This window comes from Acartia tonsa, chromosome 5, assembly GCF_053477335.1.
Source record: "Acartia tonsa isolate MP-2025a chromosome 5, ASM5347733v1, whole genome shotgun sequence".
NCBI lineage: Eukaryota > Metazoa > Arthropoda > Copepoda > Calanoida > Acartiidae > Acartia > Acartia tonsa.
In genome coordinates this window covers 1,622,547-1,694,635 of record NC_137264.1, presented here as the reverse complement: position 1 = coordinate 1,694,635, position 72,089 = coordinate 1,622,547, and the positions used below count along the sequence as shown (strand labels likewise).

The following is a 72,089-nucleotide window of genomic DNA, read 5'->3' as shown; positions in this document are numbered from 1 at the left end:
CACCTTATGGAGCGATCCTTGCATTTTTCACAGTAGCTTTTCTCCTATTTCTAGCCCCTGCGGGGGGCTCTGACCCTGTGGGGCCAATTACCTAACCCTTTGGGGCAATCACTTAACCCAATATAACCTAACCTAACCTAAAATAACCTATAAAAAGCAATTTTAAAAATACGACGAATCTCCCCTTGTGGGGCGATATTACGAAAGGGACTATTCCCGATCCTTTTTGTGGAATGTAATAAATATAGATTAGTATTGATAATAAAAAGAAGAGTAGTTATTTACAACATCGTTTAATAGACAGTTTTCCGAGGATGTTAAAATGAATATCAATTAAAAAGATTAAAACCAGTTTTTTATGCCCCAAGGAGCCAAATGCCCGGTTTAACAAAACTAGTATTAATTTCATGATTTTTACTTTAGTTTTAATGATGCTCTGCATGATTTTTCAGCATAGCTTAGAACCGGTACTAATCCAACGGTTACTAATCGGTTTAGAAGCAATAAATCCTTATACTAAAGTAACCGGATGTTTGTCTGTTTGTCTGTGTGTATGTGTGTCTGTACCGAAGGGTCTCGTTAACCGCTGAACCGATCGGGTTCTCCTTAACAGGGTAGATTCTCATAGGTCCTGGGAAGGTTTATAACTATTTTGTGGGATGGTACCACCACCCTCCCAAGAGAAATCACAATAAAATCGAGAAAAAAAATGAAATATTCCCGCCGCATAGTGTCGCTAGCGTAGTGGCGCTGGGTAGAGACATGAATTTAACAGCTGATTGACCATAGACAAATTATTTCTCAAATTAGATATTTAAAATAAAAATAAAAATTTAAATGCCACTAGAGGCCTCTAGGGGCGTAGCCGCTAGTACTGGTATAAAGCAATTATCAATCAATTTGAATATTACATTAACCATGTGCGCAACACAGCTTTACTTAATTTGCCAACCCTTATTCATAGCTATTTGTCCATTTGAATATTACTGATAAAAATCTTCCAAGCCAAAATTTATATCTGTACGTCTGGAGTTTATACAATGATATTGGATTTAGTAAAATCTATCTTTAAAAACGAAGCCTTTCTATATTTTTGGTGGTTTTTAGATATGATTTTTTGACAACAACTTTTTGTATGATATAATTATCCTATTCATCTGTTGTTTTGAATAATGATTCTTAGGACAACATGGTCCAATATTACAAGCGAAGCATCTTTATCATTTAATCCTCAAAAAGAAAGTTATTTTTTTATACAGTATCCTGTATTTCCACAATTTTACAACAAATTTTTGTATAATTTGTTTAGACTTACAAATTAATTATTAAATTCCGACACTCTACAAGTGTTATTGTTTGTTTGTACTTCCTTCTGATTTTAGAGCTTAGCTTTTATGGATGTTTGTTTAAATATAATATCTTGAAATTCACAATCCTTACTTTTATAAATTTGGTTACTGTTCTTGTAATTTTAATAACAACATAATGATTATATATATCATTTCTTAGAGCCAAACAGACACTGATCATAGCACAACCCTCTCCTAAAAGTAGGCATTTGATAATATTCAACTGTTCATTGACCAAGGCATTCTCCTTACTCACGCGACATACAAAGCAAAAACCTTGACATTTTGCGCTAAAGTTGCAAAATTATAATAATGTTTGCTGAATTGTAGTACAACTAATTTTGAAAACTGTGAAAGGATTTTTCCAACGGTCAGTGACAAAAAATTATTAACAAGTATGAGAACTAACATGTATATAAGTAGCGCAGCCAATTTAGTTTAAAAAGATAAATATAAAATAAAAGTAGATATTTTTAAACGACACACAGAAAACTGTCCCGAATTTGTATTAATTTTGAGGAACAAGACTCCAGTGACGTCATATTTTTCTTTCCCGAAAAAGGGAAGGGGGGAAGAAAATCTCTTCAAAAGAGATGGGGAAAACCCTCTTTTCTCCCATCTCTTTTTTCTTCCCCCCTTCCCTTTTTTTCTTTCCCCCTTCCCTTTTTCGGGAAAGAAAAATATGACGTAACTGGAGTCTTGTTCCTCAAAATTAATACAAATTCGGGACAGTTTTCTGTGTGTCATCTGTGTTAATTTTTTTTAATCCGTCAATTCACAAGACATGTATAAATTTTCGTAAAACGACTAATTTTATAAAATTTGCAAAGTTTAGGTGGTAAGGCATATCTTCTATTGAGCAAAGTCCCTAGATACTAGGGGCTTATCCACCAGTAATAATATATATACATACAGCAGTGTATTTTAGATGAAAGATAACCAAATATAGTAACGAGTTAAGTAAAGTCATCAAAACCAAAGATATTGCAAATAAAGTTATAGTTTTATTCATAAAAATGTTTTTTTTTTGTAGCGTAGCTACTTTATATCATACTAATAGCTTTGCCCCAAGAGGTGATAAAAAAAAATTTGGGCGAAATACGTAAAAGGACCAAGGAAATCCCCTACAAAAAAAAATGGGGGGGATTTTTTGTTTTTGGGGGGGTTGTGGGTGTCCCACCCCCCAGGAAAATAGCCTAAAACCACCACAGGACCAGTAGGTATATTCCCTGAAGAGTAGAATCCGATCGGTTCAGTGGTTACCGAGATCTTAAGGGACGGACGGACGGACAGACAGACAGACAGACAGACGGACAGACATCGTTCTACTTTGTATTATAGATTGGTCTTGTCTTGTCTGTCTGAATGTAAGTTGTTTTCTTTTTAGTTCTCGCTCGTATAAATAAACTGTAATCTCACTTAATTAAATCTGTGCTTTCACAAAAAAAGCCTGTTGAACACTTTAAATCCCCCTCCCCCTATTTGTTTCAAAGAAATTGAAAATTATAGGGGGGGGGTAGTTTTATTCTAAGCCCAACCCATTGGGAAGGCCCAATCATGCACTGCTTACCTATTACCCAAACCTGACCTAATGTTAATGTCGTGTGGGTGAGTTGCACCTGGACTGAACAGTCAACTTGTCAACTCAAGGCCAGACTCTTGGTCCTTCACCTCATACCCGTGGTACAGTACATTACAGACAACCAACCCCTTGATTGCACGATCTTTGCTAGTCCACAAGGACTTTTCAATCAACTTATGACCTTACAGCGTTTTTCGATCACTAGTGCACCATGGCAAGGACTACCCATGCATACCTGATTTAGGGCTAAGGCTTCCCCCCAACTCTTACTCCAAATCTCTAACGCCTGAAAGAGTAGCAGTAGGTACTAGTTTTACATCTTTAGTATTGATGCGGTCTGGGGACAAGAACCCGAACCCGACACCTCCCCAACAGATAAGCGGACGTTAAACCACTAGGCCAAACCTGACCTAAACAGACAATCTAAAATCTCCCCCCCCCCTCCCAATAAAATTTATTAAAAGTTATTTCAAAAATGGACATTGAGGGGTGGGGGTGAGAGTTTAAAAAAGCTGTTAAATCATTTTTTTATTTACTTTGTTTGAAAAGACTTTGTTCCAAATAATTATGCAATAAAAACTAATCAAAATATATAGATTAGGTTTTTACTATTGTTAATAAAATAAATTATTCTCCATGATAATAATTTATCATTTTCTGTTGGAATTGAAATGAATTGATACCAGTGGCTGCTCCTCCAGCTTGTGGGAATGGATATAGAATATAGGTGGATATCATGACAGGGAAAAAATTGTCATCAATTTAGTTTGCTAAATTAGACTTCATCTATTGGTCAATTCGTTCCTCCAGTAGGAGGGGAGAGTGTCGAGTAAAGGGGGTGGATGGAGTAAATCGTTATTTTAGCCATATTCAAGTTTCACTTTATTAGAGGACATGATAATCCGGTGTAAGATCTAGGTAATAATATATCCATTCTTATGGGAATTATAATAAGGATAACTAAATAATGTTTCTCGTATTCATTCGAATCCGGTGGATAGGAACCGGTTCTCATCCATACGAAAAAACTATGTCTAGCATCGTATTATATCCAGCTTTCTACGAATATAAAAATGTACAATCATAAGATTAAAACCAGTTTTATTTAGCCCGTGCCTTCGGCACCTCAGGGCTCTATATCCGCGGAAAGCAGTTTATAATACTATGAAAGAAATAACTATTCAGATATCTTAGTGGAAAACAGACACAAGCATAAAACATCAACATTGTTTGTTTTAATCAGGGCTCGGCAGCGGCGTATAAGGCCTCAGTGAAATCGTCACATAATAACTTTAAAATTCAGCTAGATGTCTAAACATGTTCCAAATAAGAAAATTTATCTTTAAATTTTTTTTGCACAAAAACGGGTTTAAAATTAGATATTTATTCTCTTATATGTTAGTAAGACTTCTAAACAAAATCCGTGCAATCAAAGGGTTTACTTTTTAGAAGGTGGCCATTATACATTATAAAATATTAATTCGATGCTAAGTCATATAATTTTAACTTCTTTAACCGTGGACTACTATGGATAAAACATCCTAGAAATACCATTGAAAGAAAGTTTTAAAGCTTTTATAAAACGTGCATATTTATAACTTTTTTCTCATAAATTACTGTTGATATTGCTTAATTTAGACCATATTTTAAGCTTTCCCCTTTAATAAGCCTTTTCTTTATAATTAGAAGGTCCAGTTTTAAAGGTACACTCTAGCAGCTTTTTAAAAGCGAAGCTTTTCTATAATTAGGGTCGGTCCGTCCGTCCGTAACGGATAGCTTTTTTCGTTAATTTAGGCATGTTAGGATTGTCCTATCGATTTCAAATTTTGCATGGTGATTCCTTTAATAGTTAGTTACGATTTAGAAAGCGTAGCAACTCTATAATCATTACCAAAATGTCCGTACGTCCGTTTTAAACATGTTGATTTTTTTACTTTTTTAACAAATCATCCGATTGATCTGATTTTTGGTATATTGATTCCTGGGAGAACAAAGTATAATGTTATAAGCGAAGCAACTCTATAATCAAGTCCTTAAAATGTAGGTATGTCCATAAACATTATCCTGTATAAAGCATTTTTTAAAACAAATTTACTTAGAATTTTGCTTCAACTCTTATATATTTATATTCTGATTATTTAGTTCTGACAATATATAAGTGTTAATGTCCGTTTGTCCTACCGTTTCAGTGCTTCGCTTTTATGGATGTTGTCATCCTTGTTACTCTATAAATAGGGTGTTTTTGTCAATTGGGTAATCAGTTTTCAAATTATCCTAAAGGAAATTAGTACATCATCTTTGTTTATGAGCTGATTTTGAAATGCATTTATATGAATAAAATTTCATATTCAATGATATTTGTAAAGCACAAAACCAGTCTAGAAACTTCAAGGAACAACAATCATACATAAGTTCTTTTTAAACAATAGACTGATCATGTTTTGCTTTTCTGGAAAGTTTCTTCCTGGTACTAATAATGGAGCAATTTACTGGACATTGTAGTAGTGGAAATAGTTTTGCATATTAAGGCATTTCACACATATTTCAAAAATACTTCAAAAACACTTTAAATTGACGTTTCCAGAAGCAATGGGCGAGGTCGTTTATTCCTATATACAGCAATGTTAAAGACTGCACCTTTAAAGCCATTTATATTTTTCTTTCAATAGGGGAGATGTTATCGTTATTAAGTTTCTTTTGAAAAGGGTTGTTAAGATAGTTTTACTAGATAAATATATCATTATGGGTATGTACGTTATTTTTAGCGAGTCTTCTCTATATTCAAATTTGTTCACCTGGATCGCTCCTTTAGATAGTTTAAAGTATATATTATTCATACATTGAAGCTTTTCTATAATGAATAATTTAGATTTATTTTAAATGCGTAGGTTTTCACTTTGTGTATTTCTTTTGGCTTATGGATATTGAAAAATAATTTTAACCTGGTTAATTATAATATCCACTGTTTTAATTTTACTAAAATGCAATCTTACAAATCAATCAAAACACTTTAAAATCTGCCAAAATCTAGTATTTTCGCCTTCTTATTGTGGATGTTATTATTTTTGTTTTGATAATGCATATATTTTATTCTGTTCTACTTTGTAAAAACAAATGGCTTCGCCCCTTGAAGGGGTTTTAAATAATCTTTTCCCCTAAAATTAAATTTTTTACTAAAGGCTTTAATCTATCCTTTTAAACCTGTACCTGGACAATACCTAGCTGTTTGTAAGATCTTACGAGACATCCATACTAGCATCTGTCTACCTCAAGCAATGCATTGATTACTATCATAGGATTTTATTTAGTATTCTGTTCATTTATGCTTTAACAGATATTTTTCGCATCGTATTAAAGATAGCTTTCCGTGGATATTAAAGTGAAAAAATCTTAAGATTATAACGATTTTTGTTAGCCCTGAGAGCCGAAAGCTTAGGCTTACAAAACTGGTGTTAATTTTAAAGAATTCAATTTTAATATTTGTGGAAAATTGTCTGTAATACAATGCTATACATGATTTTTCAGCATGGATGAGAACCGGTTCTAATCTATCTTTAAAGCCATACTGGAAACCTTGTTATCTAATTATCTATCTACTTTTGGCTGTTGTTACATATTTTAATAGATATTTTGGCATAAACTCACGCCTTTTAATCAAAACTAGTCCATTGGTAACTCATTATAATATCTTAGAATTCTATTTCGGTATCAAGGAACTAATCACTTCACCAATAGCTTATGTGGGTAGGTGGTAATGCCCCCCAACCCTCACTTTTTTAAATTAAATCCACAATTTAAAGGGTTAAGGTTTTTTGTCTGCAGCTTAAAAGCTAAACCGTTTGGGTTCTAATTTTAGGAAGGCTTTACATAGGTCCTGTGATTGTTTTAGGCTTTTTATTTTCGGATTTAAGTCTTGGATGGGTTCTAAGCTATTTTTGTAGCCACAATATAGCCCCTTCGAATTCAGAGCTCCTGTGTTAGGTGTTAGGAGCGTATCCGTTAGTAAGCTACGAAACATTCAAGAAAAAATAGAAGGGAACACATCTCCAAGAGGAGTTGATAATGTAACCCTCTTTATTCTTCTCTGGAGTTAAACCTAAAAGTCATGAGTACAAGTAGGTGTCAGAAAATACATCTAAAAAACTAGTCTATGTTAATTAGATTTTGTATGAGTAATTTTTTTCAATCCTTAAAGTATACTCTTTATTTTGATATTTTGCTTTAAAAATTTTTATTATATTATAAATAAGTGATGGGGGGGGTGGGGGGTTATGCTATACATGTACCCAATAGGACCTAACCTAATCTGAACTAGGTCAAAAAAAACTACCACACAAAAACCTCACACCACGCCCCAAACCCTTTTTTATTTATTTCTAATATGGGGGTTAGGTTTCTATGTTCGACTAGGAACTATAAGGTAAATCAGCAAATTAATTTGAGGATATAGACAGAAAAACAAACTTTTCATATGTATATTTTTCTTTCATTTCATTAAAATCTAATTTCCTTTTAAAAATCTAAAATTTAATCAGCATATCAATCTTTCCTTGGTGCAAATGAATAGCGTATTTGTTGGCAAATAAATTTTATTTTTTGAGAGGGGGGTGGGAGGTTGACAAAATCCATAAATAGCGAAGCACAAAAAAATGGATTGACAAGTGAGTGAAGCAAATGTTCTGTGGTCATAATAGAGATAGGAAGAAAAAGAATGAGAAAAGAACATAATAATGGAAGATATCATAAATGATAAATTTTATGAAATCTTATCAAAAATTGGTAATATCCTCTTAGAATTTTTTTTTCAATTTTGAAAATTTGAGTACCCCCCCCCCCCCCCCCCCCCCGACAACGAACAACTCTGGCCGCAGCGCTCGGCTCCCTAGCCTGCCTAGCCGCAGCGCTCGGCCCCCTTGCCTGCCTAGCCGCAGCAATCGGCCCCCTTGCCTGCCTAGCCGCAGCGCTCTCCCTAGCCTATAACCTAACCTAACCTAAACTAAAATAGTTGTTCGTTGGTGGGGGGGAGGGGAACTCATATTTTCAAATTTGAAAAAAAATTTCCTAAGAGGAAAACGCCCACAAATTTTTTTATATTTTTTTGCATGACCCACGGACTGGCAAACAAAAGAAGTAGAATACTGGAGGTTTTTACGAAAAATAACACATTCACAAAGGAAATTAGCAATCTATCTTCAATAGCAACAGAGAAAATCAAAAATACGGTAATATTAAGCGGCTGAAACGCTTCTTCAAGCAGTCGGACTGCTATGGATGTGATCTAAATATGTACCGTAATGATGGAAATGATGCCAAGATAAATCAGAGGTCAAGCTTTAAGTAAGCTAATTAAATCTCAGTTCCCCAATAGCGTTATGGACTGATGGACGGACGGACAAACGGACTGACTGACGGACGAACATGGTGAATTACAAAGTGTAGCTTCGCTACTAATAAAAATTAGTGAAATAACAAGAATAGAACAATAAAGAACTACTGAGCAGGAAGAGGGGGAACATTTGGGCTGTTTATTACACTAGTCCCCAAAGTTTTATAATAACGTTTTCTTATTTGTTGGCTAAACAACTTTGGTGACTTTTATTGTAAATCTATTGACTGGTTGGTTCATTATGTTGAGTGACCAAACGTTTCAACCACTAACTGTAATCTATAGAAGGGGTAATGTTTTTTATCATCATAGGGGATGTACATCAATTTATTGGCCATTGCATTATCCGTTTAGATCCCTGACTACCCAGTCACATTGTAAACTGATTATATCGGCGATTTGAAAATGACAATAATATGCGATTCGTGATCATTTGAATTAGCCAGAAAAGTGTTGGCAAATTAAAAAATTGCAGACAACCATAAACTAGATAATCATTATTTATACAAACATAAATATTGTGCAATTCAATTTACTACATAAAGATGTATAGTAATCTTCATAATGAAAAAAGAATAGTTATTTCTCGCATCGTATTATAAACGGCTTTCCGCGGATATAGAATGTACAATTATTAGATTAAAACCAGTTTTCTTTAGCCCCGAGGTGCCGAAGGCACGGGCTAAAAAATGGTTTTAATCTTATGATTGTACATTTTTATATTTGTAGAAAGCTGGATATAATTCGGTGCTAGACATAGTTTTTTCGTATGGATAAGAACCGGTTCCTGTCCACCGGATTCAAATGAATACAAGAAATTTTTATTACAGTAAATTAAAATGTACATCCATGTATTGTCTTATCCCTTTAGATCCCTGTTTATTTTTAACTGTAAGATATATGAAAACAAAATTCAAATTTTAGGACATACAACTATACACAGTTCTTTTTAACAATTTGAATTTAAAAGGAATTCAATTTTGTAAAAAAGGCAATGCTATGCTAAGATTATTTAGTCTGTATGTCGCTAAAACATTTCAATTTTAAAATGGAAAACATAATATTTTTGTTTACAAGGACAATAATTTCCAATGACAATAAAGCATATTTTTAAATTATTCATAAGAATTTTTGAGGGGACGGAAAAACTTTTACACTCTCGGAAAAAGTTATGGTCCCATTAACAATTACACCTATTTAATTATAGCTATACAAGCGTCTGCGCCCCTAGCATCTAGGGGCTCTATATTCGAAGGGATATTGAAGGGCAGAAAAAAAACTTAAAACCTTACCCAGGTTTATTTATAAAAATAATATAGCCTAAAACCATCTCAGGGCATATAAGAAGCTTCACTCGGTAAAGTGGTGAGCGAGATCCTTTGCTACAAACAAAAAAAAGCTTAGTACTTTATATTATAGAATATAAAGCTTCCATATAGCTCGTCCATTACATTTTCATATTCATGAATAACATTATACTTGTTTGTTTACGAATTCTAGATTTGACAACATCTTGTAATAAAAATAAAATTTTGCTAATTAAATATTCAAAATCTTTCTAAAACTGTTTGATATTCAAATTTACAAGAACAACATTCTTCAGAGTCAAAACAGTGTAAAAAAAAAGTTCAACTCGCTTCATGATATTTAGTATCTCTGGAGCAAATCTTTCTGAATGAGGAGGATAGTTACTCTTCCTACAGACAACTAGGGTTGGGCCGGATACTTTTTTGGCCGGATACCGGATATCCGGCTGATTTCTAATGCCAGGTATCTGGTTCCGGCCGGATATCTGGCCAACGTTCGATATCCGGCAATTTACCGGATATCCGGCGTCCAAAATGCGCCGGATATCATGTAACCGGATAGTTTTAATATCCGGTATCCGGCCAGATATTAAAAATGACCGGATATCCGGCCGGATAACCGGCCAGACCGGATATCCGGCCCAACCCTACAGACAACCAACTCTTTGATTGTATGACCTTTGTCTGGAGATTAAGATAAGATAAGATTTATTTTCCTCAAAAGGTACAACAATTTAGATATTATATTATGATGACGTATCACTAATTAAATGCACTGTGGTTTATTTCTTGTTGGTTTGATGTAGGTTTCTAGTGAGTGTGCATTTTTGGATATATCAGTACTATTTTAAAATGGGTAGGTACCCAGGACTGACAGAACAGTGTCTCCACCTTGTTCGCAGTCATATAATGAGTCCTGTGCGACGCTGTATCAGATGGATGGTGTAACCCTTAAGGGTTGTTGAGCCATTGATGTACTAAGGCGCTTGCCAAGCCGATACAGAGTCAAGAATAATATCAAAAGTAGTAATAATAAATTAAAACTAGATGACATTATCGCACATCTGTTATAGTAATAAGTCTGTTGTTATGACGCTGTTTCAGGTGTAGAATCGAACCGATTACCTTACAAAACAAAGAGTTTATGCGCAGATGCAATACACTTTTTTATTCCTATCAAACTGTCAAAAAAAAAGAGATAAATTATAGAGTAGCTGTGAATGGTAATAACATTGTATATTACCATAAATACAAGAATCTTGAATGTTTGCATAACGGACCATACCACCTCCCATATTAAAATGAAATGAATTGTCGACTACATCAAGGTGGTCATGGCTGACATCTTATCGACATTTTTTTCGTTTTTTGTATTTTTAAGTCAACTTTATAATATTTTTTAAAATATTCATGGTTTGCGTGTTATTGGCTTTTCATAAATTTTAATTATCACTGCATTCTAGCGACAAGACTAACGGGAACTAGACATCCCCCTTTTTATCCTTACCTTTTTTTATATTTTGTTTTCTTCTTTCTTGTAGCGTAGCTCCTGAATAAGTAAACTGTGTCGGTTTCTCAGTTTCTCAGTTTGTCTAATTCTATTTATTCATTATTTTGGAAGTTTGGATAAAAACCTAAAAAAAAAACAATCCTAAGACATTTATAAGCCATCAATGCAAAGTACAACCTATTCGGACCAGCATTTTCAGAGATGTTTAGCATCAGACAAAAAAAACCTTACTACTTTATAGTATACTAGCGGCTACACCCCCTAGAGGCCTCTAGTGGCATTTAAATGTTGTTTTTTTTATTTTAAATATCTAATTTGAGAAATAATGTGTCTATGATATCAGCTGTTAAATTCATGTCTCTACGCAGCGCAACTACGCTAGCAACACTATGCGGCGTAAATGTTTCAATTTTTTTGATTTTATTGTGATTTCTCTTGGAAGGGTGGTGTTACCCTCCCCCAAAATAGTTATAAACCTTCCTGGGACCTATGATAAGCTACCCTGTTAAGGAGAACCCGATCGGTTCAGCGGTTAGTGAGATCCTTTGCTACAAACAAACAGACAGACATCGTTCTACTTTGTATTATACTATAATATATATATTATTATATAAATATTATACTATACTAACGATACCCCTAAATTAAAAGATACCAAATACGCCACTGTTCTTTAAGATTCCCGTTTTTCACTTGACTTCTTAATGTTATTATTTTAAGTTAAAATAAACATTTAGTAAGAAGTTAAAATATGTACAACAGTTAGGAGGGTGAAACCATTTTTATAAAAGAAAAAAAATTAAAATTCTATTTTTCCCTTTTTTCATAATGATATCATTTTAGCTGAAATGATTTTTGTAATCAAAACCGTAATCGCATATTATATTTCTGCTTTTATAAAAATAGTTTCACCCTCCTAACTGTACAAGCTTTTTGTTTTGTTTTTATTCATAGACGTTTGTTTTGTATTATATTTATACATACATATGTTTCTAGGTGGTTTAAGGCTATTTTTCGAAACATCAAACTAGCCCCTAACCATCCCTTAAAAAGCAGAATCCCCTAAGTAGTTAAATCTATGAAAAATAACTCGTAATGTAGATATATCATTGAATATGGTTATGTCGATTATTTATCAGTCATTTTATTACCCCTTTTTAATGCTATTTAGTCTAAATAAACCATTATAGTTGTATGTTCTGTGTATCCAAAAGGGTTTTATAGATTTAAATTTCAATATTTCATTCTCTTTACTTTTTCTCAAAACCAAAGCACCCTTAAAAGTTACGATATAAAAGTTCTCTATTTTAACAGCAGAAAACTTCACTTTTCTTTTAGATATTTTGTTTTTGCTGCATTACTAGAACTTATGCTAATTAAAACAATTTTCAAACCAAAGTAGATTGAAAAAAACAATTAATTTGAAAAAAAAGACTGTGAGACAAAATAATTATAGGGTAGCTTCTCTATAACGAAAACATGACTGTTAGTGTTTACAATCTTTTTTTGAGGTCTTAATTAAGTGTATTATGTCCAAAAATTGCTTAATCAATCCATAAAAAAGACATAGTATACAAATTATAGTCAAGGCTTTTCTACTCAAAGTCAGAAGAAGAAAAAACTTTTTAAATATTTTTATCTTTTAACAAAAATAAATATAAAAATAAAAATAGGTAGGGGTAAAATTCAAGGCACTTTATTAGTTGGGGATGATTTTTTTTCTAGGGGCTTGCTAAAGGGGTGTTTTCTCGCCCTTGCAAAATTGTAACCCCTTATCAAAATTTCTGAGTATTTTCTTATAGCATCTCCCCCCCCCCCCCCTCCAAAAGCTAGTGAGTGGCACCATAGGGGCAGGGCTGTTTTCAATAATATAAAATACTTAAATTTAAAGTACATATTTTGTTCTTTTCCAGTTTCTATAATTTTAGAAGTAGTTTAATTTTTGCCCTGTCCAATAAATTTCCAAAAAATGCTATGTAGAAAACTTTAATTACTCCTGCGAATTTATAAAAACAAAAACTATGCAAGATTGTAAATTAATCCTATGTCATTTGCAACCTTTATGTATTATTCATGATAAACAAAATTTCTTTGACACAGCTTTTCCGACCCCTGGAAGGAACTACAATGTGATTTACAGTTCCCCATCTGGGTAACAACTAACCTGTTATCATCCACTTTTAATCAAATATTTATTGGTTAAGGATATGACAACCAACAAAAATATTTATTGGTCCAAAGTTTTTATTGCTAGTAAAAGATATCCTATATAAAATGCTAATGAATCTAAATTATTGAGTGTTTTTTGTATTTTTCTTAGTCAAGTTTTAGATATTTTTTAACAAAAAGTAAAAGCTGTAAAACAGATAACCGTACAAAAAAAATTATAGGCATAAAAAAAAGTGGGAGGTCTTTAATACTCCAATATGATATTTTCTGACTGATTAAGCAATTTTGTCGTTTTAAGTTGAAAATGGTTACAAGTGATGGAAATTTTGTCATACCATTCAAAACAACAAACCATTGTATTTTATGAGATAGCGAAATAGGAGGTAAATACTGTTTTGCCTTTCTTATTATAACTTTTTTTTAAATATAACAAATTATTTAATGTTAAATGGCGTTAATATTTGTCAAAATATCCTAAAACAGAATGTCGTTAAAATGATTATTTGTCATAAATTTCTGTAATTTATATTTATTGTTCTAAGGATTAGCAGGTTTTAAATTTGCTAAGCTGTAATATTCTTAAGATTACAGGGACGTAAAATTGAGAATTTTTTTCAAGGGGGGGGGGGGGGGAATGGTGTGCAAGTTTTAGGGGACAAATTGGGGGTTGGCAATAGATATGTTAAGGATTTGTACACCATGCATTATTTACATTTACTTGAAGCCAGGGAGGAAAAGAAAAGAAAAATTACGTTTTTTTTTAACTAATCAAAACTTTTCCAAAGCTGATAAAGCAAAACCTTAGAGCAAGATTTATTTATCGTTATTTTTATATAACTTATTTCGAGGTGAACATGAAACGAACTATGAATTTGTGTATTTTTAGATATTTTATATACGAATTTTGAATTAAAGAATATTAAATAATTGGATGGTTATATTATGAAACATTGTTTATGTTTTGTTTTAATAGAAACTCAAAAAAATCAGAATTTAGACCCATATCATTTAGAATTGTTATATTTGTTCATTCATTAAGAAATTCTAATTATTTGTTAGTATTTTAATAATATTTTTGTCTATCAAAATTACAATTTTTGGCGTTTAAAAAAACAACTTTCGGCACTCCATACAAAAACTGTACAAAAGCATATCCGTCTTCCAAAATGTGACCGTTGACTTTTAACAAAAGGAAGTACAAAAGATGGGTAGATTAATTTGTTTACTGGACATTACAATGACACGTCCCTTTTCCCTATAAACACTATGGAAAATACTTGTTCCAATTTGGAGTTTTCAGTTTTATTCTAATCATCTCTGTGAAATGATCATGTTCTAAAATTGGAATTTTAAATTTTTATATAACAACACTAAGAAAAAACATATTCATACTTGAAATTTGAAATTTTCTGAGTTAATATTCGAAAACTTTCATATTTTCATCTTTTTATGTACTAAAATGGTATTTATAAGAAGTTGGTAAATTGCTATAATGTCTAAACATGAACTTTTTCTTGCAAAGTTAGAGTTTTGATTCTTGAAAATTTATTTTTGGGCTTATTAGAGTTAAAATTTCAAAAAATATATTGTTATTAGATATTTATGTTTATGATTTACTGAAAAAAGCAATTAAAATTTGCATTCCCCACAAACAAGCTTTTAAATAATAAAAATGAAGAATAATACTGGAAATTCTATTCATTTCCCACTGTGCCTTCTTCCCTATTTCCCTAAAGTTTGTCACTGATGATGAAAGGTCTCAAATTCATTGTATATATTCGATAGAGTTTAACTTAAAGTCAAGAAAATAAAACATTATGATAACCTGTTTTACCCCATCCCTTATCCTCTACCCCACTTTTGCTTTCATTACAAAATTCTTCCATCCTAACTTAACAACGCTACTCAATACTGTGGCTCACCAAATTTACACATAAGGTGACGTTAACATGGGAAATACATATAATTAATTATGAAAATAATATATCCAAGTGCGTCTGTCGATAAAAAGAGAAAGACACAATAAATCATTTAGCTCTTTATTTTTAATTTTTTAAGTTTAAAAATATTGTACTCGGCTATTCCTTGGCCGATTTAGGCTTTTAATCATATCCTGGCCGAGACAAATTTAGACCGTTGACTAATCAAAAATCGGTTCAGTTAGAGGGATACCCAACGTCTCAATTTATTGCTACCAAAAGTCTTATAACTACGTTGCAATTATATAAAAACCCGTAAATTGAGTTTAATCAAAGGAGTATACTACATATTTCAATCACGCCCCCATCCCGTGATACAGCGTGGAATTAATTTGTCATCGACCATATATTCTGGCTTCAAGTGGCCGTTTTTTATACGCATTGCGTGTTCCATACAGCTTTGTCCCATCACTATGAATGTATTCATGTTTGTTACTTTATGTTTTCTTTCAATATCTCTGACTTTTTAAATATAGATTTTAAAATACGGCTCACATGAAGAAGACTAGCACCGAAATCGAAGAATGAAGAAAGCTAGCACCAAATGTCTTAAAGTGAAGAAAGCTAGCACCTAATGTTTAATTATAAATCTTGTAAATCTTAAGGATGAAGAACCCTAGCACCAAATGGTGTAGAATGAAGGAGACTAGCACCGGTGCTAGTCTCCCTCATGTGAGCCTAAAATACTGTTACATTGATGGATTTATTATTACTTGGATCTTACACCAGATCATCATGTACTCTAATCAAGTTAAACTTGTAAATGGCTAAAATAATGACTTCCTCTATTCATCTCCTTTACTCCATCCTCTCCCCTCCTACTGGATGAACGAGCTGACCAAGTGATGTCCGAGTCCAACCTGAATTGAAGACAATTTTCCCCCAGTAATAATAACTACTTATATATCCACAGTTACATACTTCAGTAATATTTTCTTAATTCGAATGGCAGTATTTTTAAAAGCGAAGCTTTTCTATAATTAGGGTCGGTCCGTACGTCCGTCCGTCCGAGATAGATAGCTTTTATTCGTTAATTTAGGCATGTTAGAATTGTCCTATCGATTTCAAACTTTGCATGATGATTCCTGTAGTAGTTGGGTACGATTTAGAAAGCGTAGCAACTCTATAATCATTACCAGAATGTCCGTACGTCCATTTTAAACATGTTGATTTTTCTACTTTTTTAACAACAAATTTTCAAGTGTTTTGATTATCCGTTTGATCTGATTTTTGGTATATTGATTCCTGGGACAACAAAGAACAATATTATAAGCGAAGCAACTCTATAATCAAGTCCAAAATGTAAGTATGTCCATAAACATTATCCTGTTTTTAACCAGTTTTTTAACAAATTTACCTACAATTTTGATTCGACATTTATACATTTATGTTCCGATTTTTCAGTTCAGATACTATACAAGTGTTAATGTCCGTTTGTCCTACCGTTTCAGTGCTTCGCATTTATGGATGTTGTCATCCTTGTTTATACATGCATAATATGTTGTATTAAGAAGTGGTTCCTAGCCTTTTACCATTTTTTTCTAGTAAAATAGCTTTGAACCACCACAGGCCCAGCAGGTATAATATTAAAGAATAGAGAATGATCAGTACAGCAGTTACCGAGATCTTTGACTTCAGATGGACAGACAGACAGACAGATATACATCGTTCTACTTTAAATTATAGTTTAACTAATGTATTAAAGGTTTACATCAATTTTAAACCACATCTTTTTATTTTCAACTATTTATATTGTCATCCTTGTTTGTTTAGAGCATGTTTGTCCATAAAATTAAAAAGGCTAATTTTTTGGTTATCTACATTACACAGGTGGATTTTTTCACTCCAGTTTTAGAGGGATTTTTTTACAGGTAGTTATATTCTAAAGTATTAAGTTGAGGTGTGTGTAATTATGTTCAACAAGATTTCTATAATTAGGGTCCGTCCGTACGTCCGTCACAGATAGTTATCTCTTTTCGTTAATTTAAACAGGTTAGAATTGTCCTATCGATTCCAAACTTTGCATGATGATTCCAGTAGTAGTTAGGTACAATTTAGAAAGCGTAGCAACTCTATAATCAATAACAGAATGTCAGTACGTCCATTTGAAACATGTCAATTTTTAACTTTTTTGACAACAAATTTTTGTATGTTAAAATTATCCGATTCTTCTGATTTTTTGAAAACTGATTCCTATTACAACAAGGTACAATGTTATAAGCAAAGCATTTCTATAAACAAGTCCCAAAAATGTAAGTATGTCCTTAAACAGTATCATCTATTTATGCAGTTTTGCAACAAATTTACTTACAATATTGTTTGTACTGATGCATTAATATTCTGCTAATTCAGTTCTGACAATCTAACAAGTGTTAATCAGAGCTTCGCTTTTATGGATGTTGTCATCCTTGTTTTTTTTAAATCTAAAATCAGATATTGGAAAGATATAGAGGGCAAAACCACTAACATATAATAATTCCTGGCTTTTCTACAAACTTGGAAATAGGAAAATCTTAAATTTTGTTTTCTGCTGGTTTTAGGCTATTTCTTACTTTCCTTCAAATGCAGAGCCTCTGAAAGGTCAGGGCAATGTAATTTATAATAATTTTTTAGACTGACACGTTAACCTTAAAGAGTAGGTTCGCTACTCCAAATCAAAGATGTGAAATATTTTTGATCCAAAATTACAGATTTTTTGTTTTAACGGTTTTGTCTAGGAAAATGTACAAATTTTATACTAAAACTGATATTTTGAATATTCATAAAGTTTTTTATCAAAACAGCAGAAAAATTTATTTAGCATAAATGATTAAATATGTTTAAGGTTTTCGTGTCGACTATATAATTGCCATATTATTATCATAAATCGATATGATGTTTTTTTTGCATATACAACATCAAGCATAATTTCTGTAACGCTATCCTAGTAATGTTAATGTTTTGCTATTTTCAAAGAAACATAAAAATGTATGTTGAAATTTATAATGTATATATTTAGTATATTTTTCTCAAACACAAGGATAATTATTCTTTAAAACAAATATAGTTTTAAGAACAAGTAAATTATCTACATTAATAAAAAAATCACATCTCGATAATATTTCAGTCAGGCATAATTACTTTTCTTTAATGCTATAGAGTCGATAAAAAGACGAAAGAATAGTAAATGATGTGTAATTTGAAAAATTATGTAACCAAATGCATGATCTAATGGGAAAAGACAATGGCCGATAAATTGATTTACATTCCCAATGATGATTCTCAAAATTATCCCTTTTTGTTGTTAGGACACTCAATTGACTCAATTGACACCCAAATCCAAACTTAAGAATAGTCCACAAATAAGAGATTGTGATTTCATAACTTTCGGGACTAGTGTAATAAACATTCAATTTTTTATTTTGGTGGGTGTATTTACCCCCCAAAAATTGTTTGTGGGGGTAAATAATCGTCCCTTTACCCCCCCCCCTTGGACGTCTTTGTACGGGGGTAGAAAAAAGTTTAGAATAAATTTCCGTGTCCTAGATATCAAATAGGTTTTTTTCTAGCCTTTAATTTTGATGTCTAAGTTCCTACTAAATATGTAAGAAACCTATAATTATAACAAATTTCTTTTCGGTTTACAAGAATTTCTGTCTTATGGGCATAATTACAGTGATGAGACAACGGCGATAATGTAAATTAGGCTTATTGTGTAAATACTAGGGTTGGGCCGGATACTTTTTTGGCCGGATACCGGATACCGGATATCCGGCTGATTTCTAATGCCGGATATCCGGTTCCGGCCGGATACCTGGCCAACGTTCGATATCCGGCAAATTACCGGATATCCAGCCGGATAACCGGATATCCGGCGCCAAAAATCAGCCGGATATCATGTAACCGGATAGTTTTAATATGATATTGAAAATGACCGGATATCCGGCCGGATAACCGGCCAGACCGGATATCCGGCCCAACCCTAGTAAATACTGCAGTCAAAAAGAGAATAGAAAAATAGGAGAAGAAATCAACTGAAACATTTTAGACTGGCCAAAATTAAAAAGTTGTCATGTTACCTTCCACACAAAAAGTGGTTGGTTTCCCTCAAATTCGTGGCGATCCTAGCCCCCCCCCCCCTTAGTTCCTATTATATATATACTAGTGGCTTCGCTCCTAGCCTCTAGGGGCTTGGAGGGGGGGTTGTTTTTGGGGGGTTTAAGGGTGTCCCACCCCCCAAGAAAATAGCTTTAAACCACCACAGGACCAGTAGGTATATACCCTGAAGAGTAGAATCCGATCGGTTCAGCAGTTACTGAGATCTTAAGGGACAGACAGACGGACGGACGGACGGACAGACAGACATCAAGCTACTTTGTATTATCCAATAATACAAAGTAGCTTGACGTCTGTCTGTCCGTCCGTCCGTCTCTCTGTCTGTCTGTCCGTCTGTCCCTTAAGATCTCGGTAACCACTGAACCGATTGGATTCTACTCTTCAGGGTATATTTATTTCTATTGGTCCTGTGGTGGTTTTAAGTTATTTTCTTTGGGTGTGGAACACCCTCAACCCCCCCAAAAATCAAAATTTCCCTTTATCCCTAAAAAAAAATTCTGGGAAACTACTTCACATAAATTATGGTGCGCAGCACCAGAATTTTTTTATTTTTTAATTTTTTTTCAAAAATAACCTCATGGGGCAAACCCCCTAGAGACTAGGGGCGAAGCCGCTAGTAGATATATATCGAACCATAAGGGAGGGTTTTGGTGGTCAATAATTATTATTATTATTACGTATTTTATTGGTTTTTAATCAGTTTATAAAAATGAAATCACAAACATATTACTAAAAATATAAAATTGAAAATTATTTACAATTACTACATAAAAATAAATTTGGTTTCTTTCATGTGCTCCGTCTTCTTTGACGTCTAGTCTAAGTGAGGGCAATGGCATCTTTTTCATTAACACAAGGATCTATGATTATCCGGATTCTCTGTTAACACTGAGCCGTCAGCTTAGAACTGAAAAAAAAAAGAATGAAAGTTTAAGTTAGAAAAAATACATAGTTAAAAGAAATATTGACAGATATTAAGAAAGAAATACTAAAATAACAAACAGTATTTCTTAATGGCCCTGTAATAACACCAACTCTTTTATCCTCTTATCCACTTATCCACTTATTATATGCATTCTGATATTTAGGAAAACGCATAAAAATTGATCTGTAATTCTTTAAAAACTCTTTTAACATTGACAATACAGGTTTAATTTTCTTATTTCTACATTCAAAAAGAAACCAAGCTGAAATAATAATTTCTGTATTGATAATTATAGCTTTATAGAATGGTATATTAGACGGTGCTCCCAAGAAAACAAAATTTGCAACCCATGTCATATTAGATTGGTAAAGAAAATTGTTAAAATATTCTAAAAGTAATTCTGTATTTGATGAACAATAAAGATAAAAATGACAAGAAGTTTCTCTAGGGGCGGGAAGATTTAAAGCAATTGTACATTGTGTACATGCTGGACTAGTGTCACTAAATTTTGATAAATTTGCATTAAAATGAAGAAGATTGTTAGATAATTTAAAAGCAAAGTCTCTTATGTTCATGGGAAGATAGGATAATCTCCACATGCACATAAACCTTGATTCTCTATTTATATCTATTTCATTACTGAGCCATGTATTTCTAGTTTTAACGGGTTGACAATTTGTTATCATAGATTTGGATATATCTAAGAAGTATCTAAAATCTTTTGCTCTCAAATTGGGTTTTGAAATAAAGACCAATATTGAAGCAGATTTTTGAGAGAATTTCGTTTTACACTTATTTAAAAATACTCTTAGATTATGTTTCATTCTTAAAAATTCATTTGGGGTTACATTTGACATTTAAATATTTATTCCAATACGAAATAATATACAAACATAGTTAAAACATAATAATAATAAAAAGATAAAATTAAGACATAAATCGATCCACATAGAACGAATAAAAGAAACAATGTGTATGTTAGGCTTAGTTTGATATGAAATTAATAAAATCATATATTATATTGTTATTCAAGCCAGCATTATGAAGGAGTTTACAAGTAAATTGAGATAAAAGAATAGAGTGTGCATAGAAATTGTTGTCATCCCACTTAATGAAATCGTCCTCTATGCTTATTTTTAAAGATCTATCTTTTGCAACTAAAATTAAATGGGATAATTGTAGATAGAAATCGTTTGAAAAGCCTTCATAAAACATATTGTATAAGTAAAAGTTTTCTTTTAAAAAGATGAATTCTGGCTTACTATCATTTAGAACATAATCTAGAAATAATGCAAGTTTATGTATAAAATAGGTAGGAAACACACAGAAATAGAGGGCATGTTCTGTTGAACTTATTATATTACATTTTGAACATAAATTTGAATCAGTTAATTTAAATTTATATAGTTTATTTTTACTATTTAATGTTCTGTTCATTTGTTCAAGGATAAAATTTTTATAATATAAAATAATTGGCATGCTAAATATTTTTTTTAACGACATAGAAAGCATTTCTTTGTCTGGAATATATAACTTATCACTCACTCTAGTTTTTAGTGCAGGTAGCTCACATGAGTTTTTATTTCTATGAATTAGTTTAAAATGGAGAGAAAATACAGATTTGTTCTTTAAAAAAACTGTTCCAATTGGAATCAAAAGTTGCTTTGCTCTCTTCATGCTAAACACACAATCTCTAGGAAAAGCTGTTTTTGTTGACTCTACTAGTTTACTCAATTTATTTATTAAAGAAACATCTCTAATTATATTCGATAGATCAGATTTTATGCATGGCAAAAACAATACTTTTTCATCAATTTTTCTTGTTTCAAATATGGAAGCGATGGTTAGCTTCTTAGTTTTAAGTAATATATTTTCATCGTGTTTATTAAAAGGTGTTGAAATATTAGCAAAATTGGATGAAATAATGGGGGATTGGAAAAACGTAGATGGTTCATGTTCTAAATCATAAAAAAACTCACTTAGCTTATGAAAATAATTACCACCTGCACATGGATAAAGACTCTTAAAGAAATTTTGATGCTCAATTATTGTTTTATAACTAAATGTAGGTAACATTGCTTGAATGTTTAGATGTTTATGTTCTAAAATTAAGCTAATGGTAGTATCATTATGTTGGGAAGAAAATCTTAGACAATTCATAAAACTATTTAACCATATTGAAAATGCTTGGGTGTCAGGTTTTAGAAAGTTCAAACCACCCTGAGTGAAATCTTGTTCTATACGATTTTGTGAAATTTTATATCTGTATGATATTTTTCCATCAGGATTTCTACTAGACCATAAAAACTTTGAAATAATTTTCCAAATTGATTTACAATATTTCTCGTCAGGGGGATAAATTCTGTATACATGGTAAGCACAGGCTGATAATAAATGGCTACAAAGATTGCGTCTTTTAATCAAATTATAACTGCTTTTTAGAGGAATTGACTTTGCTTTTTTTTCAAGTTTACTACATAATTCATCATAAGTATGAATTCTTGCTAAATTTTGATTAAAGGAGAGGTAAATTCCAAGATGTTTAAGTTTGTCGACAATTTTCCCTATAGAAGCAAGATCGGGGGGGAAGGTGCCATGGGTTAAAATTTTTGTCTTACTAAAGTTTATATGAAGCCCGATACCTTTCTCAAGTTTGTGCAATAGCTGTTTTAAATCATTAACATCCTTATTTGTCTTCAATTGAGAAATTAAAATAGAATCATCAGCAAAACTTTTAGGTTTGGTATGTTTCTTTCCAATCTTATAGAAAATATGCTTTAATTTTTCGCTGATTAAGCATCTTATAAATATATGGTTTGTAATTATAAATTTACTTCCACTGGGTGGGTCACCTTGAGCTGACCCCCTTTTTAACTTGTAGAATTTGGAGAATGTTCCTTTTATAGCTACTCTAAATCTACCGTTATTTGTAAGTTGATTAAACGTTTTTGCAAAACTACCATTGGGAAATATATGCAATAAGATTGAGTCAATAACTGAGGGTAAAATTGTGTCAAAGGCACGTGACCAATCAAGTGCAATGATTTGAGCATTGTCCTTCTTTTTAACAATGTGGTTTATGGCGGCTGTAATGTTAATTGATGCATTGGACATTGTTCTGTTAGGAACAAAGCCAAATTGTTGACTATGAATAATTTTATGAAGATGGACATTAAGTTTTTTATTCAGTGCCTTAGACAGAATTTTATACACAGTTTCCAATAACGCTATGCCACGATAGTCGTCAGGTGACAAAAGGTCACTATTTTTCTTGGCAATGAAAATTATATTTCTATCTTTTATGAATTTAAAGGGGCTTTGATCAATGTCGATATTGTATAAGTTATTCAAAGCTCTTGTTATAAAATTTGGAAAAATATTAATTAAGAACTCAAATAGAATTTTTGTTTCTGAAGTAATTCCTGGGGCAGAACAGTTTTTCATAGACTTAATTATATTCTTAAACTCAATAGATGTAGAATAAGGAGAAGTAAGACTTTTAATTTGCGGAAATATTTCATCTAATGTCAAATCATAGTCCTCTAGTAAACCCTTTAATTCAGAGGGGGGGATGTTTTCAGGGGACACAATTTTGGCATGATTTTCTGCAAATATATTAGCTAGTTTATGGGGACATGTTACTGTATTACCATCAATTTTTAATTTGTAATTCTGCTTCTTAAGATTTGGAATATGTTTAAATGTATAGCTATTGTTTGCCCCATCAACTTTTAATATATTTAAATTCCGCTTGTGTAAAAACTAGACCTTTGAAATAATCTTGTTGGGTTTTTACTAGATTTTGGATTTGATTTAATGTATCTCTGGAATTAAATCTACTTAAATTTTCATACAACATGTTAACTTGCTTGTTAAATTCTTGTGTTTTATGAAAATTTTTCAGTTTATATTTAGAGAAAAAACGATCATGTTCATTTTTAAGATGCTTCAGAAGTTTAAAAAAAGCAGTTGTATCTTTATACTCGAGGCTATTAAATGACATTTCATTATCTAAGCAAGTTGGGTTTTCAACATAAAATTCTTTAGACTTTAATAAAATGCCGGGATCTGCGTAATCGAACAAAAATTCAGTAGCTTTTTTTTCTAGCATAGAGGTAAAGTCCTTATTTCGAAATAAATAATTTTTCCATTTAGGAGATGTATATATGTATGGTTTTTTAAAGCTAACTGTCGCATGCATGTGGTCACTAAAGCTATTGTGCTCAAATCTTATGGAAGTAAAACCATCGAAATTGACAAAAAAATGATCTATATTGCTAGTATGTAATTTTTTATTTCGAATAGTGGACCAAGTATATGCATGATTACTGCCTAATTTGTCTGCTAGATCAAACAAGTTAAATTTGCTTAGAAATTTTTGTAACCGCTTAGCTTTACAAGAATGGTGAGGTGAATCAAATGATATATTGAAATCACCATATATGCAAAAATTGCTTATATTATTGTTTACAATGAATTTTTCGATTTCAGAAAGAACAGTAAAACACTCCAATATGTCGCATGGGAGATACACTATAATGTTCTCAATATATTTTTCTTTTATCTTCAGTCTAATGTAACATGCATGTTTTGATGAAATTACTTTAAAATTTTCAGTTTCCAAGCTATTATGAGAATATAATAGTATCCCTCCTTTTCCTCCTGACGTTTCCCCGATGTAACTACAATTATTTGGGAGATTTGGGGTATTTTTGCTAGGTTTTAATTTTGTTTCTAAGAGAGCATATAAGGAAGGTATGCCATTATTGGAGTATTCCAGTTCTTTGATTTTGTGTGAAATCCTATTTAGTCTATGCCTTTTGCTGTTACTTGAGAGGAGCCCTAGACCACGACAGTTAACAAATCTTATGTTAAAAGAGGAGTCAAATTGCATTCTAATCTTAACTTAAAACTAGTAATATAACTATATAATAATAAGAAGAAGGGGGGGGGGGGAAGAAACAAACAATGAGTGTTCCTATAAAAAAGGGAATCAAAAGCCAAACTTTTGAAATTCTTAGTCCAAATTTAAATATGAGAATTGGCTTTGGACAACAGCCAAAAATTTAAAGGCAAATCAATGAAAGATTCTCCTAAAAATGCAACTTATGTAAAAACATATTCTACATTTTAAATCATCATATTACACATTGTAGCTATTATAAGTTAGGCCTGGATTTTGCTGTTGGTTGTAGGTTTGTTGGTGTGTCTGGAAGTTGCTGTGGTTGTATCCCTGCGGGGCTATGCCAGTGTGTAGGTGGACTGGTGCTAGACTGGGGTGCTGTGTTACTGTAGGAACGCTTGTGATAGGATATAATTGTTGGAGGGGAGGGGGGGATGTGGAGATGTGGGTTTGCTGTGGTGGAGAGTATAGAAAGGGGGAGGTATTGTGATGATCGTTGGAGGGAATATTGTAAAACTGTTTTTTTGTGGCATGGAGAAATGGGCTAGAAGAGGAAGAGCGTCCGCGTTTACTTTGATGAGTACTGTTGATAAAAGGGTTAGAGTTTTGATAATTGTTGATGCCGTCCACAGAATCTGAGGGAGTGTTGTGTTTGTTAGTTTTCTGTTGGATGTTCCTTTTAGGGTTGATAGAAGTGTTTGTGCGGTCTAATGACTGAATGTGTTCCATAATCTTTCCAGTCAATGTTTGAATGTGGATCTGCGCTTCCTCTGTGTTAGTGCTTTCCTGAAATATATGTCCGTTGCTTGCGCTGTCTGGGTTGATAGTTCGACTCTCTATATACTTGCTCCATGGTCCATTCTCAGTAACTTTAACAGAATATAGTGGGATTATGGATTTGTCTTTTGCCATAGAGAAATTCATAATAGAATAGGCAGTAATTTCTTTGTTCTGTTTTGCCAAGCTGAGAATAGAAGAAACATCTCTGACACGTTTCTGTAGTGTTGGGAAGCCTGTTAGGGCGTATTGAACAGTTGGCATTCTCTTACCAGCCTTGTCACAAACAGATTTCAGTATTGAGATAGCTTTATCACTTGCAACTTCAGAACTGAAGTATATATTCACTGGATAAAGGGATTTCCCATTCACAACTTTAGGCTTTAATTGATATATTTTCACTATAGCCTGGCTATTACCAAACAATGCCATAATCTGTTCACTGTGGCTTCCTCCATATTTCCACGTGATTTTGTCGACATGAATGAGGTCACCTATGTTCACAATGTGTCTGGCTTTGTGGATCTTAGCAAGTTCTGGTTCAGAATTGTGAGAGTTGAGTGTGCAGTTGGGTTTGGGGGCGTCGTTGATACCTAGGATATCTTTTATTCTTTTTATGTCTGAGTGACAAGTAGAACACTTATCTGTAGATGTGTTGTTGTTGACCTTTTCTAGGGCAGTAATTCTGTCTTGGAGTAAAGATATTACCTTCAGAGCTTCTTGGAGACTTGCTCTTACTGATTTAATAGAGTCATTTTTAGGGGCAGTTTTGGTATCTTTAGACTCTGTAGTTAGTGACTCTATGTCAACATCATTAGACATATTATTTTTTTCAAGAATATTTCTTGTGATCTTATTAAACATTCTTGCTGAGGATAATTTTTAATAATATTATAAAATATGATGAAAAAATATAGAAAATTGTCTTTTATCTATGCATTGATGGTCAAATGCTTGGTTGCACTATTTTTATTTGTATCACTTAGTTAGATGAGGGTTATGCAATATTGAAAATATACTATGTTAGGAGCTATTAGATCATTATATACTTTGACATAGATCTAATTACACACTTCAAAATAAGATGTGCCTTTCTTGGGAGCACATGTGCAACTGATTTGGGGTTACATAACAAGATGATTTCCTACAAAATTCATCATAATTTAAAACATTGCCAAAGTTTGAAATAAAATTACTTAAGGTAAGATTTTTTAGTTCATTACCGTACCTTAACCATGAGTTTATTGTAAAGAAATTGTTATTAATCATATTTCCTTGATTATCCTTGAATAAATGATTGTTTACAACTTGGGCAGCAAGAATATTTCCACTAAATTTCCAATAATAATCACAAAAACGTAAAAAAGCTTTAACTAGATTGTACAAAATTGGGTTAGATTCTGGAATAATTTTATCAATTTGTATAGATAATGGGTTTTCCGGATCTGCAAGAAATTGTCTTAATTCTTTACCCCATGAATCATTTGCTTTAAGACCTTTTAAAAAAATGCTAACTTTAAGACTAGTGAGAAATTCTTTTGGGTTAGGCAGGCCAAGCCCACCCTTGCTACAGTCAAGAAAAATTCTATCCTTAGCAATCCTTCCCCCTTGTTTAAGAAAACCTACAACACACTTTTCAAAGTCTGCTAAAAATTGGTCTGTTGGTTCGAAAATTGAACCCAGATATGACAATTGTGAATAAAAATATGTTTTTATAATAGAGACCCTTCCAGGAATACTAAGATTGAATAAATTCCAAAAATTGCGCAACTTTACAACTTTTGTCAATATTTTGTCCCAGATTAAATTAGTGTCATTTAAAGATTTGTGCAAGCTTAGACCTAAAATTGTAAAATTATCTGAAATTTCAAAATTAAGTTCCTCAACTTTTCTTATAAAATCTAAAGAAGGTAACCCACCAGTTATAATAATTTGAGTCTTAGAGTTGTTAACTTTAAGGTTTGATAATTTTCCAAAGCTGGTCAAAATATCATAACATTTTTGGAGAGATTCTGACTTTACTTCCATGAAGTTTTGCATATCGTCTGCAAAACCACTTGCTACATTTACTTTATTTTCATCTCTGTTAAAATTGTAAGGAATTGAATTTGGAATTTTAAGAGTATTTGATAGACATAATTTTATAACGAGTGGGTTAATTGCAATTTTAAATAAATTTGGAGATGGAAGGTCTCCTTGAATAATACCTAACTTATTTTCAAAATTTTGTGTCAAACCGCATTCAGTCAGGATACAAGATTTTCGGTTTTTAAATGTTGAAGATACCATTAAAATAAATTTTGGACCAAAATTAGAGAACTGCAGTACAGATTGTAAGTAGGTATTTCCTATTGTAATAATTGATTTGATGGAAAACACCTAAAAATTAATTTAAATATTACAATGGATATAGAATATACGTGGATATTATGACAGGGGGGGGGACAAAGCCCATATTATCCTGTTGAGACGTCATAAATTTCGGGAAAGGAAAAGGGAACGGAGAACCCCTTTTCTCCCATCTCCTTTGAAGTTACTTTCTTCCCCCCTTCCCTTCTCCTATCCTGAAATCTGTCACAACAGGACAATATTGTCTTTGTCCAGGGGGGGAAATATGTCGTTTATTAGTTTGCTAACATTCATCCAGTATGAGGGGGCCGGGAGAGGATCAGGCGAAGGTAGTTTTATGGGGTTATTTTTGCCCGCTGAGAGTTTTACTTTATTAGAGAACATGAAAATTTTGAGTAACATCTATTATTAATTTATCCATTAATATTCCCATTTACTTATCTAGATAGCATGTGGCCAAGCAGTTAAGTATTTCCGGACAAAGAAACATTCAAAAATTAACTCCTCACCTAACCCCAATCCTTAAAATATAGACTGTGCAAAATGTAGGCTAATTCTTAAGAATTACAATTTCGGCCAAAACAACACCAATATTTTTAAATTTACCCCAATCCTTAAAACTTACAATGTGAAAACTGTAGTCCAATTCTTAAAAATTAAATATTTGAATAAAAAGTAATGTTAACATTAAATATCAACTCTTTTCTTCGGCCCATTCCTTAAGAATAAGTAAAGTTTTGAATATTTAGATTCTTAAGCCAACAGAAACATTTACCTTAGTTCCAATCCTTAAAATTTGGTGTAACTTATACTGAAGGCTTTTAAAGATCCAACTATTGACACGTGGCATCATAAATGGGAGGGAAAGAAAGAGGATAAAAGTTAGCCCTTGCTTCCGGTTTCACCTTTTATAGGAGCAAGTACTCTGCATGAGTTGAAGGTGTTCCACACTAAAAAATATCCAAAAGCCCTGATAATTCTTACACCAACACCTTTAAGATATATATAAGGTATAAATAGGATGTCAACACCCATGAAAGCGAAGCTTAACAATGCCAAGTTTGAAATCGATATGGTAACTCTAACTTGAATAAACATTAAAAATTTAGTATTTCTTTCAACAGAAAAGCTCTCCTGAAACGAACAAATAAATAAAAACAACATTTTTTGATTTTTCTTAACGAGACCGAATATAAAATTTCGTTTTTTAATTAGTCTTGTTTACAACTTAATATCTAAAACACAAAAGAAACCGGTTTTTATGTTTATTAAAATCAATTATACATTTAATTATTTCTTATTAGTAAATAATAATTTAAATGTGTTATTTAGTGATAGATTAGTATTTCTAATATATGTTTGAAAATGTTCACCTAATCTAGTAAAATTTTTATTTTAGCAAAACTAATTTTTTGGTTATTCAAGGTAAAATTTTCATTTTAGAACAGCTTTCGTAGTAGATATAGGATTCTTTTTATTATTATCATTCAAATTTGCATCAGTCAATAGCAGACAATGGTTATTAGAGTGATACTATATTCGTGCCAATATAAAAATTGCTATTTTTTATTTTGCTGTTTTTATAAAACACTGCAACTCATAAAGTGTGATAATCTTTTAATCTCAATGTTTAATATCTTTCAAGGGAGGGTGGGGTCATTGGACTATCAATTACACTAGTCCCCAAAGTTTTATGATAACGTTTTATTATTCGTTGTCTAAACAAATTAGGAGACTCTTGTTGAATTTTGATTGGTTGTCCCAATGTTTCAACCATTTATTGCAATCTACGGAAGGGTTATTTTGTGAATCATCATTAGGGATGTACATAATTTTTTTGGCCATTGTCTTATCCCTTAAGATACCTGATCTATTCCAAATTCCAATTATCAGTTAAAACTAAGGTAAAATTATTTTGAAACATAATAAATCATTGTTTTTTTTTGTAGCGCACTTGCTCTATAACTAGGGTATGTCGGCGCTTTTTTTTTATACGTGAAAGTTTACAAGGCCGCCTTCGGTAAAGGGTTGATTGTGGATGGAAATACTCACTAGGGTTAGTAGAACACAAGGAACTAGAAATCTATTTGTGTTTTTCTAAACAGATCTATAGTATAGATGTACTATATATAGACAATTACCTCCCTTCCTTTTTCAAAGACTTCTTTTTTCTGCTTATACATTATTTTCTGATAATTGGATGTGTTAATATAAGTGACACCATTGGTTGATTTTCAATGACCAAATAGAAAGGGAGATACAGATAAATAACCCTTTCTCCCTCTAGTGCTTTACTTAATTTTTCTAAATTAGTGGGGGGGAGAAGGGGAGTTTTCTGTTCAAATCCTTTAAATGATAAACTTTCCCAAGCATGATTGTATGTGTGAACGGCTTATACGTTTGTTTATCCTGCTTTTTTACATACAAAGTTGTACATGCATGTTTAAAATACAGAGTTACAGTTTGCAATAAAGGTAATAAAGGTAGTAATACAAGAGATGTAATGTCTGATTGAGCCAATAGGAGAATCGTTTGGAATCTACATTAAATCTCATTGGTTGAAATTGTGTACACATTTCATTACGAATGCATGTTTTTTTTTCATTTCATACATAGATAAAAGTCAGCTGTAATCAATATCATTTCTTAGTACAAAGCTTTACTGAATCAAACTTACTTGCTCAAAAATTTCGTCATAAATGAGAAAGCTTCAAATAGAGGTGGACTCTTTAAAAAAAAAAATAGGCTTGCTACTTGCTGGTGAGGCAAAATTATTTTTGTGAAAAATCCTCAAAAATAGCATAAAAAATCTACAAAAATTAAATAAGATCATAAAATGGTTATTAACATATGATTTTGATTATTTTTTATAGATTTTTAATAAGCTTTTGGATGATTTTTCATAAAAATAATTTTGCCTCGCCATCGAGTAGCGAGTCTATTTTTTTAAAAGAATCCACCTCAGCTTGAGTCGAAAGTAAACAATACTATCATCTGCTAATAATGTTCCTTTACAGATTTGACGAAAAATCGGGTCAGAAGCGTAAACTAGATATAGTATGTCTATTCAGTTTGCTTTGAGTGTTTTTTTTATTTACAGTGCATTTTTACATAATCTCAGTTATGAAATGATTTTCTTTATCCCACCTAGTATTTAAGTGTTACTATTAAACAGGCATGTCTGACTTCTTAGGTTTAAAAATCCCGATATTTTTTAACAGTTTGTAATAAATATTGTAATGAAGTGTTACTTATTTAGGATTATATATGATTTAAATTTTCACAAAACCCCCCCCCCCCCCCCCTCCCACACACACACACAACCTTTTACTCTTTTATCAAAAGCGCATCTACTCTGCAATTCCCTTTGTCTGACAGTCAGTCCGTCCGTCAGTCTGTAAGTCCGCTGTAAGCTATATTTATTTAACAACAAAGAAGTTCTTTGACCCTAACCCAGCAAAAAAATTCCTTTATCATTGTCATTAGCGAAGCTACTCTATAATTTGAAATGTCCATATTTCAACTATGTTTCATTAAGATTTGCTCGTTGGTTTGGGTGTGCTAGATCGATTCCTAGCTACTTATAGATGTTGTCATCCTTGTTCATTGATTTATAGTTTATTATTAACTGGTTCTATTATGGAAAAAACGTAGGCCATCATAGAATTAGAATATATTTATTTTCTCGTATTCATTCGAATCCGGTGGATAGGAACCAGTTCTCATCCATACGAAAAAACTATGTCTCGCATCGTATTATATCCATCTTTCTACGAATATATAAATGTACATTCATAAGATTGAAACCAGTTTTTTAGCCAGTCCCTGCGGCACCACGGGGCTAAAAGAACCGGTTTTAATCTTAAAATCGTACATTCTATATCCGCCGAAAGCTGTTTATAATACGATGCGAGAAATAACTATTATCAAATTTCCATAGTTTCATAAAAATCAGACAATTCTTTTATACATAAAATTTCCCTAGACAAACAATTCCTTTGTATTTACTCACTCAGACTCTATTTAAGCTAGAAAAGCTTTGCTCATGAAAAACGGGTATAAGAGTAACGTGCTAAGTATCGGATTTTCTCACTTTGAATTAATAGAACTGAAATTAATCCTCATATAAATGTCTTTGTGTGTGGTTCTATTTGTATTTTTGTGTCCAGTGATTCAGGGTTAGGAAAATGGAGGTTAATAATATATATATTGATTATAGAGTTGCTTCGCTAATAACATTATACTTTGTTGTGCCAGGAATCAATATACCAAAAATCAGATCAATCGGATGATTAGAATACATAAAAAATTGTTGTTAAAAAAGTAAAAAAAAAATCAACATGTTTAAAATGGACGTACGGACATTTTGGTAATGATTATAGAGTTGCTACGCTTTCTAAATCGTACCTAATTACTAAAGGAATCACCATGCAAAATTTGAAATCAATAGGACAATTTTAACATGCCTAAATTAACGAATAAATGCTAACTATCTCGGATGGACGTACGTACCGACCCTAATTATAGAAAAGCTTTGCTTTTAAAAATGGGAATTTCTAGAGTATTAATACAAAAATACAAAAAAAAAGCTTCCCTGGACACTAGACAGTAAATGAGTTAAGTGTTGTTGTTTAATTGTAGCAATTAATATTAAATTCTATTTCCAGTATAACTTAGAAACCGATTATTTATCCGCTGGATTAGCCATACTGAAAAATCATGTATAGTGTCGTATTACAGCCAATTTTCCCACAAATATAAAATAAAAATCATTAAATACATATATACAAGTTTTGTTATTCCGGGCTTTCGGAGCTAAAAAAAACGGATACAAGCTTATATCTTTTAATTTGAATATCCGCGGAAAGCTGTCTCTAATGCGATGCAATAAATTACTATAATTCTATAAATAAACAAAATAAAAAAAACATCAATACTATAGGAAAAAAACTAAGATATATTCCCTAAAAAGATTTTTTTTATAGATTCTGTACATATTTTGGATAAAAGTCTATTCTATATTGAGTACTTTGCCCCAAGAGGTAAAAATTTTTCGTATTTAAGATTTAAAAGAAAAATTTAAAAAAATAAAAAATTTTTTTGGGGGGGGGGTTTAGGGGGGGGGGGGTAGTAGACCCAACTGTTTTAATTTTAGTTTTAATAAGAAATTTTTTTTTTTGGGGGGGGGGGTATTTTTCATTTTTTGGGGGGTTGGGGGTGTCCCAACCCCCAAGAAAATGGTTATAAACCTTCCCGGACCTATGAGAAGCTACCCTGTAAAGGAGAACCCGATCGGTTCAGCGGTTAGCAAGATCCTTCGCTACAAAAAAAAACAGACAAACAAACACACTTACAGACAGACATCGTTCTACTTTGTATTATAGAAGGTTGATGCTTATAAGTCAACTGTGGGAAAAAAAGATAGATTTATAGATAAATGTATCTAGTTTTAATTCTTAATAAACATGTGTGAAATCTGGTGTCATAACAAAACAACGTAAAGCAACAATGTCATTAGGAGGTAGTGCTGTAATAACAATTTTTTAAAGAGAAGCTTTTCTATAATTAGGGTCGGTCCGTCCGTCCGTAACGGATAGCTTTTTTCGTTAATTTAGGCATGTTAGAATTGTCCTATCGATTTCAAACTTTGCATGGTGATTCCTGTAGAAGTTAGGTACGAGTTAGAAAGCGTAGCAACTCTATAATCATTACCAGAATGTCCGTACGTCCATTTTAAACATGTTGATTTTTCTACTTTTTTAACAACAAATTTTTATGTGATCTAATTATCCGATTGGTCTGATTTTTGGTATACTGATTCCTGGGACAACAAAGTACAATATTATAATCGAAGCAACTCTATAATCAAGTCCTAAAAATGTAAGTATGTCTATAAACATTATCTTGTATCAAGCAGTTTTTCACTTACAATTTTGCTTTGACTCTTGATTGAAAATCTGGAGGGTTAATCCTTATATAAAAGTAACAGGATGTCTATCTGCTAACCAATATAACTGATGCTAACTGATATAGTTCTCCTTTACAGTGCACACTGGGTCGGAGGGGTCAACAATTCAATTTTTCCTACCCATCAATTTAGACAAAAGTTGACCTGCCAGCCTTCAAAGACATCCTGGGCCACCTATATTTTAAATATCAACCCATGTTGATAATATGTTTTTTGAAATAATTTGGGGCCAAAGCTGCAGAACTCTAAAATCTAAGAACGTATTATTGACATTGTTAAATTGGCTATACTTGCTTAAATCTGATAAAATCAAATATCCGCATGTTGGAAATAGTCCAACTAAAATAAGTCCTATATAAGTTCAAAAATTATTTATAACACAAAAAATGGTACAAAATGCAAAAATGTGTTTTTTTTTCTTAGTTATTAAGATAAGGGTAAGTTTGGCAAAATTTTCTTATTGAGTACTCTCTGAGCTTTTCGCATGTTTATTAAAGAGAATTTGTTGGTATTGCAATTAGCTTCATATTTCACGATATATATGGCATCCGGTTTTGTTCGTTTTTTGCATTATCTTAAAAACTAATAGATCGATTAAATTTCATCGATGTTGTAATTTAGAATTATTCCGACGCACGTAGAGGGGGGAAGGATCTATTTTTGCGGAGTAATATCTAATAAACAAAATGAAAACATATGAAATAGCTAAATAGTATAAAAATCTGTTATATTTCATGTAGGTTAGTTAAAATAAATTTTTAAATGTCAATTTTATTGTTTTATCTATAATATAAAGTAGAACAATGTCTGTCTGTCTGTCCCTTAAGATCTCGGTAACCACTGAACCGATCGGATTCTACTCTTCAGGGTATATACCTTTTAGTCCTTTGGTGGTTTTAAGCTATTTTCTTAGGGGGTGGGACACCCCCAACCCCCCAAAAACAAAAAAATCCCCCCCCCATTTTTTTTTTCTTAAGATTTCCTTGGTCCTTTAACGAATTTCACCTTAATTTTTTTTATCACCTCTTGGGGCAAAGCCCCTAGAGGCTAGGGGCGAAACCGCTAGTATTCATATAATTGATATTATTCTTTCAGCCTACTCTTTATGTTTCTTCGTGTGTGTGTGTGTGTCTGTATGCATTCGCGCCTTGTTATTTCGTAGCGTAGAGTGAGGAGAAACAAGAATACACACACACACATTCAAACACACAAACAAATGCATCCTTATAAAAATATGCCATAATTTTATTAGCCTCTAGTAAGATGAAATAACAATGATTTAAAATATTTTCTAAATGGATAAAATCAAGAAAATTTAGATAAAATAATCAAGATATTAAAAATTAAAAACGCGCAAATTTGAAATTTGCAGCTGGTGAAAAACTGGTTATACTTACAAAAATTTTTACTTCACATGATATTTAGCCAATGCAATTGTCTACAAAAAAGTATTTCAGAGTCTTCTTGATTTGACAACTCCTTCCCGCCCTAAATGTCCAATAAAACCTCGGGAACGGCAAAAATCAGACTTTAAAGGTCATTTTAACGGTCTTTGACCTTCAAGGTCATGTATTTTTTTTTTCATAAATGGACTCCCTGACCCATAAAACCCCTAATTTGCTGTATTGGGCATTAAAATCGGCCAAAAGACGGCTGAAAATGAATTGTTGACCCAAAACTGCGTTTTCAGACCAGTGTGCAGTGTAGCTTCTCATAGGTCGTACGGAAGTTTATAGCAATAAAAAATAACCCCAAAGAAATGTTTTTTCTTTTCCTTATTAAAGATGCATTGTGGGGTTGAATTCCCCTTCCCCCCTGGCCTCAAGTGCCACAAGGCCTCTAGGGGCGTAGTCGCTAGAAATCAAATTAAACGTTTATGGTTTTATAGACAATATTTTCTAAAAAAAAATTCCAAATATTTGCTAATAACATTATTAAGTATTTAGTTGTACCGTATAGTACACAGAGCTTAGTGTGGGTGGCTTTTATTTTGGCTATTGGTCGTTAGAAATAGTTTTATAGTTGTTTTAAAATTTTAGATTGTTAATTATGTAGGACGTGTGAGTCTGTAAGTATGTCTGTATATCCAGTAAGATCGCTGATACCACTGGACCGATTTGGATGTTGTTTTTTTCTAGAGGTATAATTTCCTAGGGACGGCGTTTTTTAGCTTTCCCCCCCCTTCCCCCCCCCCCCATCGCTTTAAATAGTTGAACCTTTCCTGAGCTGGATCTTTAAATCTTTTTAGTGGTGAGCCAGATCGGGGTGAGCCAACTTTCCACCAATGAGAGCACAGCATTTTATGAAATGCCGCGCTGTGATTGGCTAAAATTCGGCTCACCCCGATCTGGCTCACCACTAAAATGATTTAGAGATCCAGCTCTGGGCAATGTGAAAAATTTTGAACAAACTAATCAACTATTTACGAGATCTTAGCAGACATAAAGACGTTATACATATTTCAATTAAAAATGTATGATATTTAAATAAATTTAGATTAAATTTCTCTTAATTTATGATGAAGCTATGTGATAAATAATATCACATTACAAGCCATTTTATTTTATTTATGTTTTCAAAAAATAACACAAAATTTACGAAATAGTATTTATGAAGTTTATGTGCAAAGTAATTAATTTTAAAGTTCTGGACTAGTAGTTTTACTTATGATGCTTTGTTTTTTAGGTAGGTTTTAGGCTTTTCTCTATAAATAAGTTAAAAATGATGTTAGTTTTATAAACATTTTTATCTCGTTTCTTTGCAGTAATATTGTTTATTTCAATGTGTTTAATCGAACTATTTTGAATTTTTGGTAAAATTTCTCTATACCTAATTGAAATAGACGGATAAAATTTTCATGTTACTTTAATATTGTAAATATTAAATATATCTTTTTCGCACAAATTTATTGTCATTCTTATAATCCCAATTAATACCACTGATTTTTTTTCTAATTTTAAAATTCATATTGTAGAAACATATATGTATATGGTGCATTATTTGCCAAATGTACCACTTTTCTGCACTACCTCTCCGATTTTGTTAAAACTCTATATTTTGGTCCGTTGGGTCATTCAAGGATGCTGGATGGCCAAAAAAAAGTTTCAGAGTCCCTGGATGTCTAGATATCTAGCTATCTATGAAGGTAGGTAACAAAAATGTAAAAAACACCCATTTTTTCACAATTTTAAAAATTAATTTTTTCATCAATCTTACATCCAATCTATACATTTTATACACCAAAATGATCGTTTATTCATGTAAAAAGCGCACATAATGCTATTTTGGCCAAAACTCTAATTTTACAGGGTGTCCAACAAAAAGTGTATTTTGGATATCTAGCGTAATACCCAAAATACCTGTCCGAAAAAAATCATTTTTTTTGGCTTAAATCCTGTATTTTATTTGTGTGCATATGTGGTATATAACGGTTTGGACCACCCGGGACTATAAGGTTGTCAAATTTCACTTTGGGACACCCTGTAAATGTGATTTTTCCGTCTGTGGAGCTAAAACTTGGTCCAAATTGGCTATTTTTTTCAAATTCCTCTAATATGGGTCTTAGTATGTTTGGCCATAGTGTTTTCTGACCAGATCAATATTTTCATATTTTTTGGACACCCTGTATTTTCAAAAAAAGAGAAAAAAAATTTTTGTTTTTTTTTAAATTTTTTTTCTATTTTTAAGTTACTTAAAACTGTCATATAGATACAGATTTTGACTAATAACAATGATATTTGCCTATTTTACAATTTTTTACACTTTTGGGACACCCTGTGCATGTTTTTGAAAAATGATGGTTTTTGCCCATTTTTGGGGGAAGGAGTCGTTTTAGGGCCATAGACCATTTCTTCATTTTTGTAGAACTTTTCAAGACACATCAGTTGTTATTTATGCAAAAACCGCAAAAACCGAACCATTTTGCCGTTATTCACCGCCAAAGACGGAATTTTTTTTACGTTTTTGCCGTTCCGGAGGTTGTAATGGGCATTTGTGGTAAGAAAACGTTGATTTATCAAGATCCTTCTTAAATACTTTTATTTAGGTAATTTAATTTACTAAATTTCATATAAAGTAAAAATTTTTGTGCAGCTAACCGTTTTTCGTAGAGATGGATTTCAATTGTTAAAACAAGAAAATGAAGTGAATATAACATAAATAATTGCTATAACATAAGTGATAAAAGAAACATAAATCATGTGCATTTGAAATTCCTTTTGACAAGAATCGGTTGGATTTACAAAAAAATTTACTTCACATAAAATTTAGTAAATTAAAATGCCTAAATAAAAGTATTTCACAGTTATCTTGATAAATCAACGTCTTCTTACCACAAATGCCCATTAGAACCTCGGGAACAGCAAAAAACGTAAAATATTCTGCCTTTGGCGGTGAATAACCGCAAAACGGTTCGGTTTTTGCGGTTTTTGCATAAATAACAAATGATGTGTCTTAAAAAATTCTACAAAAATGAAGAAATAGTCTATGGCCCTAAAACGACTCCTTCCCCCAAAAATGGGCAAAAACCATCATTTTTCAAAAACCTGCACAGGGTGTCCCAAAAGTGTAAAAAATTGTAAAATAGGCAAATATTATTGTTATTAGTCAAAATCTGTATCTATATGACAGTTTTAAGTAACTTAAAAATAGAAAAAAAATTTTAAAAAAACCAAAAATTTTTTTTATCTTTTTTTGAAAATACAGGGTGTCCAAAAAATATGAAAATATTGATCTGGTCAGAAAACACTATGGCCAAACATACTAAGACACATATTAGAGGAATTTGAAAAAAATAGCCAATTTTGACCAAGTTTTAGCTCTACAGACGGAAAAATCACATTTACAGGGTGTCCCAAAGTGAAATTTGACAACCTTATAGTCCCGGGTGGTCCGAACCGTTATATACCACATATGCACACAAATAAAACACAGGATTTAAGCCAAAAAAAATGATTTTTTTCGGACAGGTATTTTGGGTATTACGCTAGATATCCAAAATACACTTTTTGTTGGACACCCTGTAAAATTAGAGTTTTGGCCAAAATAGCATTATGTGCGCTTTTTACATGAATAAACGATCATTTTGGTGTATAAAATGTATAGATTGGATGTAAGATTGATGAAAAAATTAATTTTTAAAATTGTGAAAAAATGGGTGTTTTTTACATTTTTGGTACCTACCTTCATAGATAGCTAGATATCTAGACATCCAGGGACTCTGAAACTTTTTTTTGGCCATCCAGCATCCTTGAATGACCCAACGGACCAAAATATAGAGTATTAACAAAATCGGAGAGGTAGTGCAGAAAAGTGGTACATTTGGCAAATAATGCACCATATATAAATTTCTAACGATTATTTATAGCTTAAAGTCGCATGAGAAACTTTAGTAACTGATAAGAAAAGTTTTAATTAAACAAATAATTCATAAACAGGATTTTTAAAATTAGATGCCAACATCAATAAATCGAAGCTCTGATATAGTAGGCCAAACGAACATTAACACTTGTAGAGTGTCAGAGCTGAATAAGTAGAATTTTAGAGTATTATATTTCGAAACAAAATTGTAAGTAAAATCGTTGCAAAACTTCTAAAATTTAGGATATTGTTTAGGACTTGATTAAAGAGATGCTTCGCTTATAACATTGTACTTTGTTGTCCTAAGAATTAGTATTTTAAAATCAGATCAATTTTGCAGGGATACCCTGACATTTTTGTCAGTAAGTCGCGCAGCTTCAGTAATAGGTTAAGAATAAATAATTCTAAAATAGTAAAAATAAAAGAAACCTTTTGAAACAAGCAATAAATTATCTATAATACAAAGAAGAAAGAAGACTTCTGTCTGTCATACAAAGGTTTTAAGGCATTTCCAACTATGATAAAGATGAAGGTTTTTGTTACCCCTACCTCCTGTTTGTGAGATTTAATATCACTATACATAAATAAATATATTAATATTTAATTAGCCCCTATACTCTAGGGGAGGGCGGGTAAGGTTAGGGAATATTTTAAAACGACCCAAAAACATTTATAAAGATTCTCTGAAAAATGCAACCCATTCGGACCAACATTTCCAGATTTCCTACGCTTTTGGACAAAAAAAAGCCTGACTTTATACTTTATATTATAGGACAAACTTGCTACTTAAATTATATGATTAAAGATTTGCTGTGTTCTTTCGCGTGTTCATCAGACAATTTTTTTAGAATCATGCAAAATTAAGCACTAAAAAACCCTTTATAAAATACTTTTATTGTTTTTTTTATGGATGGATATTTACAATATTTAGAATTAGAAATCCTCGTCAACATCCTGAAAGTTGAACTCAGCTGCATCTTCACAGTTCCGGAATCCAATTCTGTTCCCTGAAATCATATTAGGTCTTGGCAGCCGTGAGTCAGACGTCGCCGTTAAGCCTCAGGGAAATTAACCTTTTACAATTTTAGAAATCAGTTGAAAGTCTAAACCTGACCCAAATAAGGCTATCCCTCTTTTTTTTCAAAAAACGGATTTAAATTTTAGGCTTAGTCGCGGCTGACCCGCACCTGCCGAGCCCTGAATTATATGTCATTTCAGGTTGAGCACTTAGGACTGTAAATTATACTGCTATCCAATTTTTTACAAAAAACATTATTTTATTTAATTTTAATTAGTTGGTTAAAACTAGCAGTGTCCCAAGATATCAACTAAAACTTAGTGGAAGTTATTTTACAAAAATATTTTTTTATCTTTAATATTTCTATTATCTGCTGCCCCCTAGCATCTATAGACTTTGATTTAGCAGAGTGATAAGGAAAAGAAGAATGACATAAAACCGACCCATGAATTGATCAAAACCCCCTAAGGACCTAGATTAATGTAAAATGATATGTTAGTTATTTCTCGAATCGTATTAAAAACAGCTTTCCGCGGATATAAAACCATTTTTTATCCCCGAGATGCCGAAGAACCGTTTCTAACCCACCGGAAAAAATCAGTTTTTAATAAATATGAGAAAATAAACTTACAAACTCCACTTGTATCCTTTTGTGGTAAAAAATCGACTGTTGGTCCAAACAAATCACAACAGCATTTGTCTAAATGTTGAAATGCTTTTCATATGCGCTAAATAAATATTAGTTTCATCAGCAAAGTTACTCTATAGTCCACTTCGTCTGTCTGTCTGTCCTTCAGTCCGGTAAGCCTCGTGGGAAATATCAATTACTTGGCAGATATTTAAGATGATTGAATTTTTCTGTCAGGATTTCATGAACGATAATAGAGTCGTGTAGAACGGGGTGTATCTGCCTCTCCCCCCTGGTAAACTAAGGGGGTGAATACTCTCCTCTAAACCCCCTCTTGCTGTCCACCCTCCGAGCTTTTACACCCCCATTGAAAAGGATCTTTACCCATCCGATACACCCTCCTAATACAGCCAAAGTTAACGGGGAAGTTATTTAGTATACACCACCCTTTTTGTCTTTAATACACCCTCCCAAAGCTCACAGACACCATGGCAAAATTATGTGCACGCCACTGACCGATGATAACGTCTAAGTTTTGTAAAGATTCCCTAACAATGAGCATCAATTCTACAGTTATCTTGAACCGTCGGTCTATCTGTAATGCTCTTTAGGCCATCAGGTATTAATGATAATACTGTTACCAGTTGTACTGCAACCACCTTCCTCCAGGTTGTCATATTCATATCTCCATGCAAAGCAGTCATAATATCCTGGTGCTATAGGTTTCCATTCCATACAAACGCTCTATGGGTAAAATGATTTATGGTTTAAGGATTTGAAATGAAAAATAATAAGCTTAAAACCAGTTTTGTTAGATTAAAAACAACCTTAACATTTTTTAAGAATGCACCTCTAAAGTAATACTAAAATCAATATTAGTCATTTATCGTATCGTATTAAGGACAGCTTTCAGAGGATATTAAAATGAAAAATTTTAATATTAAAAAAAGTTTTGATAGCCCGGGCTTAACCAAGCTGGTATTAATTTGATGATTATTATTTCAATATTCATGGAAAATTGTGTGTTCTAATGCATCAGATAATAATCGGTTTCGAAGTCAAACTGGAAAACTTTTTCTCGTATTCATTCGAATCCGGTGGATAGGAACCGGTTCTCATCCATACGAAAAAACTATGTCTAGTATCGTATTATATCCAGCTTTCTACGAATATAGAAATGTACAATCATAAGATTAAAACCAGTTTTTTAGCCGGTGCCTTCGGCACCTCGGGGTTAAAAATCTAGTTTTAATCTCATATTTGTACTTTCTATATCTGTGGAAAGCTGTTTATAATACGATACGAGAAATAACTATTACCTCACAATCTTGGTCTGATTTACCTCTATCTAAAAATATAATTATACATTGCCAGAGATTAAGGAATGAGAAATTGAACAATTAGAATAAGGGGGTATATGATATTAAGAATCTTTTTTTATTTGGTAATTAAGCATTATGTGTCATAAAGTGTAAATAATTTGCTCACATAAACTCTATGTTTAATAATAACAAGTTGCTCCACCTAGCCTCTAGGGAAGGTTGGGGTTGGATCAAGAAAATGGCCTAAAACTACCTCATAATATATATATAAAGCTTTCCTGAAAAGTTCTGGAGATCATTTGCTAAAAAACCTTACTACTTTATATTACAGACTAGCGTCTTCGCCCCTAGCCTCTAGAGGCTTTGCCCCAAGAGGTTTGATCAAACCAATTTTTCGTATTTTAGATTTAAAAGGAAAATTTTTAAAAAAAGTTTTTGGGGGGAGGGAAATTTTTTTTTTTTGGGGGGGGGGGTGTCCCACCCTCCAAGAAAATAGTTATAAACATTCCCGGGACCTATGAGAAGCTACCCTGTAAAGGAGAACCCGATGGGTTTAACGGTTAGCGAGATCCTTCGCTACAAACAAACAAACAGATAGACAAACAAACAGACAGACAGACATCGTTCTACTTTGTATTATAGATAGAATTTTCAAAACATAGGTTTTTTCATAATTGTTTACCTATCATACATGGATTACCAAATGGTTGTGCTATATCTACAGACCTGTTCATAAACAAACAATCTAAAAGTGAATAATTAGTTGAGAATTTATAGTTAGAATGACAAAGTTTAGGAATGCCTGTATGAGTGGAATTGCATCCATTAAAAAATAAGGATCATTGTTAAGGTTCATGGCCCCTGCAAGGGCTATGAAAATGGGTGCAGCTAATTAGTTTAATCTCCCACGGAGCACTTGAAGTGAGTGAAGAAAGTCGCTCAATAAATCAGTATGTGACGTCATAAAACTTAGGGATTATCTATCTCTTTGTAGGGGTTTCCTTTCCCACTCCTCCTCTCCTCATTTCTCATTCTTATGACGTCAGAAATGTTGTTTGATCGACTTTCTTCCTTCACACTTATGAAGGAGCCACTGAACCTAAATAAAAACCTTAATAAAAGTGACCTTTGTTCACAAAACCATCTTTTGGCAAAGGTTTTATTACAAATCCATTAGTCCCATTAGTAGGCAATGGCGTGGATGATGATGCTGAACTTTCAGGTGTTGTTGGTGGTGGTGTTGGTGGTGTTGGTGGTGGACTGGATGATTTTCCTGGAGGTGCACTAGTTTGGGGGCCTGGTCAAGGAAGGGTCAATTAATCTTTTCTACTACATTCAGTTACTATCATGATTTCCTCCTTTTAAAAGCGAAGCTTTTCTATAATTAGGGTCGGTCCGTCCGTACGTCCGTCCGTACTTCCGTAACGGATAGCTTTTTCCGTTAATTTAGGCATGTTAGAATTGTCCTATCGATTTCAAATTTTGCATGGTGATTCCTTTAGTAGTTAGGTACGATTTAGAAAGCGTAGCAACTCTATAATCATTACCAAAATGTCCGTACGTCCATTTTAAACATGTTGATTTTTTTACTTTTTTAACAACAAATTTTTATGTGATCAAATCATCGGATTGATCTGATTTTTGGTATATTGATTCCTGGGACAACAAAGTATAATGTAATAAGCGAAGGAACTCTTTAATCAAGCCCTAAAAATGTAAGTATGTCCATAAAAATTATCCTGTATCAAGCAGTTTTACAACAAATTTACTTACAATTTTGCTATGACTCTTATAGATTTATATTATGATAATTAAGTTCTAACACTATACAAGTGTTAATGTCCGTTTGTCCTACCGTTTCAGTGCTTCGCTTTTATGGATGTTGTCATCCTTGTTTTTATCAAATCAGGGATTTTTAGGGATAAGACAATAGACAAAAAAATTGGTTTAGGCCTAGTGATAAAAAAACAAAATTCTTGATCTATAGATTAAAATTACTTGATTAAATGTAAATTGTAACCACCATAGCAATATCTATAATACAAAGTAGAACGATGTATGTCTGTCTGTCTGTCTGTCTGTTTATTTGTCTGTTTGTTTGTAGCGAAGGATCTCGTTAACTGCTGAAGCGATCGGGTTCTCCATTACAGGGTAACCTCTCCTAGGTCCCGGGAAGGTTTATAACTATTTTCTTGGGGGGTGGGACACTCCAACCCCCCAAAAAATAAAAATCCCCCCCCCAATTTTTTTTTAAACTAAAATTAAAATTGTGGAGTCGACTAACCCCCCCCCAAAAAAAAAAAAATTTCTACATCTTTCTTTTAAATCTAAAATAAAAATTAGTTTGATCAAACATCCTGGGGCAAAGCCCCTAGAGGCTAGGGGCGAAGCTGCTTGTAGCAATTAAAGTACCAATAGTTTTTGACCCAATGATTACCAGCATTGGAATAAAACTTTGGGTACCAGTGTAATTTACATCTCAATGTTCCCTCCCTCCTTGATATAAACCTATTTTTGAGTCTACTTAATCTTATTTAGAACAGAAGCTAACTCAAGCTAATAAACAATTGATATCAAAGATCAAGCAAACAAATAAACTAAATGATTTTAAAACATTTAGTATAATCACTTATATAACGATGAAAATACGTCTAAAAAGGAAGGATGACAGGAGAAGTGGGAAAGAAAACACCCAAAAAAGAGATGAATTTTTATGACGTCACACGTGACATTTTGGGCTTTCTCGTTATTTGATCTTACTTAACTTATCAAAACTAAAAAGCGGTGAATTGTTCTTGATTAAATTAATAAAATTAGACAATTCTACTTATATTTTTTTCTTCAGAATTGTTGATTTTCCTGGGGGTGGTTCATCAGGCGTAGGGGTATTTGCTGGTGGCGGGGTTGTGGCTTTTCCAAGTGGAGTTGCTGGACTCTTTATTCCTATCAAAACAATTTGTGAATAGTAGAAGCTTTTTATAGTGCCTTTAAACAATGACGTCATAGTGTCCTATCATAGGTCAATTAAAATGTATACCTGCCTGACATTGGTAATTTAGTCTGTGTATTGGCTTATCATTGGACATTTGTATTTTATGACGTCATTTTTCATAGGAACTATAAAGAGCTTCTAAATTGTAAATTTATTTCTATGACAAGTCATGGAGTGGATTTTTCTTCCGCGCCAATATAATTATACTAAAGTAACAGGATGTTTGTTTGTCTGTGTGTCTGTACCGAAGGATCTCGCTAACCGCTGAACCGATCGGGTTCTCCTTAACAGGGTAGATTTTCATGGGTTCTGGGAAGGTCTATAACTATTTTGTGGGAGGGTACAACCACCCTCCCAAGAGAAACGACAAAAAATCGAAAATTATTAAAATACATGGGAGACTTCCACGTAACATTAAGAGAAAGAAATAACGTAGAGACTTTAACAAACAAAAACATCTAAAATGCCACTAGAGGCCTCTAAGGGCGTAGCCGCTAGTGTTTATTGAAAGTAGATTTATAAAAAATATATGTAAAAAATGATATTTAATAAGATTCTCCGTCCATTAGTCCTGGGATGGAATTTCCAAGATTATCTACTGGCCCTACTATTAAGGGATGGAGATATACCTCTTGTAACCAAGTATCAAAGCCATAATTGGGTGAAATATAAATACTTTTTTATCTAAAGCTTAAAATTTAAAGCTCCTTTACATTGATTTATACTTTTTTATTTAAATTTATCATGCATTTCCTGTGACTAAAACATAAAGCTCTGCATAAAGCCTATAAAAAAGGGGATAACTCTAAAAATATTTGGCCAAAATATCCCGAATGACGTCATATTAGAATAATCCATTACTCTAATATGACGACATTTGGGGTACTTTGGCCAAAAAAATTTCAATTTTAGCCCCTTTTTCTGTGGGCACTATAAAAGAGCTTCAAAAAAATTTTTACTGAACCTCCACTCGAGTCTGTGTAATCACCAATTTGAAGATGCCATTCGATGGTTTGACGCTTGCAACAGTAACTAAATCTAAATTAAACCAGGTTGATAGCATTCAAGGTTAAGATAGGTTAAAACAGAAGGGGTGGGACCTAAACCACGCCCAGAAATTTATATAGTTTCCTTGAAAAGCACAGTTAAATCGGGTCAACATTTTTAGAGAAATCTGGCTTCGGATAAACAAACCTTACTACTTTATGCTGTAACTAGCGGCTACGCCCCCTAGAGGCCTCAAGGGGCACTTGAGGAGGAGAGAGTCGAATTTAATAACCCAATTTCTTATTTTAGATTTTAAAGAAAAAGTAAAAAAAAATTTGGGGGAGCGACATTTTTTTTTTGGGGGGGGGGTGCCCGGTGCCCCCTTCATCATTTTTGGGAGGGTTGGGGTGCCCCACCCCTTAAGAAAATAGTTATAAACCTTCCCAGGACCTATGAGAAGCTACCCTGTTGAGGAGAACCCGATCGGTTCAGCGGTTATCGAGATCCTTTGGTACAAACATACAGACATACACACAGACACAAAGACAAACAAACATCCTGTTACTTTATTATAAGGACTAGCGGCTACGCCCCTAGAGGCCTCTAGGGGCACTTAAGGAGAGTCAAATTTTATAACCCAATTTTATTATTTTAGATTTTAAAAGAAAAAAATTTGGGGGGGGGGTAATTTTTGCTAGGGGCGATTTCTCTTGGGAGGGTGGTGGTACCCTTCCCCAAAATAGTTATAAACCTTCCCGGGACCTATGAGAAGCTAACCTGTTAAGGAAAACCCGATCGGTTCAGTAGTTAGCGAGATCCTTCGGTACAAACACACAGACATCCTGTTACTTTAGTATAAGGATAAATCATTAATTTCAGTGAGTCTTGAAAATTTTTGTAATACCTGATATAATATACCAATATTTGTATAATTAAAGCATACTTTTTCATCATATCTTTTAAAAAAAATAATAATTTGATTTATAATAAGTAATAATCACAAAATTTTAATACTTTTAGTACATGATATTCACCTTATCAAAAAAAGGATATAGATTTAACTGAAAACATTCATATTGAAATATAAGACTTTAAAACATTTTTTTTCATTTTCAACAATAAATTGAGCGAAGCTTTATATTCTAGTGGCTTCGGCGTTATCCTCTTATATTTTTTTTCAATTTTGAAAATTTGCGCACCCCCGCCCGCCCCCCTCGACAGAGAACAACTATTTAGCCTATGTTAAGTTATAGGCTAGGGAGCCGAGCGCTGCGGCTAGGCAGGCAAGGGGGCCGAGCGCTGCGGCTAGGCAGGCTAGGGAGCCGAGCGCTGCGGCCAGAGTTCTCTTATTAAGAGAATATTACCGTGGCTTCAACCCTAGCCCATTTTGGTGATAGGATTAACTGCTTTCCCATTCCTAAGAAGTTTCACCACCCCCCCCCCCTCAAATTTAGTTTTTGAAAAAAAACATCAGATTACCCTCCCCCCCCTTTAACTCATTTCACCCTACCCCCCCCCCCCTCCCAAATAAAAAGCATGGACGTCAAATAGTATAGAAACTAGATAAGGGAATAATCGGCCAAGCCGTTTACTTGACTTTGGTCTCATTGCTAGTTTTGGACGAGAAATTGAAAATCGTCTCCTAACAATCCTCTTATAGATTTTAGCTATTTTGTGTACAGATATAAGTTTTGGAGTTGAGTTTTAGAAAAGTTTTGCTACAAAAAAAAAGCATTTTTTCAACACTTACATTAGATAATTACTCATTAAACTGAAATGAGGTTTTTGAAATGAACTAATTGTACTCCCATTATTAAACTTCCTTCACTTTGTATACCCTTTTTGTATACTAGTGACTGCGCCCTTGCATCTAGGGTTTTTTTATTCGAAGTTGTTTGGATTATAGCCTAAAACCATCCCAAGACTAAAATGTAAAAATTTAAATAACCTAAAACCAGACGAAGCCCATTTTGTTCCGAATTTGTATCACTTTTGAAAAGTGCGACTCCAGTTACGTCATATTTTTCTTTCCCGAAAAAGGGAAGGGGGAAAGAAAAAAAGGGAAGGGGGGAAGAAAAAAGAGATGAGAGAAAAGGGGGTTTTCCCCATCTCTTTTGAAGAGATTTTCTTCCCCCCTTCCCTTTTTCGGGAAAGAAAAATATGACGTAACTGGAGTCGCACTTTTCAAAAGTGATACAAATTCGGAACAAAATGGGCTTCGTCCTAAAACCATCCTATAGACCTATGTGAAGCTCACTAAAATTGTAGAATTCCATTGGTTCAATTCAGTTGTCATCGAAATCATAAGACAAAAAGACTACTTTAAAGGTTATTTGTTTTCCTATATTATGATGCAGTATGGTTTATTTAACTAAACCGATTGAGAATCCTTTATTGGGAAGCTTAACATGTGTTCTGAGATGGTTTTAAGCTATTTCTCATTAAACCTCTAGTAAACTAAAAAGAAAAAAAAGTTTATCCATCTTCTTATTTTATCTGTCTATCTACAATTTTCATTGTCCAATTGTCAATCAATTATCTTTTTTATCTACTTTTTATCTATTCTCTTTCTGAACTTTGAATACAGAGCCCTAAGGGGAGCAACCTCTACTAAACTAAAAAAAAACAAAATTTATCCATCTTATTTTATCTGTCTATCTATAATTTTCATTGTCTAATTGTCTATCAATTTACTTTTTTATTTACTAGGTATACATCTTTATCTAAAGGGTGTGCAAAAAAATGCGGACATTTTTAAAATACCGTTAGAACCACTAAAAAGTCTATTTTGAGGAAATATAAAAATGATTCCTGTGCTACGCATAGTTTAGGAGCTACGTGTTAAAGTGTCCCAATTGACTTAAAACTTGACTTGCGAGTAAATTTTGGGACATTTTACCATCTGGCTCCTAGATTATTTGTAGCACAGAAACCGTTCTTATATATATATTACAAAATGTAGGCATCTCTTTTTGCAAAATATCTTCTCTAATTTTTTTGTCATATTTTAAAATTTACTCGCAAGTCAAGTTTTACATCAGTTGGGACATTTTAACACGTAGCTCCGTAACTATACGTAGCAGAGGAAACGTTCTTATATTTCCAAAAAATATACTTCTTAGCGGTTCTAACGGTATGAGTAACATTTTTCTACTATTAACACAAGCCGTGCAATTTCAATTTTTAAAATGTTCTCATTTTTTTGCACACCCTTTATCCTGTTTTAGAATTTTAAAGAACAATGGACACGTACTCTGAAAAACTAATATAGTAGGACATATGATAATTAACATAATTACATTTAACATTTACATTGTTTTACTGTTATAAATTTTTTATTCGAGCAGTTTCGCCTTTAGTCCTATCCCTCTCTCTCTCTTTTCTCTCTCTCTCTCTCTCTCTCTCTCTCTCTCTCTCTCTCTCTCTCTCTCTCTCTCTCTCTCTCTCTCTCTCTCTCTCTCTCTCTTTCTCTCTCTCTCTCTCTCTGTCTGTCTGTCTCTCTCTTCTCTCTATAGACAAATTATTTAGCAGAATTAAAATCCTTTTACTGATTAAGACCGTTGCTTAATGTTATCGCTTTAAAATGGTTAATTTACGCTACATTGAATAAAAGCGTTTTCACAGTAAAGAACAAAAAGGAGTTTTTTTTTAATTTAGCTTTTCAAATATCTGTTCTGTTTGTCAAATTTTATTGTTATCGCTATCTTTGGTCTTATATGGGATATGACCATAGCCTAAAACCACCATAAGACTTGAATTGAGAAATAATGAAGCCTAGAGCCAATCCGGGGCCTATGTAATAATAACTATTTCTTTCGTCGTATTATAAACGGCTTTCCGCGGATATAGAATGTACAATTATATTATTGTATCTAATGATTGTACATTTTTATATTCGTAGAAAGCTGGATATAATACGATGCTAGACATAGTTTTTTTTCGTATTGATGAGAACCGGTTCCTATCCACCGGATTCGAATGAATACGAGAAAACTAAATTAAATCTCTGGATTGGTGGTTTGCGAGATCTTAACAAAAAAAGGAAATATCTTACTACTGTACATAATAAGATATCATGGTGTAATTGTTATCAATGCAGAAAATGATACATTATCTAAAGACTCAATGATCTAAAGGAACTAATAATTTAATTTTTCTTTTTCACTTTGGAAACTGTAAAAAAGCACCCATCTCCTCTATGAGAAACGATATGGTGATTTAACCCTCCAGGGCTTTTTCTAATCAAACCTAACCTAATTGGAAACCTATTGGTTCCTTTAGATTTTTAATTTCACAGTTTCATGTGCACACCTCTAAGTGTCACATGGCAAGCAGAAAATATATCGGGGAACTACGGGATAGGGATAGATACTCTAAAAGTTAAATTGTTAGACAAAAATGGAAAATTGGCATATTTACAGGGAGGGAGGGGACATTGGACTGATAATTAGTCTGGTTCACTTATTTGGGGCTCCTCATATAAATCATTATTTATTCGAACTAGCAGTGTCCAAAATCCAATCAAGAGTAGGTGTAATTTTGTTTATAATAATTGGAGAAGTCAACAATAGGACGAATAGGAGCTATAATTGTTATTTTAGTCACGTTAGAATAGTCCTATCAATTTTAAACTTTGTAAATCACTGTAAGATTTAGGTATGATTTAGAAAGCGTAGCAACTCTATATTTATTACTAGTCCGTCCATTTAAAGTATACTCAAGTTTTGCTAAATTTTTTTCTTGATATAATTATCCTATTCATCTGAGTTTTGGAACAATTAATTCCTAGGACGACAAAGTAAAATATTTTGAGCACAGCATGACTATAATCAAATCCTAAAAATATAAATACCCCACTCATCTTAATTTCAACCCAGAGGGGTAAGAAATTTTACGTTTCTGTACCCCCCCCCCCCCCAATCTTTTTTATAAGCAAAAATTACAATTACAAAATTACAATCTATCATCTATAAAAATTAGACTATAGTGTTGGTATTTTTACGATTAAGTTAATTTAATATTTTTGACAAAGAAAATTTAGTAGGATAGATTTAAATTTTTACATTCACTATGGACAATAATGCCCATTAGTAGAATAGCCAAAACACTGATCATAACATCATAATTTTAGGTCAATTGAATTTGAATTGCCGAATGTGTACACAGTTTCCTCGGTGTTTCCTCATCCTATATCAATATTTACTACTAGCTAAAAAAGCTTCAAAAAATTGAAATTTGAAAAATTTAAATTTTTAATGTATAATGTTTAAATCGTTTATACATTCAAATTTTGAGGGTTTTTTTGAAGTTTGAAGTTTTTTAGCTAGTAGTAAATTTTGAGATAGGATGAGGAAACACCGAGGATACTGTGTACACATTCGGCAATTCAAAGTCAACTGACCTAATTTTAGGCATAATCAATCCTTTAATATGAAGAAGTGAGTTATTTTTTTCTCGTATTCATTCGAATCCGGTGGATAGGAACCGGTTCTCATGTATCATTATATCAAAAAAGTAGAGTTTTACATCGTAGAGTTACATTAGCTAAAGAGCAGTTATGTTACTAAAAGAAATTATGCTTCGCAGTTTTATGATAACACTCAAGAAAAGCGCCATAGGATCGTGCAACACCTTTTTTATACTGCGCGCTTCTAATTTCCGTAAGCCATTAGTAAAACTCATAGTTTTTTGGCATTGCCTATTATTTTATCATCATATCCGTTGATTACTAATTAAGATATACATAAAGCTTTTAAGCGGAGAAAACAAGAACGACTTTGTTCCAAAATTTAAAGATTCATTCTCATATTCATTCGAATCCGGTGGATAGGAACCGGTTCTCATCCATACGGAAAAACTATGCCTAGCATCGTATTACATCCAGCTTTCTACGAATATAAAAATGTACAATCAAAAGATTAAAACTAGTTTTAATCTTTTAATTGTACATTCTATATCCGCGGAAAGCCGTTTATAATACGATGCGAGAAATAACTATTATTTCATTAGTTATCATTCTTGGAAAAGATTGAAAATTGCACCTTTCTCACATATGAAAGGTTAAGTAAAATTATTTTACTTAAGATTTATCAAAGTTAGGTTAGGATATCCCATTGAGTGGTTATGCTAGTAAAAGAATAGCTGCAGGTTTTAGGTCATTTTGTGGATTTGATATCATTAACACCCCTGATTGCTTGACATTTGTTTGTAAGTCCTAACTAAATAAAATATTACGCCTCTTTTTTTGCCATTGCATTCCCCCTGTTCTAACTATTATATCCCGCATCTGACATAGCAAATCGGGAAGAACTTTTAAAGTCTTTAGTTATGCCGCATTCAGTATTCGATCATCTCACCTCCGACGAGCGAATTCGCTCAAAAAAAAATTCTGACGTCATAAAATTGAGGGATGAGGAGAGGAGGCGTGGGAAAGAAAACCCTTAAAAAAAGATGAACAATCCCTTACTTTTATGACGTCACATGCTCATTTTTTGAGCGACTTTCTCCCCTCACCTATGTTAGAATTGTAGAAAATTTTTGCTTTATATAAGATTAATAAAAGGACAGATGGCTCATGGTAACTAATATAGATAAGTATTACACATAATCTTACAAGCGCAGCTACTCTTTTATTCTATCAAAATGGCTTCCCTATCTGGGATTTAGAATATTAAATATCCTATTTTGAAAGAGGAAATCTATAAAAGTGTCTTAAGATCTCACAAACGGGTAGATAAATTTTGTTTTCCATTTCTAGGATGGCTTTATTTGATCCAAGCCAGGGACAAGTTAATAATATTCTGACAAACAACTCTAAAGGAAAATTTTCCACAACCCCCTTTCCCCTTTTCCTCCCCCTCTTTCCCACTCCTCTTCACTTACATGACAAAAACAAACTGTATCACCAGATACCCCATAAGGTTTCGTGATTTTTTTTTGTAGAATTGTTGGTTAGACTGGCTACCCCTGGGTCCAAGCAGGTTTAATATTCTTATTGGGTTAAGACTTTTACCCCCTTTCCAGTAAGTGCCCCTTGAGGCCTCTAGTGGGCGTAATTGCAAGTATAATGTCATGTTGAATAAGTGTGACTTTATGTAACGAAAGATCTATCAAACGGCTAGACAATTGTATGAAATTTTTTTTATTGGTCCAGGGAATGGTTAAGGTTGTTTATCAAGGGGGGGGGGGGTGGAGGGGAGGGGTGGTATCCCTTTAAATAATTTTAACTTAATGATAAAAATAAATTCGTATATCGATTAAATAAGATAAATGTAGTATTAGTATATAATTTATCATGAAATGTAATGAATTACTTTTTTAATTATCTCACTTTTATTTAATAGATAGATAGTATCAGAGATAGAAAGAATAGGATATGTATTGAAGAAAATTTACCTAATTTTTTAAAAGAGTAAATATGGGTAAGAAAAATAGCCTAAAACTATCCATGTCAAGCTTTCCTACAAAGGAGATTTCAATCACTTTTGGTAGTTATTGAGATCTTAAGCTCCAGACAAAATACCTTATCTATAATACAAAGTAGAACGATGTCTGTCCGTCCGTCCCTTAATATCTCGGTAACCACTGAACCGATCGGATTATACTCTTCAGGTATTATACCTACTGGTCCTGTGGTGGTTTTAGGCTATTTTCTTGGGGGGTGGGAAACCCCCAATCCCCCAAAAAACAAAAAATCCCCCCCATTTTTTTTTGTAGAAGATTTCCTTGGTCCTTTTACGTATTTCGCCAAAAATTACTAGTTACTTTGTATAATAGGATAGGCATAAATTTCTATAAAAAATGGTAAATAGCTGACATCACATTGAATCATATGTCAGTCGTAACTTCTTCTGTGCGATATACCTTACATTTCTGGTATTTAATAGATAGATAGATTAGTTTTTAATTACCTTACTGAAATAAAGAATTAGAAGCAACATCTGCTTTATTATGAAGAGGGGTTGAGAGAAAAAAAAAATTACTGTGTATTATTCGTTATATAGAGTAGGGGGGGGGGGGAAGTCACTCAAAAATCAGCCACGTGACGTCATAAAATTGAGGGATTATCCTTCTCTTTTTTAAGGGTTTTCTCTCCCACTTCTCCACTCATCTCCCTCATTTTTATAACGTCACGTGCCTGATTTTTGAGTGAATTTCTCCACCCCTACATTATAAATTTAATAACCATGTTTCTATACTAGCAGCTGCGCCCCTTACCTATAGGCTTCATTACAAGAAGGTTTTAGGAGACCATTTTACTTACATCTAGAGGATATTTATACGAACGAATGGGCAGAAAAAAGCCCCAAACCATTTCAAAACTCAATTATAAAAATAGAATAGCATAAAACCATCGCAGAACCTCTATACACAAATTTAAAGTTTTTTTAGCCCGTGCCTTCGGCACCTCGAGGCTAAAAAAAATAGTTTTAATCTTATAATTGTACTTTCTATATCCGCGGAGAGCGGTTTATAATACGATGAAAGAAATAACCATTATTTTATTTTGGAAGATTTTTAATTAATTTTAGTTGTTTGGTTGCTTAGCTGATTCAGCGATACTTGTTTTTTGGAAGAATTCACTTCTGGTCCAATTCTGATATTTTCATAGAAGTAAGGTTCTTTATTTTGTGATAGTTTTAGGCTATTTTTTTTCACTTCTGTAACTGTTTGATTACAGAGATCCTAGCGTCAGGTTATTTCTACATTATAGGGTATGAAATAAACTATTATACTTGCATTTTAAAAGTTTCGGGGCAAGTATCCTTTTACAGCTATTTTTACATGCATACAATATATGGTTTTATGTTAATTTTTCACCATATGGCTATTATACTATAGACTTTTAAATCAGAAAGATCTTAAAATACGAACAAGGATGAAGATATTCTTATATAGAATAGCAAAATTAACTTGAAACATTGAAATTAATATGGTGCTTATTTGTGTTTTTAAAAGCGAAGATTTTCTATAATTAGGGTCGGTCCGTCCGAGAAAGATAGCTTTTATTCGTTAATTTAGGCATGTTAGAATTGTTCTATCGATTTCAAACTTTGCATGATGATTCCTGTAGTAGTTAAGTACGATTTAGAAATCGTAGCAACTAATACCAGAATGTCCGTACGTCCAATTTAAACATGTTGATTTTTCTACTTTTTTAACAACAAATTTTTATGTGATCTAATTATCCGATTTATCTGATTTTTGGTATATTGATTTCTGGGACAACAAAGAACAATATTATAATCGAAGCAACTCTATAATCAAGTCCTAAATATGTAAGTATGTCCATAAACATTATCCTGTATCAAGCAGTTTTTCAACAAATTTACTTACAATTTTGTTTCGACTCTTATACTTTCATATTCTGATTATTCAGATCAGACACTATACAAGTGGAAATGTCCATTTGTGTTACCGTTTCAGTGCTCTTTTTTTGGATGTTGTCATCCTTGTTTCAGATAAATATAATCATTTAAGCTTGTGTTGACTTAATTACATAAAATAAAAACGGCCATGGCTTACATTTTAATCGACAAAACTTTGTTCAATTAACATTATAGCTAAGTTTTATGTCGATGTAATAACAAAAAAGTAGCTTACCTTAAAAAGATAATATTTTGCATATGACCAATTTAAAACTTTTATAAAAAATCTGAGGGGGGGGGGGGTTTTAATGCAACCATCTCGTAATCAGTGAGCAAATGGCACTTAGAATTCGAATTTCCATCTAAAATTTTGCATGAGTAATCCTTGGTAGGTCTATTTTCCCTAAATCGAACAAAAAGTTGAAAAAGTAACGGCTAACGGCTCAGCTGTTTTGCCATTTTTTGTATCTATATAGTGGAAATTAGTCACGAAACCAATCTCAACATAATACTCTTTACCCCTCCAAAACGCTATCAAACGGTTCTAGACGGTAGCTGTTGGTACTAGAAGTTTTAAAAATGGTTATTGCTATCATTTAACATTAATTAAACCAAAAAAATGTTTTAAAAAGTTGATTCCTACGTAATTGATGATGGATTTACCCTGAAAAAAGGCAAAAAACGGCTAAACGGCTGAGCCGCCAGCCGTTACTTTTCCAACTTTTTGTTCAATTTAGGGAAAATAGACCTACCAAGGATTACTCATGCAAAATTTCAGATGGAAATTCGAATTCTAAGTGCCATTTGCTCACTGATTACGAGATGGTTGCATTAAAAAAAAACCCTTAGTACTGTTGTTTTAAAATATTAGGATTTTTTTCTTAAATAGGATTAAGTTGTTTGCTCTTTGAATCATTAGTTAGACGAGAGATCATTACAGGCTCAAACAATGTGTTTTATATTATAGAATATATAAAGTACAGACATTCATAGCAAACTATATGTGTAAAAGCTTCGCTACTGATATTAGTAATGAAGGGAAAGTATCGCAGCACCCAGTGTTTTAACGAGGAACGGTTGGAATAAATTATTGAAAGATACATGCTATTTATTTGCTATCGATAAGAGATGGTCAAGTAGGGCAGCTATCTATAATACAAAGAAGCTTGATGTCTGTCCGTCCCTTAAGATCTTAGTAACCACTGAACCGATTGGACTCTACTCGTCAGGGTATACACCTATTTGTCCTGTGGTGGTTTTAAGCTATTTACTTGGGGGGTGGAACAAAAAAATCCTCCCCCCCCCCTTTATTTTGTTTATGGGGATGTTAGTTCACATAAAACTACTGGCAGCACCAGTAGTACTTAATTTTTCTTTATTTTTTTTCTTTTAATTACCTTTTGGGGCAAAGCCCCTAGAGGCTAGGGGCGAAGCCGCTAGTTTACAAAAAGGATGTTTCGTACGTTCGTCTTTTTCTGACGACGCACTCTAACAAAACTATACACATACTATCTAATCTCTCTGTTTCTCTCTCTCTCTTTCTCTTTCTCTCTCCCTCTCTCTCTCTCTCTCTCTCTCTCTCTCTCTCTCTCTCTCTCTCCCTTATGTATTTTACATATATATACCTTATACTAAAGTAACAGGATGTCTATGTGTTTGTGTGTTTGTACCGAAGGATCTCGCTAACCGCTGAACCGATCGGGTTCTCCTTAACAGGGTAGCTTCTCATAGGTCCCGGGAAGGTTTATAACTATTTTCTTGGGGGGTGGGACACCCCTAACCCCCCCCCCCCCAAATTTTTTTTTTCTTCGCCCTCCTCAAAATTTTTTTAAAATCTAAAATAAGAAATTGAATTATAAAATTCGACTCACTCCTCCTCAAGTGCCCCTAGAGGCCTCTAGGGGCGTAGCTGCTAGTTTTACAAAAAGGATGTTCCATTCCCGTCTCATTCTCTCATTCTCTGTCTCTCTTTCTCTCTGAAACTCTCCCTCTCTCTGTCTCTCTCTTTCTGTCTCTCTGTCTCTCTCTCTCTCTCTCACTTTCTCTCTCTTTCTCTTTCTGTCTCTCTCTCTCTCTCTCTTTCTCTTTTTCCCTTATGTATTTTAAATATACAATTGTTTATTGTGTTTATATATCCTTAAAAAATGTTTTTAACTTTAATGCTGCCCTATAATTGTTCTTGATATTTGCAAATCTGGGCCTGATAGAATTGTACTTTCGACAGAAAACTTTATGTAATTATAATTTAATCCAAACTAACAAAAAAGAACCCAATTTTATTACTTGACTTAGATTTTTGCGTTTACTGAAAAATGTATTCGAGTTTATATGTAGATGCTGCTAAAAAGATGACAAATCTTGCATTATGGGGACACTGCTAATACACAGCTAGGTTACAGCACTTCAACTCCCTCTTGTCATCTACATTATTATTTTGATGTATTTTTGTAGGAGGATACGCAGATCCCACTGTGAGCAGCTCCTGTGAGATGTACTGTCCTATCGCCAATACCTGGACTGAACTTGCTGATATGCACCATCAGAACAAAGTCTGCTCTGGCCCAGCTAACAATCAAAATGTTGAAGGTATTGCCTCCTTCCTTAGACCAACACAAAAATGAAGTAAGAGTAAAAAAAATTTCATGCAATTAACTTATATTTATAATATTTTTAAAATTTTAGTAAATTTAAATTATAATAAATTGGAAAAAATTTTATTATTTAGTTATGTAATCATAAGTGCTTATGAACATACATATTAGGTTCATGACATATTTATTGCTAAATTTCTTGTGAATAAATTGATAATTTTAAGTTTAAAATATTTTGTTACTTTTATAGGCTTTTGCATAATTATATTTGTCCTTATTAGTGTTTAAATATACTTTTGATTTATAATAAACTAGGTTTGTTTAGTGATCGCAACTGTTTTTAACAATATAAAATAGGTTTTGTGTCCTCAACTGTTATCATTGTTTCAATGTATATAATTAAAAACTTAGGCTGGTTCTATGAATAAGAAATAGTTTTCATGCCCTCAACTGGTATCATTGTTCAATTTAGACAAACAAAAAAACAGGCTGGTTCAATTAATATGAAATAGTTTTCATGCCCTCAACTGGTATCACTGTTACAATTTAGACAAACAAAAAAACAGGATGGTTCTAATAATTTGAAATAGTTTTCATGCCCTAAACTGGTATCACTGTTACAATTTAGACAAACAAAAAAAACAGGATGGTTCTATTAATATGAAATAGTTTTCATGTCCTCAACTGTTATCACTGTTTCAATTTACACAAACAAAAAAACAGGATGGTTCTATTAATTTGAAATAGTTTTCATGTCCTCAACTGTTATCATTGTTTCAATGTATATAAACAAAAACTTAGTCAGGCTCTATTAATATAAAGTAGTCTTCATGGCCGCAACTGGTATCACTGTTACAATTTAGACAAACAGTCAGGCTCTATTAATATAAAGTAGTCTTCATGGCCGCAACTGGTATCACTGTTACAATTTAGACAAACAAAAAACCAGGCTAGCTAGTAGATTGCATATAATTGACCTAATTATCATTAAAATTCAATACAAATGCCCGCAGGGTATTTATCCAAATTTTTTTTGTTCTTTACTGTTTGTTTATCTTAATCTTTAGGCAACAGCTAACTATTTAAATCCAGGGTTGTTGGGGATAATTAATTTAATCTCTGATACTTTCTTCTCTCAATAAGAATAATTTACAGGGAGTAAGGGAGGGGACAATGGATCGAATATTCAATTTTTAGGAGTCTCAGACTTTGGGGACTGGCTTAAAGGGAATGTGCAAGAATTTAGCAGTTTCTGACTGAGTTTGGGGACTTGCGCATAGAATGCCGCTACTCGTTATGTATGTTTTGAATATTGCAGACGGGGAGAAGGGATAAGGGAAGTGGGGGGAAGGGAAATAAACACTCGTTGTGTTAGTTTGGAATTTAGCAGACGGGGAGAAGGGAGAAGGGAGGTGGGGGCAAGGGACAAGGGAAATAAACAGAATAAAAAGGGGCAGTCATATTCTTGCTAGCAGCTGGCTTTGTCTAATAATCTTTTAATATAAAAATCACACCAAAAAACCTCAATATATTTCATCAAAAACAAGTTGTGATTTCACTTTACATGACGCTATGGAAATCTATTATTCAATTAACAATCCCTTTATAATTTCCTACAAATTTATTGGATTAAACTGGATTTCATGCCCTTTCTTTGATAACTCTTATATTGAATTAATTGCCCATTGTCCCCTCCCTTACTCCCTGATAATTTATCATTTTATTTTTATATTCCTTATCTAAATAAGTACCTTTTAAGCTTAATCAAAATAAATAGTAACTATAGGTTTCTCGTAGGAATTGAGATAATTAGGTGGTACGGGTTGTAGTATTATGTAAATTATAAAGCAGTTTGTTTTCTTGAAGATTTAACATAAAGGTATTGTGGTAAATAGGTTTACTAATATATATAGCCAATCAGACAAAATAATCCGTCAAACTTATACAGAAATGTCAAGCAGACGAAGATTTTGATTATATTTCGTTAATATTATTTAATTCACAAAGCTTGAATCAATGAAATTAACCATGTATAGCTGAACTATCATATGAGTAAAATGAAGAGAAATGCGCTATCGTACAAAAATGTATTTTCTTTCTAAATAAATCCAATTTATCCAATTTGTCTATTTATCTTCTATACTTCCTTCTAACTATATAATTAAAAGTTATCAAAGTGATTTAAAACGACTTGATATTTAAAGATCTAATTTGTTAAACACTAAAATTTTCAGGGTACATACATTTCTGTATGTTGTCATACTTGTTAAATAAAAACAAATATAGCCCAAAATTTTAAAGGAAAAAACGTTGAGCTTATTAAGATTTGGCAGACTTGTGTGGTGTTCCTTAAATTCCGCATAATGTGACATATCATATCAAGTTAAACAATGAGAAAGAGACAATGCCCTCCCCCCAAGAGGCCCATAGGGGCACTTGAGAGGGGGGAGGTTGAATTTTTTTCTAAGAAAGATTTCTCTTATAATAGTTATAAACCTTTCCAGGCCCTATAAAAGGATTGAAAAGGATTACCATTTCTGTTCAGCGGATTGCGAGATTATTCGGTACAAACAGACAGACACACTGGAACCTGTTTCTATTTAGATAAGATATATTTAAAGAGGATAAGTACTTATTAAGATTTATTAATGTGATGCATATACGAGTTTTTAAATTTCAGCCCGTGTGCAAAGTTCAAAAATAAAATAATTGTTTTACTGTTGGTGGTTTTTTTTTATTTCATAATTTTTCTAAATTTTTTGGCCGTTTTACTTAAGAGATGTCCATTTAGGACCTTTGTCTTTTAGGAGGTTTTTCCCTTTAGGAGTTTTGTCGTTGTACCCAACCCATGTACGGAAGTGTATGCACACCCGACTTGTATGTTATGATATCTTACTCAAAAATCTTTCCAGTTAGATACATTAACAGGGATACGTGTTCTGGATTTTTAGTAGGGTTGGGCCGGATACTTATTTGTCCGGATATCCGGCAGAATTCTAATGCCGGATATCCGGTTCCGGCCGGATATAAGGCCAACGTTCGATATCCGGCAAATTACCGGATAATCGGATATCCGGCGTCAAAAATCAGCCGGATATCATGTAACCGGATAGTTTTAATGTCAAGTATCCGGCCGGATATTAAAAATTACCGGATATCCGTCCGGATAACCGGCCAGACCGGATATCCGGCTCAACCCTAATTTTTAGTTACGTTATCAAAGAAACAAGGATGAAAACAACCATTAGTAGCAAAGTACAAAAAAAAATTGATGGACAAACAGACTAAGTAAGTTTTAGAGCAGATGTTCAGTTTTCATAAAAAAGAAAAAGAAAAGAGAGAATATGGAAAATAAAGCACAAAAGCATGAACGACTGATTTACGAACAAAAAAAATATATATACTAGATGCACACAGGATATAGGAATCTTCACTAAAAATTAGGGTTTTGCCGGATATCCGACCATTTTCGATATCCGGCCGGTTACCGGATATTGAAACTATCCGGATAACGGATATCCGGCTGATTTTTACTGCCGGATACCCGGTTATCCGGCCGGATATCCGGTAGTTTGCTGGATATCGAACTTTTGGCCAGATATCCGGCCAGATACCGGATATTGGAACTATCCGAATACCGGATATTGGAACTATCCGAATACCGGATATTGGAACTATCCGAATACCGGATATTGGAACTATCCGAATACCGGATATTGGAACTATCCGAATATCGGATATCTTGTATCCGGCCAAAAAAGTATCCGGCCCAACAATACTGAAAATTGCAGTTGTCTCATAAATAGTAGCCGAGAAAATCATATTTCTGATTGACTGACTAACTGACGGACGGACAAAGTGAATTATAACATTGTCACCTAATTTATTAACATTGAATTTCTATAAAAATAATTATTCAGCATTCTTTTCTCTGTCCCAAAACTGTCGTTCTAGGGATAAAGATACTTTTGTGCTGCCATTCTTTAAAACAAAAACCTCCTTCAGTCCAAAAACGAGGGCAATTCAGCTCTTTGCTCAATTTGTATTAATTGTCTTCAAACTAGGGTTGGGCCGGATATCCGGTCATTTTCAATATCCGGCCGGATACCGGATATTAAAACTATCCGGTTACATGATATCCGGCTGATTTTTGACGCCGGATATCCGGTAATTTGCCGGATATCGATCGTTTGCCAGATATCCGACCGGAACCGGATATCAGGCATTAGAAAGCAGCCGGATATCCGGTATCCGGCCAAACCCTACTTCAGACAAGATAAATCCATCAATTGCTACTTTCTATTTCAGCAACGTTATTGACCAAAGCCTAACACACGTGGTTATTGTCAGAGATTCTCGCTAGGGTTGGGCTAGATATCAGGTCTAGCCGGTTATCCGGCCTGATATCCGGTCATTTTCAATATCCAGCCTGATACCGGATATTAAAACTATCCGGTTACATGATATCCGGCTGATTTTTGACGCCGGATATCCGGAAATTTGCTGGATATCGAACGCTTGCCAGATATCCGGCCGGAACAGGATATCCGGCATTAGAAATCAGCCGGATATCCAGTATCCGGCCAAAAAAGTATCAGGCCCCACCCTAATTCTTGCATACCCTGATTCTCCCAATGAATAAAACAATATGACTTTATCACTTCTTCTTTTATGGAGGAAGGTTATGACCAATATACGAGGACTATATTAGCATCCTAAATTGACGACCTTTGTTCAGTGGCATGCAAACTGAAGGGGGCATTTGGGGCAATCACCCCCCCCTAGCGACCAAAACGCCCCTCCTGCCGCCCCCTAGCAACCGCCCCCCCTGCCCCCCCCCCCCCTAAATGTTAAAAAATGCCCCATTTGCCCCCCCTGGTCAACAAAAATGCCCCTTTTTGCCCCCTACCCTACAAAAAGCAAAACTATCCCAGTTTCAAAAAAAAAGATCAAGAAATACAGAGGAAACAAAAATTTCGCGCTTCGCGCCAAACAGACAGTTACTATTCATTTAACCTTTTTTAAATTAGTGTAGAAATTAGGTTATAATCTTTTTTCACTGAACTTAACAAACCAGGTTATAGGAAGTATTTTATTTTGTATAATATAAACTTTTTACCAAAGAAATTTTGTACATCCCCAATGATGATACACAAAATTACCCCTTATATAGATTACAATTAGTGGATGAAATGTATGGAAACTCGACTTAATTAACCAACCAATCAAAATTCCATTAAAGTCCCCAAAGTTGTTGAGCCAACGAATAAGAAAATTTTATATGAAATATTGGGGACTAGTGTAATAAATAGCCCAAAAACCCCTCCCTCCCTGCATATTTGAAGAAAAAAATTTGCGCTTCGCGCCCTTCCAAATGGTTTCTGCTATGAAAAATTGGGGACTAGTGTAATAGAGAACTCGGCAGACCTGCTATTGGGTAGAAACTGTACACATTTTGGTATGAAAGGCCTTATTTTTTTATTTCTTCCCAATAAAAAAGTCGGCTATAAACGGTCGAATTTCTTAATTAAAACCCATAGATCAAATAGTTTCCATAGCTTTCAAATTTCGTTCAGACGGGTGTTACTAACAATACTCCTTAACTTTTTATAGATTCATATACATTTAAAAAATTGAAAAAATAGGAAAAATACTATTAAACTTAGATAATAAAATACGAGTATATTCCCTTTTCATTTTTATAAGTGCAATTTTTATTTTGAAATTAATTGTCACGAATACGATGCATTTTTTTATTTTTTTATTTCATTGGTTCATATATTTTAAGGTGTTGAAGCAATAATACCCTCTAATAAAATTAAAACCCTGTATCTGCATATTAAGCATTAATTGTTCAAAATGTTGACGAGATCTTAAAGTACATACCACGCACAATTTATTTAATTTTTTAGAAGTATCTTCTGTAAACTAAAGGAATACAGTTTATACTCAGGTAGTTAACATATGATATACCAGTTTTAAAAAACAATTATTTGGTATCTTTTTTAAAGATAATATTGTAGTTTTAATTTTCTTATATAAAGTAAAAATAATAATAATAAAGTAATGTGCAATATTTTTTTGTAATGTTTAAAAAATATTTCAATTACAAAAAAAATCTCATAAAATAGTTTTAGTAAATACTGAATAAACGATGATAAATTCTTTTTTAAAACTATCCAAAAGTTCTTTTTTAATTGCGACAAATTGTTTTACTATACAATATTCTTCTTGTCTCATAATTCTATTTCACAATGAAAGGACAAGTAATTTTTTTTTATTTTTTACATAGTTCATTATATCTTTGGTTTTTATGGTACGATAAATTTTTTTGTGGATTATAATATTAAAAAAAATAAAATTTCTCGCTGTTTCGAGCATCCAGTATGTAATTTACTTTGACTGTCATCACACAACATACAGGAAAAAGGATTTGTGACTTTTTCTACCTAAAATATATATTTATTTCAACAGATGGTCTTTAAATCTACTTGTCTGTATTCTTATTAATGATTTTTTGTGCTTTGCTACTTAAAGATGTTGTCATCCTTGTTGTCATTCAATAAAGAAATATCCCCTTCCACCCATTAAAAATGTTTTGTGGTGGAGGAGGGGGGGGGAGGGGGGAAAGGTTAATTTATCTTCTGTACTATTTTTTCAAAGATGCTTTCTAGCTCCCTTCCCTTCGGTCATTGCAGGGTGGGGAGAAGGGATGGGGGAGAAGAGATGGGGGGGGAAGAGATGGGGGGGAAGAGGTGGGGGATATAAATGGGAAATAGGGATGGGGGAAGGGATGGGGAAGAAGGGATAAGGACTAGGAGGCCCATAATCAAATAATCCCACCCCTTAAAATGCCCCCCCTAGACAAAGTGCTTCGCACGCCACTGCCTTTTGTTTTATATTTTTTGTATATATATTTTTTATATTAACTATTTTTTGCTAAGCTTTTGAAAATGTACCCGATCCAAGAAAAAATACTATTATATATTTTTACAATTTCAAGGGCAAATTTTGGCCATAAAAAGTTTTAATAGTTATTTCTCGCATCGTATTATAAACGGCTTTCCGCGGATATAGAATGTACAATTATAAGATTAAAACTAGTTTTTTTAGCCCCGTGGTGCCGAAGGCACCGGCTAAAAAGACTAGTTTTAATCTTATGATTGTACATTTCTATATTCGTAGAAAGCTGGATATAATACGATGCTAGACATAGTTTTTTCGTATGGATGAGAACCGGTTCCTATCCACCGGATTCGAATGAATACGAGAAAAAGTTTTAAAACAATTTGATGTAATGGAGACATTTTTTTCAGTTAAGATTGTCAAATTAAACTTTTAAAAGGGGTTGAGGTCAGAGATCAGAAAAGGGTTCTGAAAAAAAATTATCTATAGTACAAAGTAGAACGATGTCTGTCTGTCTGTCTGTCTGTCCGTCCGTCTGTCCGTCCGTCCGTCCGTCCGTCCGTCCGTCCGTCCGTCCGTCCGTCCGTCCGTCCGTCCATCCGTCCGTCTGTCTGTCTGTCTGTCTGTCCGTCCGTCTGTCTGTCTGTCTGTCCGTCCGTCCGTCCCTTAAGATCTCGGTAACCACTGAACCGATCGGATTCTACTCTTCAGGGAATATACCTACTGGTCCTGTGGTGGTTTTAGGCTATTATCTTGGGGGGTGGGTCACCCCCAACCCCCCAAAAAACAACCCCTCCCCCCCCCGGTTTTTTTTTGTAGAAGATTTCCTTGGTCCTTTTACGTATTTCGCCATAAATTTTTTTTATCACCTTTTGGGACAAAGCCCCTAGAGGCTAGGGGCGAAGTGAAACTATAAAGTAGTAAGGTTTTTTGTTTGTTCGTTAAGATCTCGATAACTGATTGAATTCTCCATTTGGGGAAGCTTCACATATGCCTCATTATTGTTTTAGGATACTTAATCCTACAAGACTAACAACACTTATTCTAATCCTTTAATTTTTCTTTTTAATATCCACGGAAAGCTGTTTATGATACGATGCGATAAATAACTATTCCTTTTAAAAGACTAAAACACAATAATACAACTTGTTATAAATGATTATTTTGCTTTGGGGTAGAGTATTATTATATTGTTGCTTTTTGTAAGGTGTAAATTTAGCCTTCTTTATGGATTCTATTATTCTTGTTTTTAATTGTTTTAAAATTAGTTTTCGAAACAATTAAATGGGAAAAATTAAATATTTTTTAAATTGGACTTTCTTTTTTTATAATAAAAATAGTTATTTATCGCATCGTATTATAAACGGCTTTCCGCGGATATAGAATGTACAATTATGAGATTAAAACTAGTTTTTTTTAGCCCCGAGGTGCTAACCAAGAAAATAGCCTATAACCACCACAGTACGAGTAGGTATATTCACTGAAGAGTAGAATCCGATCGGTTCAGTGGTTACCGAGATCTTAAGCTCAGACGGACGGACGGACGGACAGACAGACATCAAGCTACTTTGTATTATAGATATACATACTTTATTATTTACTAGCGGCTGCGCTCCTAGCATCTAGTGGCTCTTTATTTAAAGGGATATGGAATGGCAAAAAAAAGCCTAAAACCACCTCAGGACCTTTAAGAAGGTTCACTATAAAGGAAAACCATATCAGTTCAGTGGTTAGAGAGATCCTTCGCTAAAGACAGAAAAAAAGCTTACTACATTATATAATAAGATATCAGATTTACAATAGCACATTAGAAAGCTCTTCATAGTGCCTATAACAACAATTACGCCATACAATACAATGATAGGCCAATACACAGACTAAATTACCAATGGCAGACCAGTATACATTTTACTTGACCAATTGTAGGCCAGTATGACGTCATTTTTATAAGCACTATAAAAAACTTCGCATAATAGCAAATTCATTTAAGAGGGGGACTTTATGAGAGACATTGAATCAGAGTGGGAGATACAGTTTCTGCTATTGTAATATTATGCGGTTCTGATGATATTGCAATACATCAGCGGAAGTAAATGCACACCTTGAGATTTTGATAAGCTTACTTGTTAGAGGCAAATCACGTTCTTCATTCAAATCTTAGGTGGCCATCTTGAAATCAAGGGGATTTATTCATAAAAGATACACTTAATAAATGGAAGCTTTGTATTGGTTCTGCTCCGATTTTTGGCCTTCCAAGAGAATGTCCAATGAAAAAACAGTAAACCCACCCAAAAATACTTTCATTAAAGATGTAGATAGAAGTAGAAAAAAATCCCCCCAATAAAACAATTTTAATAAAACTAAATTTCAAAGTTGAGATTCCCCCCCTTCTCTCTCTCCTTCGTTATAAACTAAAGAATTGTTGTCCAATAAGATTTTGTAAACGGCTAGAATATTTACATTGTAGTATTATCAATTCAAAAATGGTTGATGCTTGTAAAATTTTGTTGATAATTTATGAATTAGATCCCTTGTTCGATGCCTATATATTATATTCCTAGCTTTCTTTTTACATCCTATTTGTGATACAACAGGTTTATTAAGGATTTACTTATGCCTCATTTCACACAAATTCTATGCTTCCAACGTTTATTTTCTATTATTTTCTTTATTTCTTATTTTTAAAAGCGAAGCTTTTCTATAACTAGGGTCCGTGCGTCCGTACGTCCGTCCGTCACAGAGAGTTAGCTCTTTTCGTTAATTTAAACAGGTTAGAATTATCCTATCGATTCCAAACTTGATTCCTATAGTAGTTAGGTACAATTAAGAAAGCGTAGCAACTCTATAAACAATACCAGAATGTCCGTACGTCCATTTTAAATATGTAGATTTTTTACCTTTTTTGACAACAAATTTTTGTATGTTAAAATTATCCGATTCTTCTGATTTTTTGAAAACTGATTCCTATTACAACAAGGTACAATGTTATAAGCGAAGCATCTCTATAAACAAGTCCCAGAAATGTAAGTATGTCCTTAAACAGTATCATCTATTAATGCAGTTTTGCAACAAATTTTCTTAAAATATTGTTTGTACTGATGCATTAATATTCTGCTTATTTAGTTCTGACAATCTACAAGCGTTAATGTTCGTTTGTCCTTCCATTTCAGAGCTTCGCTTTTATGGATGTTGTCATCCTTGTTATATATGTAATTGTGTTTTATTTTATTAGAATATTCGAAGAGGCTAGTTGAGCACGGAAACCCAACTTCCCCCCACTTATTAGTAGCAAGCTACTCTATAATTCACAATGTCCGTCCGTCCGTCCGTCCGTCTGTCCGTCCGTAATTAATGAATTGGGGGAAACCTGTTTTTGTCGTTTTTAATAGATTTATAATAGAAAGGGGGAAAGTAGTTTTTTCGTGTGTCTTTGGTCAGGTAAGGTTATATTGGAAAGAGTTTAGAGTTTCCTGCAGTGGTAAGGCATCGGATAAACTCTCTGCCCAATTCCTTTTATTTTCAATTTGTTTCAAAAATAAGTTTGGGGGGTATTTTGATTCTGGTTTTAATCATTTATTTATCTTCACGTCTGTACGTCAATTTTTCATGTGTAATGTTGATTTTTGGTCAGATATCAAGTTGGAGGGGTGGGGGGGGAATCTAACGCCAACAGCGAGATATGAGATGTCTACTATCCCTCAACTAACCCACTTCTTTTAGAACAATTGTCGTAAAGGCTAGGGTACAGTCAATATGATTCTAACTGAATTAACATTTTTGACAAAATTTTAAGTTGATGAGATTAAATCTACTAATGTTTTTCTAAAAGATTATAAAAATTTGAAATAAAATCCTCTATTATAAAATTACTTCTGGGTGATTTGGTATTTAATCTACCGTAAATTTTCTTTTTTTGTGAAAAAAGATAAACTAAATAACATTAGAAATTATTCTTTTATCTGATTTATTCTTTTCAAATGTAGTTGGATGTTTTTGGATTCCTTTATTTTGATATTGGATTAGACAATTAAAGATAATTTAACTTCACTTGAAAAGTACCCATTTGTATTATGAAAACTAGAGATGACATGAATTTACTAAAATCTGTCTACCAAAATCGAAAGAATTTCCTTAAGAATAAGCAGACCTTTGAAAGCTTTTTTTGTAATTAGGGTAGGTTGGTCTGTACGGCAACAAATTTATGTACAATTTCGTTTAGACTTAAAATTAGTGTTCTGTATATCAAGATATGAAACTCTTGTTGTTCGTTTGTCCTTCCTTCTTATTTTAGAGCTTTGTTTTTTATCCTTGTTTTTCATTGAATTTCATTGACATATAAGATTTAAACGAATCGTACCAAAACATCGTTATTTACATTTTACTAACAACTAACGGCTGTGCCCCTTGCTTCAAGAGAGGAGGATAAAAACCTTAAACTAAACTTTTTAGTGAGGGTGGTTTGCTGAAAGTATGATCCAGAAATGAAATTCAAACTTAAAAATTAAATCCACCCATAAGTTTTTTTTCCGCCCGATAAAACAATCTATAAATGGGCAGATGAAAATATATTCTCGTATTCATTCGAATCCGGTGGATAGGAACCGGTTATCCGCAGAAAGCCGTTTATAATACGATGCGAGAAATAACTATTCTAGATCTCAAGTTCATTGCTATGTAAGAAATTTCCGATTGTCTTGTCATTTTAATTAGAGCGAAATTCAAATAATTTGTTTCTTCTACAAACACATTACATATTAAGTAATAAAATTAATTGAAATGAAACATATCATCTTTTGCTTCTGTAAAATCATGATATGTGTCATCTGTTAAATTTTTTCCTCCACTCTAAAAGAATTCAGTCTGATAGCATTTTATGACTAAAATTTCAACTTCCAAAATGTATCAAAATATATTTTCAGTATGGCTTCCAAACCGACTGATTTTCGCTGGATTAAGACCGGTTCTCAGCCATAGTAAAAATCATGTATAGCAACGTATTACGAATATTAAAATAAAAATCATAGAATGAATAAGAGTTGTGGTAAAGTCCACTTCGTTGATACTTTACAGATCTCCACGATGGAACCTGTAGTCCGGTCTTCTTGTCAAAGTTGTTCGTCCGAATAAAAGAGTCTTCTTTCTTGTTAAGTCTTTATTGATCTTGTTGGTTCTACATTTTAAACATGACTGAATATTACAATGATTGAATGAGTATTTATAGTCAAATCAAATGAGTATTATAGAATACAAAAAGAGAATTTATAAACAGTACAAACATGGCGCCATATAAAGATACATATTACATAAAAAGGTCACTGTGATCACACCATAAGGACATGTTGTGTGTTGATGACTTGGTGTCCATTTGAACAGGCAGTATCTGGTGTATAGATGTATATCATTGCCCGTTTCCATGTTGATTGTAAAGTTGAACATCACAGCAGGATTTATAACTGGTACTGGTACATGGTGGTGTATTCTGTGTTCATCACAATAGACTCCCATAACTGAGACTGTGTGGTGTGATGTGGGGGGGCTTGTACAAAAAGGGAAAGGTAGTCCAAATATGAATTCATGTTTTCATCGTATGGTCACACCATAACTTCTGGATTGCATGTGTAAGGTTGGGGGGCTTACAACAAAAGGGAAGGTAACCACAGGCAAGCCCAATGTTGAAGTTCCATTTATGCATATATGTAATCTTGAATATGTGTTCATCTTGTGTCATCTTAAATGGAACAAGCTTTGAATCATATCTAATATGGTCATATGTTGATGTTGGGAGTTTGGGGGCTTGGACACTAAAAGGGGAGGTGATTCCACAAGTAATTGACCTTTTTGAAATCTTGTCAAGTTGGGGGCTGGAACCATAAAAGGGAAGGTAGATTACTTCAAAGTTTTGTCTCCATGGCGTGGCCACTTTACCACCAAATATATATATAGCAAATTTCCACAAAAGAAATTTTCTTAAAATAAAACAATAATATCTCTACCCAAGAAATCTCCAATTATATGTATACATCTCCACAAAGGAAAATCTCCATTTAGCGTCTGTAGATTCTACATAAGAATTCTCCAAATAATGTCTTCAGTTCCACAGGAATACTCTTTTCAATTAATACTTCTCCTTGGTCTCACAGAAAGAAATCTTCACAAAAAATAGGCTAGAATGGTTTCACACCATATTGTGTATTCAACCATTAGTTTTTATCTGATATCTGATATCTTGAATTGAGTCAAACTCAGGGCCAATGTAGGTATGTGTGTGTGTAGAGTCATTAGAGCATAGCTTCTTTACAGTCTTGGTATTGTGGTCAGTAGCATTCTACTACATTTTATACCCCCAGCAGACTTTAAAAATTCAGACAATATGTCTTAATTTTTAAACATCTTGGTCTCTCCGGGGGAACATGGGTGTGTTGTCTTGAGTCAGTTAGTACCAGGGTTCAACAGTTGTTCTTGGAACAGCAACAGGTAAAGAGTCAGGTATGTCAGTCAGGTTGCCTTGATGAGAAGATGTTGATGGGTTACAAATAGAGGTAGGTCGCCGGGGTGAGGTAGACACAACAGCAAGTGGTATCGTTTCAGATTCAGCAGCAGGTATCACTTGATTAGGTTCT

General features: G+C 33.1%; 1 protein-coding gene and 1 long non-coding RNA gene across 2 annotated transcripts; both read right to left on the bottom strand.

Annotated features, from left to right (window-relative positions):
• Positions 1-40,534: 40,534 nt before the first annotated feature.
• On the bottom strand, positions 40,535-45,357 carry LOC145319857 (uncharacterized). Its single transcript, XM_080162261.1, has 7 exons — positions 45,351-45,357; positions 43,752-43,922; positions 43,308-43,370; positions 42,623-42,651; positions 41,945-42,047; positions 41,307-41,375; positions 40,535-40,664 (listed from the first exon to the last, which is right to left on the bottom strand). The coding sequence occupies exons 1-7, from the start codon at positions 45,355-45,357 to the stop codon at positions 40,591-40,593; spliced, it is 516 nt and encodes a 171-aa protein (XP_080018387.1). The 3' UTR covers positions 40,535-40,590.
• A 95-nt stretch (positions 45,358-45,452) lies between these two features.
• On the bottom strand, positions 45,453-47,668 carry LOC145320398 (uncharacterized). Its single transcript, XR_013880184.1, has 4 exons — positions 47,639-47,668; positions 47,509-47,560; positions 46,582-46,655; positions 45,453-45,568 (listed from the first exon to the last, which is right to left on the bottom strand). It is a non-coding gene; the product is annotated as an uncharacterized LOC145320398 (long non-coding RNA).
• Positions 47,669-72,089: the final 24,421 nt, after the last annotated feature.

Bases quoted from the DNA above. Each gene is read 5' to 3' on its own strand.
- LOC145319857 (XM_080162261.1), bottom strand. The intron at 42,048-42,622 runs GTAATAGTTATT...TTTTACCCATAG, and splicing joins AATCAGACCAAGATTGTGAG to AGCGTTTGTATGGAATGGAA. The intron at 41,376-41,944 runs GTAACAGTATTA...TTCAACATTTAG, and splicing joins AGGTGGTTGCAGTACAACTG to ACAAATGCTGTTGTGATTTG.